This window comes from Anopheles arabiensis, chromosome 3 (genome assembly GCF_016920715.1).
Source record: "Anopheles arabiensis isolate DONGOLA chromosome 3, AaraD3, whole genome shotgun sequence".
NCBI classification, from domain to species: domain Eukaryota; kingdom Metazoa; phylum Arthropoda; class Insecta; order Diptera; family Culicidae; genus Anopheles; species Anopheles arabiensis.
Window position 1 is genome coordinate 55,814,290 of NC_053518.1, and position 60,948 is coordinate 55,875,237.

At 37.5% G+C, this 60,948-nt stretch overlaps 2 protein-coding genes across 3 annotated transcripts; one reads left to right on the plus strand and one right to left on the minus strand.

Moving 5' to 3' along the window:
* Window positions 1-7,523: 7,523 nt before the first annotated feature.
* Window positions 7,524-8,890, minus strand: LOC120904574. The gene is made up of 2 exons (XM_040314665.1): window positions 8,516-8,890; window positions 7,524-8,450 (listed from the first exon to the last, which is right to left on the minus strand). Exons 1-2 carry the CDS (start codon window positions 8,735-8,737, stop codon window positions 7,944-7,946), a joined length of 729 nt encoding a protein of 242 aa, XP_040170599.1. The 5' UTR covers window positions 8,738-8,890; the 3' UTR covers window positions 7,524-7,943.
* A 21,057-nt stretch (window positions 8,891-29,947) lies between these two features.
* Window positions 29,948-60,627, plus strand: LOC120902393 (protein jim lovell). Of its 2 annotated transcripts, none has more exons than XM_040311104.1 (5): window positions 29,948-30,117; window positions 30,540-31,727; window positions 35,402-37,922; window positions 39,945-40,082; window positions 55,765-60,627. In XM_040311104.1, exons 3-5 carry the CDS (start codon window positions 35,741-35,743, stop codon window positions 56,469-56,471), a joined length of 3,027 nt encoding a protein of 1,008 aa, XP_040167038.1. In that variant the 5' UTR covers window positions 29,948-30,117; window positions 30,540-31,727; window positions 35,402-35,740; the 3' UTR covers window positions 56,472-60,627. The 2 variants fall into 2 exon arrangements, with proteins under 2 accessions (XP_040167038.1, XP_040167039.1); XM_040311105.1 differs by having other exon boundaries at window positions 39,945-40,076.
* The last annotated feature ends 321 nt before the right edge of the window (window positions 60,628-60,948 follow it).

A 60,948-nucleotide genomic window follows, 5' to 3' on the forward strand; every position in this document is an offset into this window, starting at 1 on the left:
TAACATTTTGATAAAAATAAAAAAGTGTGTTTTTTGTTGCGTCACGACTGCAGTGCGGGTAAGTTCGACACCATGATGGGGTAAAATCGATACCTTGGGGGTGATTTTGACACTTTGGTTTTAGCTTTTAAAATAACAAACTCTGATGGCCTGTAGTTTTCATTGAAGTTCAACAAAGTATTTCGTACCAATTTTACGAAAAATTAACACAAAACAGTATTGAAATATACGAAAAAATGAAGATACAAGCAAGAACAAAAATTTCATTTCAAATAGCATCGGACCAGACTCCATATAGTAGAAGCTGCGGCGATAGCATCTGGTTTACGGAATAATTGGTTAAGATTCCTTTAAAAAAATAACCTGGTCATCTTCCAGTAATCTTTTTCTTTTTCTATAAAATCGAAAGGTGTTCAGTTTTATTTTTCTCTGCCAACTCGAAAACCAAAAGGCGAACATCGGTCAATGTGATTCCAAACCAGCGACTATTTTTTTCTTCAGTTTTTCTTCAACGCCTACCCGTCCTAAAGTAAGCCTAAAATACGGTCAAAGCCATAACAATATTAATTTTCATAAGCCTAAACCATATACAAAGTACATGTTTTGAGTCCGAGTTTGGCAAACGTTCTGTGAGAGAATAAAAGCTAAATTCCATAATTATAACTTCCTAGGTTTGTTGACATCTTGAATTTTAAAGCTTCTACGGTATTTTTAATTGCGTGTTTGTTCAGCTTGATTATTACGTTTGTCGTACATCGTGAAGGGACATCTTTATAAAATACAGGCACTTTCAAATTACGATATAAACAAAGTTAACATGCTACAAATAAGCATTACACTACTACCAAGTGGGGTGTCGAATTTACCCCCATTTGCCGCACAAGTTTTAGTGACATTTTATATTATATAGATTAATGTAAAAATTACGCCTTGTGATACAGAACTAATCAATAGTATTTATATAACAATACTATTAACATGGAAACTATAATTTTGTTGAAATAACGCCACAATTCCTTAAGTCCCAGAAGTAAAAACTTACATCGGCTGTCAATCAGAACCACCATGTGTTTATTTTGTTGTTTTTTGACAATTGACAGTTTTCTGATCAGTGAAATGTGACTCAAATATTCGAAACAGTTGACATAAATAATATGTATAAGTTTTTTGTCTTCAAAAAGTTCTATAAATACAAAAACGGCAAGGTGTCGAACTTACTCGCATTGTCGAACCAACCCCGACTTCCCCTAATCAATAAGTCACTAAAAGCCAAGCTCACTAGCGGTACAGGAGGCAGATCTTGATCGACAACGGTTGTTGTGCCAAAGAAGAAGACGAAGAATAGTGAAAGAACTTTGCCAATTTAAAAAAAAATAAAATAATGTTTTTTTTTGTTTATGACAAACATTCGAGAAAAATACAAAAAAATCCATTTTGTCTATATTCTTTAAACAAACGTTATTTGCACAATACATACAATAGTATATCAATTAAGTTTATAACATATTCATTTAAAAGCAATAAGGCTAAGATGAGAAAGCAATACTGCCTTTACGAACCGTTCCCCCTGAATAAAAATGGCTAAGATGAGCAGCTATAATCCATTTTTTTTAGATTAACGTTATTACAGCTTCGGTCATATATTCATACAGAGAATCAAAATTTAACAAACAAAAAACATGTATTTATCAATTATAAAAATTGAATTTTAATTGAAATACATTTCATACATTCGTTCGGTAATATTATTTACATCAAAATTCAAAATTGTTTATGAACATTGCTTGTAATTATATACGTTGTTATCATATTATTTAACGAAATTATCGACTGTGTGCGGTATTATATTAACATTGTTTAGCTCAATTATGGTCAATACTTTGTCGAATTTCATCTAATTGTCGTAACGAGCTTCTGACTTATTATCCGGAATGTCAGCCTTTGCTACGGGAAGAAGGTTCATATGAAGTTTGAACCCCCGACGGGCATGTTGATAAGTCGTGCGAGTTGACGACTGTAACAAGGGACCGCCCACGGTACGCAGTCGTACATGGTACATACATTTGTATGATTGGGCTAACAAAGTCACATACAACACACAATGGATATTTATTCCATTGAAATTAATGTCCATTGTAGAGGAAATCTGAGTTTAACTCAAAATAATCAATCAATTCCAGCACCTCACAACACGCTATCATAATGTGGTCTTCGATTCACGCTACTTTAACAAACGTATGCATGCAGATCTATTGCATGCGATGAGATTTTATTCCAGGACTTCGAAGTGATGCACGAAGCATCTTGGAGATACGTTTGCAACGCAGCATGTCTGCTGACTTCTTGAAACCGCATTTATGACAAATTAAATGCATGGAACTAGCCGTCGTTGATGAATGGCGTAAATTAATAAGTACAAGATTCATATATTCATATTCGAAAAATAAATCGCCCACCGTTTCAGTTGCCGCTCAGTATGAAACACTCACGGGACTCTCAGGTTCGGTGAATTGTTTCAGTAATGCTTATTCCATCCTGTGTAGGAATTCTGTCTTCTCTCTCTCTATCTCTGCACGGGAGTTGGACACCGACAGCTCACAACGATTATCGAAACGATTTGCACTACCATGTCCTGCATATATCAAATGAAGAATGCATAATGCGAATGGGAGCTATTCAAAATCAACGAAACAGTATGAAATCTGAAGAACGATAAAGGTTGCGCTACATAAGAAATCAGTCGGAGTTAAAAATTAAAACAAGGGTGGTTTTTTAATCAAAATTTGGAGTTTAAGACTATAAAAAAAAATATTTTTAATAAAAGATAGATGAATCATAATTATATTATTAGGAATGGGAAATAATTTCAATATTTTCAAAAAGGATCATTCAAAAAAACAAAATAAACACCTTTCAGTCCTTTTTCAGCTGTTCATCAAATATTTGCTTAACGTTATTTTTCCATTGTATTCAGTACATTGCAATGCTAAGTTCTATTAATTATTCTTTACTAAGAGAAATGTGAAGTTATTTGTATGTTCTGTATTTTCGGATTGTAGCTGTTTTGAGAATACTACAAAGGTCTCTCATTTCAGATTAAATTACACGATCTCATTTTTCTTTTCGTTGATTGTTGAAAATATAAAGAGACCACATAATTCATAACCAGATAGTAACGTTTACATTTTAAACAAAATGATATACAAAAATACAGTAACACACAAGCACACCAGTTAAATACAAGGCTGGTGTCAAACATTAAAATGAATGCATTCAGTATCTTTCCTCATCGTATAAGCACTTTTTAAAAGAGGCATTTTTGGGAACATTACACAGACTGCATACGAGAGCAAAAGGAGTCATTGTATTTTTTATTTTGGATTCATTTTTAATGACTATCACACATTTCGGCATCGGGTAATGATAACGACGAAAACCTCCAGTCTGTGATTATGGAATGATATAGAAACGACGACTAAACACCGCTGTCATGAGGGTGATCATTTTTTTGGCAGCTTTGGTGACAGAGAAGAAAAAAGGCAAAAATATTGCCATTGAAAATGTCTCTCGGGCAACGTATTTAAATTCATCATATATTCATACTGTTCCCCACATACGTTTTGACAGTTTTTCAGCAAGATGCATCTGAATGAGATTTTTGGGAATCATCCCCAACCAACTGGTGATTAAGGTGAAGATGCTGCTGATGTGTGGTGGAAGAATCCTCACGTGTTCCTCTAGTCCCTGGGATTTTTTGATAGACCGGAAACGGATGCGTTCGGGGCGGGTATTTAGCAATTTGGTAAGAGAGTGAATATTTAATGCCTTTCAACTCTGTGTTTCTTTTTGCTTTAACTGTGACACATCGCACTGCCAGCTGTTAGAGAGGGGGTGCGAGCTCATGTGCATGTGTGTGATTGTGTGCGTCTGAGCGTTAAAACGCAAAGAAAGGATAAACAAAGAGAATGGTGAATGGCACAGGTAAAAACGACAACGGTACAGGAATGAAAGATATGTTACGAGTTACCGTTTAGCAGGTATGTTTACCTTTACCTCAATGAGCCGGAATTAAGGCAGAGAAAATGTGTCACAATGCATCTTAAAGCGAAAACATAGAATACCCGTTTAAGTGAAGGCGCTACCAGAAATGGTTCCAATTCAATCACTGCATATCTATGATATGCGTTAATATTTTTTGCTAAATTGGTATAAAATTGTTGCATTTGCACTGATATCCTATTTAACAACTCGTTAAGTGATGACTAACTGAACAGCACAAAATTTAAAGCAATAATGGTCATATTAGGGAGGCACAGAAAATGTAATAAACTTTACATTTCGGCAAACTTTCTTCTTCTTCTTTGACACAACTGCTGTTGGTCTAGGCCTCCCTGTGCTACTAAAGTGCATGGCTGTCAGTGACTTGTTGATTATACTGATTGATTATTATTATAGTAAAAAAGTCAGTCATACACTTTTGGGGAGCATGGGGCTTGAACCCATGACGGACATGTTGTTAAGTAGTGCCAGTTGACGACTGTACTAGGAGACTGGCTTTTGGGAAATATTGCCAGTCATTAATTGTACAAAGGGCTGCCGCATGCGGCCATGGATAACCCCACAAATAAACAGTATTTAATCCGAAGTTTCGAATGTAGCCCTTTCAAAAAAAATCCAGAAGGTCGGTATAAAGTAAAATGCAGGAAAAACACTGCCTTCAAATGGAACCAGTTTCAATGTTTTTGCTTCCGGAAGATTGCATTTGTTTTCAAAATCGCTAGACACAAATGGAGAATTATAAATGCACATCTTTCTGCCTGTCAGATTACCGATCGGCGAACGATCTTCCTACGAACGGTGGCTGGCACACCAACGAAGTCTGCTGGAGACTTCTGTGTGTGCTACAATCAATTTTGTTAAAGATCTTATCTGGCCATGTTTATCGTTAGTTGTTATAGTTCTTATGCATTCAAGCACTCTACAGCATTCACCAGGCTCGAAAAAACCTGCATGTCTTTTCCTATTCGATTGCTCGATTATTGTGAGCAGGCTACAAGCGTTAATGTCTGGCGGTAGCTTTGAAGCCAATGACATCTTGTCTAAAGCACTGTATGTATTGATCGCGTAAGTTATTCATATGAGGTGGTGGTAAACTCCCATCTGGTGGTAAATGATCCCTGCTAGCAAGATGCACTATTCAGTTCACTTCATCGCTACAGGGTGACAAAAAGTCAACCCGCTAAACAACCAACGATAGAGAAGGAAACTTTATCCAGCGATTGATGATATTTGCTCACAAAAGAATTCCGCTCATACATTCTATTCGACATACAGAAGCGCTCCAACCCATGGACCACATAAGAGCAGATAATCTAACTCGACATTACACAGCCTCATGAAACATTGCGTGGGAGAACTGGCTCAGGAAGATTTTTGGTCCCCGTGTAAACCCTGAAAAAAACCTGAATCAATGTTAATATGGAGTGTTTACCTCCCCCAGACTGTCGACAGTCTCCAAAAAGTGCTGATCCTCAATAATTCCAAATGTGCTACGGCTATCCATCATCACATCTCTAGGCTTTTCGAAAACTTTAAAGTGTTTCCCTGTCAAACACAATGGTACGGTTCAGCGGTAAGTATTACCCTCGAATGACTGCCCAACTGCCCGCTAAGCACGATGAAAGCCTTAAGAGGTATATGAGCTTGTAGATAAGATGCTCATTTGTTAATGATATTCGATTGTCTCTTTTAGCACCTTTATTAATCATCAACGCGTCGGGTGTCTTTTCTTCTCGATCTCACTCGTATCGTTGCTTCAACTCTTAATGTGGCAAGAACTAGGAACAAACAAAAAAACAGACACACTTTCTAAGGCTATTTCAACCCATGCCGAGCGTTATGAATGAAGCTACTGAAGATGAATAATGGTAGGATTTGATGTTGTTTGGGTTAGTCCATGGTTGTACAGAAGCCAGATTCGAGCAACTTGGCATTAAATTTCAATTTTTCAGGAACCAAACATTTCAAATCTCCAAATGAGCATAAAACAGAAACAATAGAAAATGTCCGACAGCAGTTCTGCACTTAGTGACGTTGTCACTATATACTATTTTATGCTTCAGTCAAATCGTACGGCTTTCCTGAGTTTGGATTTATGAATGTACCTTTTAAGTTATTTTTTTATTTTATCTTAGATCCGGTAGCGCTCCAAGCTATGATTTTTTTATTTCTTCAACCACGATAATTCATCAATAAAGGGCTACTGGGTTTAGAAAGGATTATGAGTTAGTGTGTAGGTGTATGTGCGCCTGTACAGTTTTTTTTTAATTTTCAAGCCGAACTTATAAACTGTTCATCGATGGTAGGCGTGAGAAAAGATTACGGTGACCTTCACTAGGCACACGGATAGTTATTTTGCAGCTTTACACATTAGTCAAACTCCGTTGTCGAAGCGCCCGCTCATAGATCCTATGAAGACAGAACAGGTTGTCGAATTTTAGACACACCTTTAAATTTAATCCATAACTACCAAAGTGGGCTTCGTGCGAAACAGCGTTGCAAAAGGTACATTAATGATTGAAAATTGAAGAAACAAATAAAGCACATTTATTGAGTTTATTTAATACTGTTGCTGTTGTCACTGTTGTCTTCGTCTTTGTAGTTTTGATTTCATTCTACCTGTTTTTGCTCAAGCGAGCAGCCTCCCCAGATGTATGAGATCGCCTAGCCGAAGATCGAGCAGCTGTGATAGCTGTTTGGCGGCTGCGGAAGATATTAATTGTCAAACAAGTCCACTGCTTTCGAGATCATTAATCAGATTTGAATCGTCCCAACTGGGTGGACACTGAGCATAAGTTTTATGCGTATGGTAAGCAGGAAAGCCAAGCCCAGCTGCACGCTACATGACGCTTGCTGTGCTACGTTAGACCGCTCTCGCTGAATATGTGTAGCAGTTGAAAATAATCAACATTCTAAATGTGAACGATTCCATTTTTAAAACACGAAACACGAAACGTACCCTTTACGCTTATTGCTTCTGTGCATCCGCTTGATTCACATCATATTGGTTCTTTATGAGTAAAATAAAACTTATTTATTCAGACTCACACAATTATCATTACCTTGGGTCCTATGTTTCTTTTTTATCACGTATTTAGCTTTATTTTTATCATTTTTTTCTTTTCAACGAGTTTTTCAAGTTTTGTTCTTTGCATGATGCACACCCTGCAAGACATCAATAACTGAAAAACTTAAAAAAACACACAATAATAAACCGATTTGTAACTGAAATCACGAAAAAAGTATTTTATTTGTCACCGTAGCGATAGTGGATAAATTGCCGGCAAGCACACTCATAACTTTCCTGCACAGTTCTTATTTTATGTAGGTTTTCATTCAAAGATGTAATACTTACCGAGCGTTGTGTTCATTGTTCAGCTGGATGTTTATTGCACTGAAAACTATAATTTGTTTTTGAAAATTGATATTGAATTCGAGCTACTCTGGCAAATAACACTGTCGAATAAAGATTCTTTTTAAAGATTTTATTGCACAATTCCTTTCTTAACGTTACACTGCAAAACAAACTTGTCTTGTCAAAAACCTGAATTTGTGTCTCCGTTCAATAAATAAATAAATATTCCAATGAACCTAAACTAATTCAATGTTCAATGCTAGGATGTTGCAACCATGGTAGTGGCTCCCACATGTTTAAATATTCTGTTGATAGTGGCATCATTTGGAGTGTCCGGGTGTGGGATGTGTCTGTCTGACAATGAATTTACATTGGCCGCTTCGAGCGGCGTGTTAAAGTAGTTAAATTATATGAACTCAATATCATCATTTGGCGTCTTGGAGTTAAGCTTGCTTTTGATAACACGTAACTTTTTGATAACAGTAACACGATCGTTGTAAGTATTCACATGATTTCGGGTCATTTTAGATTAATGTGCTGGTTGTTCATAGTAGTACCGATAGGGATCGTTTGCCCGAACCGGACGCACAAAGTAGGTGGCTCGGCGGTTGTCGTGGCCAGTGTGCACCTGGAAGCTGGTTTCCTCGTGATGATCGGCCTTGAAGATCTTCTTCAGTGCCATGATACTAGCGATGGTGAGGGCAACTTTACTGATAACCAGGGCTTTGAATGCGATGGCCCCGAGGGTCTTCAGACCAATAGGTCCAGCAATACCCATGGCGGTCAGGAGGGCAGCAATGACGTAGCGGCTGCCATTCTTTTTGTTACCACTTCCTCGCGCTTCGGACAAATCGAAGCTGATGGTGTGGGTCTTGAGGAACTTGTCAATCTTCTGAACAAGTGCCTTATCCGTTTCACCGAGACCTTCCATCGATCGAGCATCGGACAATCCGAGGATGGTGCTCTCAGAGTTCTCGTCAGCGGACACGTTCTTCTGCTTGACAAGAGTTACTCCATCCACCAGTTGGATGGAATCCTGTCAAATAATGTTTGTAGTTCGTAAATTTGCAATCAAATTTTACGTTAAAGAGGTCATATTACCGAATCGATGGCACGGGAGATGGAGGTCACCGCTTTTTGCTTGAGGCACTCGGTAAAGTCCGCTGTCTCTTGGCAATCGTCGTAAACCTTCTGCAGGACACAAATTTCTCCACCAAACCAGCTACTGCTTGCTCGCCACGAGCATCCTCCCGTAGCACCAAAAGCGGATGTCGCCAGTGCGACAACGAGCAGGAGCTCCGCAATGATGGTTCGGTTGCACATTTTGTTTTGCTAGCTTTAAAAGTGCGTAATGCACTTTCAGATACACTTATACACGCGAAACTCGTTAACGCACACTGATTCTGGTACGGCACTGTAAGCACTGCTGGTATGAAAGGATGTTTTACTGATGATAACCAAGCTGCAACTGAGGAATACACTGATTAGTACGTGCTTTTAAATGCACCTCAATGCTCTGCTTACGATACCGTGGTACCATATGATGAGGTACGAAGCGAGTTTAGATGCCCGTCTTGTATCTCTCTTACTCGTACGAGTGAAAATTTTTCATCACTGACCAAAACCACACATCGATGCACATTTTCACTCGTTAGAGTCTCGAACATGAAGCTAGGGTGGAATTTCATTCCACTCAATTTGCTTACCAGCCGCTCCATGCATTTCCACAAAAAAGAAATCGGTAAGGAAAAAAGAAGAAAAATCGGAACGGAACGTGGCCAGCAACACTAGCAGCTATGCAAGAAAAACTATACCCTTGTAGCGAAATCTGGAGCCCTTAGAAAACTGGCTGTCCATCCATCCATCCATTCAACCATCAACCTACCCGGCATGCAATGCCTGCATCATGCAATATCATCTGGATGCATCCGCTAGCAGCCTCGTTTTCCCCACGAGACGGGTTGGACAGTGAAGCCGCATCTGCAGAAACACGCTATATCGGCGTATGTTATCTGCAGCTCTCTCATACGAGCGTGAAATATGTGTTGCGCTACATACTGTTCTTTGCGACTTCCACCAGCTCAGCCTGATGCATTTTGCATTGGTTTTGCCGCTTGTTGAGTCGATTAATTCAATTACCACCACTGCCCTCTGCTTCTAGTGCGCACTATTCGCAATTAGAAAGAAAATAAATCATCGCATGCACATACATGCTACGGTATCTTACCGACCAAGATGTGGTTTTCTATTGTTGAATTAAAACCAAATGTAGTTCCAGTTGGATGGAAATTTGATTTCCAGTAACGTACTATGTGTACATGCTTGGTAAGATTAAGAAGCGGAGTTAACTGAGCTGTTCAAGAATACCGTTTCAGAGAAAGTGAGAACATTTTACTTTTTAATTGCTAAATGCAGACATTATTTAATACAATTTTGTTTCGAAATTGAAAAACATTTATAGGATTTCAGTTTTGATTATTTCTATTAGGGAAAGTAAATTTAAATTGCGATAACTTAACGGTACGTATATAAAAATAAACCTCCATAGGTAGAAGAAAAAGAAGAAGTAGAAGAAGAAGAAGAGGAATGCTCTAATTTCCCGTTTGATGTGATATAGACAAAGTAGAAACAGATTATCAAATTATATCATATGGATCAATAATAAATAACAAGAAATGTATGCATTAAAATTGCGAATGCAAATAGTTGTGCTGCGATACAATGCGAGAGGTTATTACAATGTTGTTTTTTTTGTTAAATTGCCTTGTTTTGTACAAAATATTTTTTATAAGTGCATCCTGTTCCTTCTTTTCGGAAGCTCGCTTTTTATTTGCAAAAATATAATAACAAAATTGTTTGAAATATGCATTTGATTGTAATATACACATGAGAAAAACTTTGTGAGTGATAGTTCATGTTAAATCCATGACTCCTTCAAGCAGGCATGAGCCTAAGATACGCATGTTACTCGTGGTTTTTTTGTTATTACAGTTACTGAAGTAACAATGTTTAACTGTAAGCAAAACGGCCGGGCCGTCCCTACACAACAATAGTAAATATAATCTTAAACTAACATACAACTTGAATTAATACCGAAAACGCTAAATCAGATTGATCAAATCTTTCGAAAGCGATCGTTCAACATTTTATTTCACAGATTTTAACAAGATTCAATATCACCTAAGGTTCAGAGAATATTAGCCTAATGAGATTAAATGCCATAGAGAAAATAGTAAGGGGAACAAAGTATGGCACTTATGCTTGGCGATTAAGTATAAAACAACTTAAGAATTACATTCATTGCTGTTTGAAAATCATGTTCTCTAGAGCGGAGATGCACATGATTTACTCAGTCATATAGATTCGTAGCATTTTTCAGCAGTAAATAGTTATTGAAAATGTATTCAAATTGTTAAATTATTCTCAAAGTCTTTCTATTTGACTTACCAATTGAATTCAATGACCGTTTATTTTATTTACCCATATTTTATTTACCCATAGGATGCGACGAGTCTTGGGGTACAGTCGTCAACTCGCACGACTTAACTGCTAGCCCGTCATGGGTTCAAGCCTCCAATAAACCGTGCATAAGTCTCTGAAAGCCAAGCCCACTAGCAATGGTGCAGGCTTTAACGGAAAGCAAAGTAAGCAATTGTTCGGTGGATCTTTAGTTCAGCATGTGTAACAGTTCATAGAGTATGGCATTATATTAGTGAGGAGGGCCCCGTGTCGATGAACGTTGAGGCCCCGTGATAGTTGAACAAAAACAATACATTACAAAAACTCCCTGTTAAATTTAGAATAAGCTTTTCAAACTTTATTTTATTTTTTATTATTAGCATTATTTAACACATTTCAACTAAACCAGTGTTTAAAGATAATATACTTAGGCGTCATCCATTAACTACGTAACGTTTATATGTTGTCAGACGTTACGCTTTGTAAAATGGAGGAAGAAGGATCTAAATTAATTAAACAAAATAAAATAATTTAAAAACATTTTTGAATTATAAATAAAAATTAAACAATGATAATTATTCTTTATTTAACAAATTACTCAGTTACTGACGATTGGTGAAAGGTTTGACATATTAATGGACGACCAGGAAGATGGTTGGATGAATTTACGTTTCTGATAATGGTGATGCAAGAAAATTGTAAACGGCACTGAAAATCCGATTATGAGAATCTTATTCAATTGGATTGCTATATGGAACAAGTTTGAATTATGCAAAACTTTAAATAATTATATCGTGCTTAAATTGTTCAAATGTGAATGTAATAGAATATTCTAAAAAATGACAATGCAGAAAAAAATGGTTTTGTTCAATAACATAAGCTAATAAAGGGGAGGGGAGGGGGTGGCATAGTATGCTTGCTGATATATTAGGAAGGAGCTATACTAGGAGGGAGGGTTGGGGGCTAAAATTTGACATTTTAGCATTGCGTAATTAATGGATAACGCCTAAGAGTTTTGGGTTTTGATCCGTAATTCGTTGCATAATGCTGAACAGACGGGCTAGTCCACTAAAAACACCACTAATACTAACTTTAGATAATAGGCATAACGCATAGAAAATGACTGCTCCTACACTGTATTCATCCCCCCCCCCCCTACTACCGCTCATAAACCGCTCGGTTGTATGCTTTCGGTTGTGAGTGGGAAATTGAATCTTTCATCCACCATAGAATAGGGGGAGGGGGTAATAGCTGCAAAAAGTTGAAACCACTGATCTAAGTATTAATTGGAGAAATCAGCGAAGCAAAGCAATACGTCTTATTTGTAAGAAACGCATCGAAATGTTTCAATGTTTATCATCATAATGTATCAAGTATAATTGTAATGTAGCTCGCCAAGACGACTTTGTTACAAATCTGGTCCGCACCTCGAAAAGGATGCTCATCCCTGCCCTACAGGATAGGTAGATTTCAAAACCGGCCGTAAATACCCACAAAATCAATGCTTGAACCTCGATTATGTTATTCTAGCTGAGTTATTCTTAAAGAAACATATTCCAACTAACCCTTCAAACAGTAATCGTTGTTTTCTTGCCACCAAGCGTCTCATAAGAAGGCAGTCGCTTCCGGCATAGTAAAACAGTCGACGGTGCGGATGTACGATAAAAATATAACATATTCACATGACTTGTCTTCAATCTTGTCTGCTGGTTTATTCCAATTCGAAACAAGTTACAAGTGTGAATTTGCTGAAATTCAAATTTCCTTTTCTATCATCCTTAACTTCTCTCTCTCTCTCTCTCTCTCTCTTTCTCTCCCCCCTCTCTCTCTCTCTCTCACACACACACACACGGTTAATCTTTCAGTGTAATTCTGGTAGCATAAAAAAGGAAAAGTTTTTTTCCTTCGATATCCGCTAAAGGGGCCTCCTGTGGCATTTACAGCACCCCTACTCGCTCCGGGTTATTCGGTTATCATCAGTCTGTTTGCTATATTCCGTACAAAATTCGCCTCGGATCTGAGAAATACTGTCGGAAGCAAATTAAATTCACGTATGCTTTCGGTTTCGGCTCACACGCAACGTTTAACACTATGTGTGCCTTTTTGTAGAGAAGCTGTCTAGCAGACGAGAAGAGATTCAGGAATGTACAAAGTATACGGCAAACCAAATTCAATATTGCTATTAAGTATGAGTTAATACAATATCTTCACAATTCATTTCAAGTATGATTTGAATATGTGTATTTAAATAGATATTAGGGTATTCCTACAAATTTAAAATCTTTCATATTAATTAGGTTTTTTTGTAAAAGAACAACAACGATCATTACAAGGAACATCAAAAATATTGCTTTATAAATGGCCTATAACCATAAAAGTGAGTTATAAAATAACGTATGTGGTATCCATAATCCAAAATCTTTACACAACTGCACTGAAAAAATATATAAAAATCAGCTTATAACAAAAAAACGTTGTCTGTGAAGTAAACACTAGGAAGAATTATTTACCACTGTATGATAACTGTTTATGAAATGAACGATTTAAAGTACTAGCTGAAGTATCACGAGAGCTATGGTATTCGAATGTGCCATTGTTTCAATACTGTTGATCCATTGCAGCGTAGAAAAAAAGGATACGTCGCGTCAGAGTTTATCTCCTAATACCGGTTGCCGCCATCCTAGGATGCTCCTGGCTTGAAGTGTAAAGAGGAGCAAAGGAATAAAAACATCCGTGTTATTGCATGCCTGATACATTCCCATCGTGAACCTTTCAACTATACGTGTAAGGAAAGGATTAGGTACCCAGGTAGTCTGTGTACCCGTTTCTTACATATTTCCATACGTTACTACCTGTGGCGTTTGCCCACTTGAAAATGTTCCCAGATCTTCAATATAAAGAGTATAAAGATTGCTAGATCTGTTTCCGTTTCACCTTTACATTTGTCGACAGTAGTTGCAACTGTGCCACCTACGTTTGGATCATTTTACAAAACAGAGCATGGCAAAGGACAGTCTGAAGATGAATAGGATAAGTCGCACAAATCCTACAAAATCATATTACACGAAGAATGGAAAATATGTGATTTTATGGCTTTCGATACTTGAGTCTGATGTATATAGTTAACTAAGCTTCCATAGTTCAAGAAGACTCATTAACGGGCGCCATACATTGAATATGGGGTTTATCTGGCGCCAGCCACATTTGAGCCAAGGCTGGCGCCAGTGCAAACCCGGCTGAACAACATATTCTTAATCCCTATCAAGGAAAAATGCTATCTAAAGATCAACGATTTGCGCATTGTTCTTATTCTTCTTGTAAATTGCGAAAACAAAAATAGACAGCACTCTTTGTCTTTGTATTCTTTGTCAACTGTTCAGATATTTAAGTTTCAATCCAGGTGAATGATAGCTATTAGAAATATTATCATCTGTATAATGATAAAAGTAAAACATTTTTTACAAAGATGTATGTTAATATACACAAATTGTAGTCTTAAAGATCCGTTAGAGCTACGGTTACAATATATCATTCATTTTATTACTCATTCTCAATGACTTGCTCATCACACATTTAAAATCGGAGTAGAGAAAACTGAAGCTAGCCAGAGATCATTTCATTCACTGGTTTATCACACTGTTTGCCTTCTAGCAATATTTCTCACCTCCCTTTTTGTTTGAGTCGGGTGTTTTTGAAAACAAGGCTAATCAGTTATAATCATTAAAAATTTTAATATGGGAACCAACGGCAAAATCTGTCGGACGAGCAACTATATCGTATCTTGCCAGGCCTGTACATTATCTGTTTCCCTTGCGCTGTGTGCCACGAAAATCCGATCATTATTTTCCAACATTTCTATATGTTTTTGGCTCATTTCTGACCACCAAGCCTAACAATTAAACCTCATTTTCCCATGGATGAACGGACGGTGGGCAACGTACACAGTGCCAGGTGTGCTTTGCGTTGTACTGGATGATAGACCATGAACCGACAATGCTTCATTCACGTTATGTCTCTTTTGCAATGATTGACCCGTTTGTGACAGAGGTTTTAGGGGGTTTTATCAAGTTTTTGCACATATAAGCATTTACATTCATTGTTGTTCTGTTATTTGATATCAGCGTTATTTTGATGTTAACCATTCATATATAAAAACAAGGTTTGGCTTGATCTAAACGCAATAATTTTGAAGCAATAATGTATTTGAGGGAAGTAAAAGTTTATAAGTTTAACTATCGACTTGTTCATATTCTAAAAAACCAAAGTGTCACTATACTGAAATAAGAGCCTTGATAAACATTTGTTAGAGTATTCCCAAACAATGTAATAACAGTAACAATCTATGAATGACTAACTAAGCCATCAATTGTCCAATCATCTGATTAGTGCATAGTTTCAGTCTATGAAATGTGTTGCACTTCACCTGAGTTTCGCCAAAAGATGATAAACTCCATTGGACATCCAGTATAGATGCGTGAGATTGAATTTGCTGCCAAATAACGCAAAGCAACATCGCAAGCAGACATCGCCGCAGATTGGAGAAAGGCAGAAGTGGATCAGTTGGATGCTTACCTAATTAAAAGCTTACTACGGAAAATAGCTTTCATCTTGGCTCGCTAATTACCAAAAACTCGGAATTAGAAGGGCATCACGATGTTGGTAACGGTTAAACACCTAACATAGATACCATAACCAAAAATTACGAAGTCGACGCCAAGATTCACTAAATTTGTCCTATCATTTATCCACTCCTATCATCTGGGAAAAGACATTTGAACAAACTCATGTACGAATAAAGTGTATGTTTTATTCAAGTGCGATGATTACAAATTAGACGATTTAAATTGCCACAACAGCCAACAGTTGCTGGGAAGAGCTCAATTATGAGAATTTGAAAGTGTACTTTTGATAATTATTAATGTCGAGCATTGCTTGCATTCACTCAACGCTCTATTGAAATCGGTTCGTTCGATCTGTACAAAAAGTACACGAATCTTCAAAAATTTCAACATTTTATATTGTAGTATTTTCTAAATTAATCATCCCTCTGAAAATATCTTGATATAGTCGTCTATGTTACTACACCGGGTACCATAACTATATGAACAGTAGTTCAATTTTCAGAAAATCCGGAGCAGATAGATAAAAACAGTGAATGTATGAATTGTGAAAAAAAACTTTTCAATACATTGTATAATTTTTAAAGATTTCAGTAGTTTTAGGGTAAGTATACCATATTATGGCTATATTATGTCATCAAGTTATCGATTTTTCTCCTGCAAAAATAAGTACAAGGTAAAATTTTAAAAGTGTGTATGTTTTCTTGTAACCCAAAATGTGTAGAACATGGGGGTATTTTTATTTTGACTCAGGGTTTATAAGAAAAAAAGTTAGTAGAAAATTTCAATAAAAAGTTGCATCTCAAGATACCAAACATGGCTATAGCGTTCTTAACAATTCGCCATAGCTGTACCAATTTTGGCTGTAGGCCAAAACTCGTGGATGTTTACATTAAAAAATATGTTTTACCATTGTTTTAACTCAAATCAAGTAATGATATGCTCACTTCACCGCTATAAGTATGTAAACACCATTAAAACGTAAAAACAATAGTTTCGAACATTCGTTTTCTATCACTGGTTGTATTGATAGCCACGCATTATCAATCGCACAAAGGACGGGGCTAATTCTTCTAAAATTTTATTTTCTTACACTTTTCTGAAAACACCGTGTTTTGGACACACCTCATATCACCTGACAATTCTTAATATCAATGGGAAGCTATACCGAAGCCAGCTACCGTTTCAGCGCGATACGCACGGGAGCACAAATCAAGGTGATCTGTTTGAATTGGTTTAAATGAAGAATCGTAGCCATTGTTTTGAAAATACTTCTGGCCAAGATTTTCCTTAACTAACGATCATGGAGCGCATTTGGCAATAGGACGACACGAGCGGCGTTCAGATTTTGCTATTTTCTTATGAAAGTTATTCAAGACTGCATCATTTAGATGAAACTTATTAGATTTAATCACACTTAACAAATAAATGATACTTAAATCACATATTAACACTTTAGATCGCAAAAATAACAATAAAACCCCTGATTTATGCACTTGCAAACTACGCACTACGACCAAAACGACAGTTGTAAACAAAGCATTGATGTATACTGTAATATTTGGTACACTGATGTTTAGTCGTACCAATTACGGACGTATGGAAAAAGATACATTTTTGATTAAATGATAATTTTCAAATAAATTCAATGTGAAGTCGTGAAATAATGAACATTTTGCATAAAAATGTTAATTTTAAGAAAACTTTATGGTTAGTTACTTCAAAATACCTAATGTACTACAGTGCTGCTCTTAGCAAAATGGTAAGAGATGCCAAACATTTTGGCAACACATTTTAAAAGGTTGATATTTAACAAACGGAAGTGACCAGCACGGAACTAATGAAGCACAAATGTTTTAAAATGTTCATATATGAAATAAAAAATCCATCCGTGGTTTTAGAATGCAACTGTTTTAGAGTGAAAATAGTATTCGTTGTAGCCATAATTTGTGCTATAACCACAATTGGTACACTTACCGTATAAAATGACTTATTACAAAAAAAAACAATTTAGGTATGGTACAATCCTACAGACAGTTCAAAAATAGATTTTTTTGTAATAAACAATGCATTTAAAAATCGCCAAATATTATAAATAACATATTCTAGTAAGGTTTTACAGGCTTGCATTTTTCAACAATTTGAAAAAATTGTTTTTATATATTTTAGCAGGTTTTTTCAGTTTTATAAAGATAATTATCAAAATATTGTTTTTAACTCCAAAATTTTAAAAGAACACCATTCAAAGAACACCAAACATTTCATTTAATAATGGTTTTGAGCATAAAATCCAAAGTATTTAGGAAGATTCTAAACAAATAATTTTAAATTGCCATGAGAGCCTTATCAATTTAGTGAATTACGGATCAAAACTTATGCAATAAAACAAAAACCACACAATAATCTCTCTAGCGATTTTTATCAGAATCCAAATGTTTGCCTGATATTTTTTCCTCCAACCATCCAATTCAGGAAGTGCAGACGAATACTATATTTAATAATTGCAATAAGCCTACTACAATGCCCTTTCCACATACTCTTACCGGTATTGCAAATAATTTACTAATACATGTAAATACCACATTACTAACTCAGCCAGCCCTTATTTAGATTTAGAAGCGAATACATGACCACACTTTACAAGCAGGCGGGTGCCTTTGTAGCGGACTAAGAGAACAACTTTTACATTCTTGTTTTCTATTTGGTGTAGTACACGGGCATGCCTACACAGGTTTTCGAGAATTATTTAGGGGGGCAGTCCAATCTAGACTTGAACCCACGACGGGTATGATACTATGTCGTGCGAGATGACGACTGTACCACGGGAGCGCCCCCAAATTTACATTCCCGCACTGTTTAATGACTCTTCAGTATTTCTACATGCGATTATCCTAGATCACATTATTACCATTGACAGGCGATAGGAATCAACGAAAACATGTGGAAGGATAATGTTGTGCTGTAAAAACGTAACGTTGTACGGCTTTCTCACATGCGTTCATACACGTACTCACTCGAGGTAAGGAAGAAATGGTTTCCGTATACCAGTGTCATTACAAAAGATGTGAGGATGAAAGATAGCGAATTATTTTTCCTACTCACGCACTCAAATTATGTGATGTTCACATATTCCATGTTAGAAAAAAAAACTCCTATCGTCATGCAAATGAATACAGGGCAACCTACAAGCCGTAACGTCCTCATCAACCAAACATAAAACGCAAAACGATGGGATCTGTTGATTTGTAGATACCTAATGATAGCATGTGTTTAATGTCTTGAATTACACTGCAGTACCTCATCGATCGATGTAAAGAAATAAGGATGTTACAAATAATGCTCAAGATACATCACCATGGAAGTGATAGCGCCATGTTTAAAGGCTGTATATTGTCAGTTCATCAGGGAGGTTCAGCTTATCAAGGAGGCTTCGGTATCTGTTTTCAATAATTTGGATTAAAAACAACATCGGTTGCGATTTGTAAGCATGTGTTTTAACCATTTCGATTGAGCGTTAATAAGTATTGACGGATCACAACGGTTCAACACATCAAAATGTAATTGCTTAGAAGATTTATTTTACCAAATATTGAAATGTATTATTTTACAGTGGTATGAGTTTTCTTATAAACTTTCATTATCACACATGGTTTGGTTAATCTACTTGAATCAATGCTCTACTCGAACAACACAAAACTTGAATAATAGCTCGATGTAGGAGAAACCCACATACAGAAAATCACTCTGCCGAATCGATACTAAACTATACATTCAAACTTACCAGCATACATGCAGACGAGCAATAAGCGGAAAGGAAAGCACTGAGGAGACATATAACAAAAGCGTAAGAAAGGAATCTTAAGAAAAGCTGTAAGTACACTAGCAAACAGCAGCATTACGAAAATGGTAAGACGTGCGAAACAAGCAGGAAAAAACGCTCCTTTGCATGTCATAATAAACGGCATGGAGGCATATAAAACGAATCTTCTGAAGATGAAGAAAGCATTCTCATGTGAATTTATATACATTCGATTCATTTATTTCCATTTATCGCATATTTACCCCCAACGTATACGGAACGTTACCCTAGCGGAAATGATTTTAAGCCTCCTTGAGTGCAAAACTTCTTAGTGTGTTTCCGTGCCCAGCTGGATCATACTTTTGAAAACCCAGTACTATTGAAATATGCTCCAGTCACAATGTCGGCGAAGTATGCTTAATACCTCGAAGCCGTAGCCGATGTACACTATTCAATACCAACTACGAGTTAAACGTAAATCATACATCCTACCGAAAACGACTACGATGTTACAGACCGAGATAGAGACTTTGAGCTTTCCACAGATGAGAAATCGAATGAAAATTAGAGGAAATGAATGTACATGCATGCGGCAGCATGAGCGAATGTTTTATGACTCAACTCGCAGCACGGTCGGAAACGACCGGAGAACGGGAGTTCTTTAGCACTTATTTCCCCTTGTGCTTCTTTCAAATGTCTCAGCTGATAGCAACGTTAAGCAGATTTCTACGTAAATAGAATAGATAAACAAGCGAGAAAAAATAATGAAAAGATGAGAGCGAGAAGAAAACAAGAAACTGAATGGAAAAAAACACTGGAGAGTGTAGCAACAGCAGTAAATCTAAAGGATATATTCAAACCGAGAGACATTGGGTGACGCAATGCAAAGGAGACCACATCCTTGAGTTGTCAACGACATCCGTGCGTCTGCGGTTGTTTCGCATTGTTGGAAAATATAAGTGATTAAAGCATCGAAGAATTGGAACGAGCATATTCGTTCATCCAAGGGTAAAGGACCGGGCTTCCGAGAGACGTTGAGGTAGGATAAGCGTAGCGAAATCCCATATGAGAGAGTGGGAGGCAGGTGGTTGCTGATGCAGTTTATAATTTATTGGTTTTGTTAAATTTGTATGAACATATAAATTCACAATTTTGCACTTCGCTATAAATATCGCACAGTGCCACATTTCATCGAGTTTTGATGGCAAACTCGTCGATAATTATTAATTTTCCAAATATTTGTAACCAGACAAAAAATTTAGAGACTTTTACCTTTATAGTTAACGCAATATACCAAAATAAAAGGTTATTTTTTTTAAATAATTAGGTTTTCGGTGTTGGTAAAATTAACGCAAAAGGAATGGAAGTTTTTTTTCAGATACTACATAATATTGCTGTACCCATTCCTGCAATATAAATTAATACACGCTATGTTAATGACGTTGTGTTCCATTTTGCTCAAGGGCCAGCAAGATCAACGAACAGCTCTTACCACAAAATAACACACGTTATATGTGCATGCTATTCATCGATCGTCCCCCTGCTAGCATTCATCAGTGTTTCGAGCATTCGGTGCGGGTGAATTGTTTCCTCGGCAAGAGGTTTTCCTAGGCAATCACATACGCTTATACATTCACCAATATGGACTGCGGGTGTAAAACGAGGACAAAACACAGTAAAACATTCGTGTCGGAAAAAGACAAAAACAAACTTTGAGTTAGCCAGCCAGCCAATTGGGGTAAAAAAACGCAGAAAACAAAAGTAAACTGCTTCTAAATTAAAGGAGCGCTCTCTTTGCACAACAATTTTGACATTCGCTCCGCGTCTCGTTCAGTTTCTCCACAAGCCCGATGATTCCCTTCGTCCTCAAATAAACGTGTCATAGCTTTGCGCAGTGAAGACGTCGTCCTTTAGTTTGTAAGCATGGGTGACATCGGTATTCGATGAGCACAAGTACTAGCCGACCATAGGGCTGGTAGTCGAGAGGTAGAAGCAAAACATAAAAAATAATCATCGATAAAATATATTCATATCAACGAATCCACTCAACCACACGAAGGGTAGCAGCCGAAGGTGACAAGCAGAGGCAAAGCAACGAACGTACCAAAGCAAATGCTACAGACTGCACGAATGCTACCGTGCGTCGATGTTTAAGGGAAGTGCGGAGCACACAAGTTGGTCATATATCGTTTCCACAAAGCTAAGAAACCCGACAAAAAAATGACACACTGTCGAAGAAATTACGACCGACGGAGTGCCACACGCGTTGGCAAGGCCAAACCCATTCCACACGACCTGCTTCTAATCCACTCTACTGCTTACCTGTGAGCAGGAGTACTGGTAGCGAAAGGAAAAGGAGTTCAAGCGCTAGGGTGGCAAGTCGATGGGAAATTTACATTAATTCACTAGAAACATAAAAATGCTTACACGCACTCATAAAATTACATAATTTCTAATGCTGTTCACCCGTTCTATTCCATTTACTATGGTCTGACATTCGCTTGCATGGTGCCAACGCACTATAGCCAACCCTTTAGCATTGTCCTTGTTTGTGTTTCGGGTATGTGAATGTGGGTGTGTAAGAGCTTGTAAAAAATAAAGGACGCATTCTTTTTTGACCTCGGCTCAGCGTTAAGGGTAGTTGATGAACAAGTTTATTAAAGTTAATGCGCCATATATCATACGAATAAGTATATGTTTTCAGTGTTTGTTGCCGGTGTAGAGTGTGTGTTAAGCAACTGTATGCTGCTTGCCAGATGTGTTTGAGGAAATGTAACAATGAGATCAAATAGAAATCAAAATAATAAGCAAGTCTCCGTTTTGGAAGTAGGGTATGATTTTAAGTCCATATATTAAATTTAGTTCTTATAATAACCTTAAATATTTATTACGTATTACATCATTAAAAATGTTGAAAATATGGTAGACTTGGGATGGTAAATTTTACCTTACAGAAGACCATGTTCAAAACCATCCTCGTTCCACTCAAATGGTTCCAAGATGCTAGAAGAGCATTTTCAAGGACATATCGTACATGTGATGAGTTAAAAAATGCTGCATAACCATGTTAACCTAACTGATGCCAAAACTTTCTTTTATTTGTCGCATTGCAAACATGCAAATTTTGTTTCGTATCCTCAGCTAAAAGGGTTCTTCATAGCTGCTACTTTTCGCTACTAATTTGGACCATGCACGACAGTAATGACGATGTGCGACATTTTTACAAGGGTCGTGATGGCCATAATACAAGTGGAAAATGCATCGTACCACAATGAAAGGAAGTACTGCACCCGGCAAGGGTTCATGGGTAGCGTATATGCATGTGAATAGATCCTTTTAAAAACCCAAGTACTCTTCCTTTAGAATGCTAGAATTGGATGCAAAAAACCACTCAAATCCCATCGACTGCCAAAACATTTGAGTAAGGCGAGTTGTTAGAAAATCCGTGGGTTATGACTAGTTTAGATATTTTTCCTACCATACAATTTTGTGTACACTGTGCAACATGTCGATTATCCCATCGAACGGTTTGCCAACATTTTTACAAACTTTATAAGGTTATTTTCAGCGCCTATGTTTATGCTAATGCTAGACTGCATGCAAGTGCATGCAATAAGAGTGCATCTTCATGTTCTCGTCATTACTGTAGATATTATGCCGCTTGTTTTGAAATGGCTGCCTCTTAGTTGCGACTGCATTTGTTTGCGTGAAGATTGGAATTAAGAATGCCAATTAAGGACCTTTGCGCTTATCTTGTCTACCCTAGTTTACGATGATCCACTTTAGAAACATTTGAAGCATGCAATAATGCATCCATCCAGTTTGACATACAGTGCAAATGACTAATATGTAACGCCAAATATATGTTACTTAAATACGATACACAATTAATGTTCCTTAACTAAATCTAAAGTAATATTCCAAAGTAGGAAAAATCCGAAAATCATGTTCATTTAACGCCTTAATTATCAGTATCAAAAGGATAATGTAACATGTTAGTACGATATGTTGTATAAAAAAATAATGAAAAAAATCCACACATTAGCTCATACACAACTAATAAAATCAGCCTGATGTGCCAAATAGGAATATTTGGATGTTTGGGCCATTTGTGAATTTATGTTTTTTTTTATCCGAGGCACTCCATCTCTCGAGAATTTCATCCGATTCGTTGTTTTATGCACTGCAAGCAAGCAAACAGACAAAAAAAGTCACAAACACAGCTCGTATTCAGCATTTACGTTGCAGTCGATTGCAGATGGTTGCGAAAACGGAAAGTTCTGGTTGTGGTAATTGAAGATTGAGAGGTAAATGAAGAAGAAAAAAACGTAAGGACGTTTGGAGTTCAGACTCGGTTTTGGTTTCATCTCGACGGGAAACACCCAGCCCATACGTACATCTAGGTCGTCAGTGTACGATGAAAACAGGATAAGCAAAAGTAGAATGAAAGTCTGAGCAGGTTCACCTGGGGCATGAGTTGCGATGATGTGTGTATGCTTTTAAGAGGTAAAGCACAGTCAAGGAAAACGTATCATTTCTTCAGTTCAGCAAACACTTGAGTTGTTGTTTTACTTGTTTTTTGCCGAGGTTACTTTTCCCGCAAACTCAATCCGCTAACGAGATGCAGCAGGTGAGAACAGGGGAGGAAATGGAGAGAAGCTTATTGCATCCCCGTTGCATTCCTCTTATGGTAAAAAACCCGCATCACGCAAGAGAGCAAATAAATAAGTTAAGTTTTTTAGTTAGTTTTTATCGAAATTAACGCTACCGTTTTGCAATGCTTGATGTTCTCCGTCGCACGGTACTGTCGTAGTTCTTTCTCTAGATGAGACGCTGGCACTACTGCTTAAAAGGATACGACAAGTGAAAAACCGACGCCTAGGAGTGAAACGGGAAAAGAAATAAGACGACGTTTAAAAAAGCATCACACAACATAGTGCAAAACAGCTCAGAACCTCGCAGCAAAGGAGTGAAAACTTATGTGTATTTTTACATTCGAATGCATCTGCCCTTACCAACGCTACAACCACCAACTTCATCAGTTGAAAGCGACGCCACACAAGCGTATGCCGGTTGCCTCTGTTTAAGAAAGATGGGGACGCCGTGCAAGGTTACACGTGCGTTTCCTTCACTGCCAGTTTTGCTGTGGATCAGTGCAACAAAGTTAGCTGTGCAGTATGTGGTTTTAAGGATACGCTGTGATTCCGAATCTGAGAAAAAAGAAGCAAGTCTTATTTTTGAATCATCATGAGAATGATTTCCTTTGAGAGTTGATAAAGAATTTTCAAACCGTTCACCCCAGTGGTGCTGTTGCATAAACATATTTTGACATCAGCAGACCTAGCTGTCGGCATCACACAACAAATAGAGATGTGTAATAACTGGATACGCAATACACACAGTACACGTAACAGTCCCATATTAATCAGTAAAGATGAAGCCGTGTTAGACATAGCGTGGAATGATATTAAAACGAAAGCGTTATAAATTGATATGCATTAACGAAGCTTCTATTTCGTATTCCTAGTTTCTTTAATTCTACAAAATAGGTACTTTCTTTGTTTATTTTTATAGAGACTTTGAGCCAATTGGCCCCATTCACCTCTTTCAAAAGAGGTACACAAGGTCTATTGCTGCAGTCCGCAACCCCTCAAGCCAAAATAAGTTTTGTATTTCTGTTTCTTTGAGCTTTTATTAACAAACTATGACGGGTATGATGTTAAGTCATGGGAGTACTACGGGACCAGCTCATTGCTTCCACTCAGCATTACAAACTTTTTCACTATCTTTGTATAGGCTTTCATTTACCACATAACCAAACAATCACTCGTGGCCTCGGAGGGACGGTGCGTCGCTTGTCTAATGAAACAAATGTGCTGGAATGTTTAATAGAAATGTTTATGTGTTATGCCAAATGTTTCCATTTTAGCTTAAACAACATAAATGATATAAAATGCAACATCTCATTAAAATAGGCAGAAGATCCTCGCTTACGAAGATCAACATGGTTTAGCAACCTGCTTGTTATAGGAAAATTTCGATGTGTGAAAATCTCTTATCTAACTTTCTTCTTCTTCTTTGGCTCAACAATCGTTGTTGGCCTGTACCACTAGTGGCCTTGGTTTTCAGTGACTTATCGATAGCCCCATAGCACGATAGTCAGTACATATGGGTGCAAGATCCATCCGGGGATTGAACACATGACGGGCCTGTTGTTCACTCGTACGAGCAGACTGTACCACGTGATTGGTCACCTTACTTTGGTATGACAATAATAATTATTGGTTCTTCTTCTTCTTCTTCTTTGGCACAACAACCGCTGTCGATCAAGGCCTGCCATTACCCACTAGTGGAGTGAGCTTGGCTTTCAGTGACTTATTGTTACCATAGCACGGTAGTCAGTCCTACGTATGGGGGCACGGTCTATTCGGGGCTTGAACCCATGACGGGCATGTTGTTACGTCGTACGAGTTGACCAGACCGGCACAATTATAGGTTCTACTGCCTAAATAATTATACTTCTTCTTCTTCTCCTTCTTATTCTTCTTCTTTGGCACAATAACCGTTGTCGGTCAAGGCCTGTCTGTACCACATGTAGCCTTGGCTTTCAGTGTCTTATTGATTGGCGTAGCAAGATGCTCAAGTCCTACATATAGAGACACGGTTCATTTGAGGCTTGAACCCATGACGGGCATCTTGTTCAGTCGTACGCGTTGATGACTGTACCACGAGATCGGACCAATAATATCCGCTGAATTCGCTGGTTAGTCGATTATTATTTTCTTGCCTCGAGTTAAAGCATGTCTACTATTTCAAACTTTAAATGCACTATCAAAATAATGTTGAACTATCACAAATAATATATTGCAATATTAATTTTGTTTACAAAACACGTAAATATGATAAATGAACATATTAATTAACTATGCATCAATATATTCCATTATCTATTCTTTTTTCATTTCTCGTAAGCTCGGCCTAGGTGACTTTATCACTATTGTTATCATTTCGTTATATTCAAACGAGTTTTACATTCTTTTACGAGTTTATACTAAACGGGGAACCTGTGGGTAGAACTGACTTTAATTTACTAATAAAGTTTTTCTAATCACTTATCAAATCAATCTAATCAAGACAAACATTCTGACCATAAATATAAAATATACAGTCTGTTACCAGCTACAATTCATTGAGTGAGTTCATTGCAGTCGATTTTATGTGTGACGTCTTCATCCAGAGTAAATTATATCTTAGAATTGAAAATACACTTCTGCTCTATATGTGCAAGTTTGTTCTTAAAATCGACACGATACCCACATGAACGGATGTTTGATGTATAGAGCAAATTCCAGTCGCAGTTTATCAAAGTACAGTGAATTTTCAAATAAGCAACGCACAGGTGTTGTGAAATGCGAAAACGTACGAACGATTGAAAAATAAAATTAATTCAATCAAATCATGTGCTTACTCGTAACGAGCACATTGCCCGGTGACTATGAAAAAAATGGATGGGATGGAAAATCTTGTGCTTTAATTTTCGTTAATATCCATATCATACAGACAACGTCAAGCAATTTATGATGTTGAATTTATTTGGTGTCTCGTTAAAGCGAGTGTAATAAAAATTATGTGTTAGAAAACTTTGTTTCGTATATTTTCTCTCGCTATTTCAATCATTTATAATTATAGAATTATCATTTATAGAATAATATGAACCTTTATAGATCTGTAGTGAACTGTTCCAAACTTAAATTCTGAACTAAGATTTTTACATAATTTTTAACAGAGACCTCAATCAGATTACTAATGTTGTTTGCATAATTTTGCGTCTTACTATATTTTACTATATAATCGAAATTAAAAATCGTCTGTATGATAATAATTTTCTTATTTCTAATGTTTTCTTTTTTTTGCATTCATTCATCTTCGTTGGATCATAATCAAAATCAAATAAAATTGGAAATACTGGTGTCAGTATAACGTACACAGTTTTTTATGTTTATCAAATAATTAATTTCTCGCTCTTCGTTAAATCTAATGTGCTGATCATTAACGAATGTTAGCCTGTTCGATATTGAGTTAGCTGCATTTGCTACTGGTAACCTCGAGGATAGCGATAATAACGATAATTATCGACCATTGTTATACGATTTGTACTTTTTTCTCTATGATCTTGTTAAACTGCATCGCGAAATCGAAAGTGACAGCGAAATGCCTCAAACGAATCTGTATGCAGGTCGGTCAATTTTAAGCACTTGAAATAAAAGTGAAAGTTGAACTGATAAAATGTTGAAAGTTGATAAAATGTGTAAACCGAACTCGTGTAGTTTTTAACATTTGTAAAAACTCCGTTACCTAATCGACTTGACAATATAAAGGAATTTAAACTCTAATAAATTTTACAAAAATAACTTATATATTGTAAGTACGAGCTCTCGAAATGAAAATAATACCTTAATGACACAACTAGGTCACTAACTAACCAATGAGAAGGACGTAATACTTTAATAACCTTGAAATTTGGCCAGATAAGCCCCAAAATAACCTACTTGTTACTGGTACTTGTTACTTGGCTCGTTTAAATTCTATTTCACATCATCTGATTGCATTCTTTCAGGATACTCGTCTTACCTAAAACATTTAGCCTAGTGGACATTTTCCATCTTCATTCCAGTATCTCCTATAGCCGGCAACGTAAAATTTTCTTGAACACTTTGAATGACCGGTCGACTGACCGTTAGCAGTCCAAGGATCAAACAGACGTAAAAAGGTACGACGGAAACTTTCCGGAAAATGGAACCACGAACAAGGAAAAAAGAAAGGAGAGCATAACAATAAGAAAAATGAACAGTCTAAATGGTCGTCTTGATGTGGAGGCGCGTTGTTAAAAAGAAACTAACCTAACCTAAAGCAGACGGATCGACCCAACGCAAAATAGCGGTCGCGACTTTTATGCTGGACCTTGCACACCTCACTGCCCCTACTGAAGATGACCGTGAAGCGTTTTGCCAGATTTTTCTTTTATTTGTTTACGTCTCGTAGCCTTTCTTGTGTCCGTTTGTTTACCTTTTTTTTATTAATTTTAAATATGTCTTTTTTTACAAGGACCACTTTAAAGTTATTCTCTAGTTTAGTTGTGAAAATAATTCACACAACTGCCGACGTAAAGGTCGATACCCTCAACAAAAAAAATTGAATCAAAGAAACACAATAATACTGATGAAAATTAAAATTAAAATTTTTGGTTGGCAGAAATTGGTCTCACAAGCTTCTTTTAAATTCATTGCCACTGGTTTTTAAATTTGTGCACAAGGGTGCAAATCCGTAAAAAAAGTCCACTTTACTTAAGAAAAGTGTGAACCTGATTTTTAATGAGTGTGTCTATGTATCTATAGCTATCAAAATAGTGTATTGGGTAGATGGTATCAAATATATTACCACCTTAGAAAATAATTGATAAAATTACTTGGTAATGTAAATTAAACTATATTGCAAATTATGTCTTGACTAGTAAATTCATCCATACATTTCCCCGATTCTGTATTACAAATGAACTGCTCAATATTTAAATAACTGGCAGCAAGGAATGGTATCGCAGCGTTTCAGAAGACCGAATGACGATGACCTAATGCATGCACTTTCCCCAGCATGACCCATTCGTACATAATTCTTGTAGCAGTACCTAATCAGATTTAGAAACATGTCGCCTTTCACTCATTTCTACTCTTTAACCTATTCGTACTGTCTTTTTCTCTAATTCATAGAGCAGTACCAGTGTATGTATATGTAATATAATTATGCGCATGTGCATACTACATCGTATGTAGAAGAAAAAGGAGATTAGAAGAATAGAGGAAATAGAAGAGTTATCTTTGTTGTTCCAGTGCTGTTTTCTCCTAACATTGGCTCAGCTACTGTGGTCTCTTGATTTTCAACTGTACCCTTATATCAACTGCCGCTATCAACCGAGTGCACACTTTGACCGACCGAAAGAGAATGATTCCCCCTTTGTTTTACGGTACAAGCACAGCCCTAAAGTGAGTTACACGTTTCATTCCAGTCAAATATAGCGCTCGTTTCATTTCTCTGAGCGTCTCTGGGTGACCCGAGGTCGCTGAGGTTCGTCGAACGTGTGCAGTTTAAATGTCAGCTAGCTAGGTTGGCTGCATACTTTTGTTTGCTAAACCATAACCCAATTAGCCATATTGTCAAACCAAACCGATCTTACCTTGATCTTCTTATTCTATATCCTATATTTGAAAAACTTACTGTAAACATATAAGCCTATATCAAGCCTTTAGCCGACTGAAATGTCTTATATATCCCATAATCAAAGGTAATTAACGTACAACGCATACAAAACTTTTTTTCTCCTCATTTTTTAATTAACCTCATCTAAATATAGAAATAAATAAAAAAGCACGCAGCCTTTCAGCTTATGCGAGTAAGAAATGGTTTGCTCTGGTACCTTCGGATCACCCAAAGTCACTGAGATAAACGAAACGAGGCATCTCACTGGAAAGACATCTCATGAGCGCTGCTGGCACAAAAATAAGAGCTCAACATAAGGAGAACTCACCGGTACAAGAGTGTCGCTCACATCAGGGTTATGCTTATGCTGCAAAGAAAAGGGGGAATTAATCTGTTTCGGTCGGTCAAAATGTGCACTCGGTTGGCGGCGGCAGTCGAAATTTGGTCTCCTTTCGTTTGATAAAGCAAGTGCCACAGTTGTTTCCATTTGTTACAAGAAGTGGGAACAAAAACATAACAGCAAAATTAACGGCGCTCTCATACAGAATAATATTCTATATACGGTCAGAAAAAGTGTAAGTGAATTGTGTTCATGTTAAATCGAAAAGTGTAATAAATGTGTGAAAATGTTAAAGATTCGACTGTTTCGATTTTGATCATCAACAACAACAACAACAACGATAACAGCAACAAAATAGTGCTACTGAATAGCTTAAAACCGAGTTTAAAATTAAATGAATTTCGCTTTGCACATGGAATGTCTTAACATCGATGTCGAGTTTTATTTGTAATGTTGTAATATATTTTTTTACGGGCACAAGCACCTAAAACAATGGCGATTCTCGCACAAAATGTTAATACCTCGTTATTGTACCTATTTTGTGCATATGTCAGCGAGATGCAAACTAGATCGACATGTTTTATGGTTATGGTGATGAACACCTTCGCATAGAAAAGGATAGCAGTGCTTCATTACCGTTACATTCTTTTTCTACAGGTATAATAATAAATGCATCGGGAAATTCTAACAACGAGTGTTACAGCAACATTCCAAACAAGAAGCAAAGGAAGCCGGTTAAAATAATAAAGGATTACAAGAGTGTTACTGTGTGCATCATGGAATAGATCGGTTTGGAAAGCTGTTTCAGTGATAATTGCAGTGGTTCCTTGGAAGGCAATAAAAAAGTGTATTCAAAAATAAGACAAGTGGCAAAAAGAAGCGTGTAATGTTTTCTTTAATGTATATGGTGCAATACAAATGTGAAGCCTTTTTAATTGTATGGCTATTCCGTCAATGATCTGTTACTGTAAGATGGGCCTAGAGAAAATGTCTTGAATGGATCATGTTAGTTACAGTGCTTCAGTTGATAAGTGAAACTAAGCGAGCGTCTTTTCTGGTACTTTTTATCGAGATGTTGTCTCGAAAACTTTGACATGGAATGTTGATAGTAACAGACGTGCAATAAATGCTTCAATCTCTTGAGTGCGGATGAGAGAAATTCCACGACTATGTGAAACACAAGAATAATGAGTTAAGTGCTAACTTCTTCGTTAGGTTTTAAATGCATCGTCAAAATTGAACTTTCGGAACTAAGATATTGTTTCCTTAGAACCTTTAGTTTGATTATGTTATGTGCAATCGTAAATATGTGATAAAATTACAAAACAACGTCCGGTCAATAGTAAAACAAACGATGCCGAATTATGTTCAATTCTTCAATTATGTTGTACTATGAATGTGTGTGATGTTGTATCGTGCTTCAAATTGTTCGATGGTGTGCAAATAGTGCAAAAACGTGCAGATAGAATAAAATTATAGTTTTAGAGTGTGTTTGTGCAAAATTGTGGTAATTAGGGCAGCTGAAAATTAAAACAAAATCGGAAAAAAGTGAACAAAATTGCCTTGGAAATAAAAGGAAAATGTAAACATGTTTGGCTTCAGCAATGAAAAACAACAATCGTGTTGGAAACGATAAGAAATTGATAAAATTACGACACAAAAGATTTAATTGCTATGAAACCCCTTTGCAAAAAAATAACTGTAACGCTGCAAATTTAAATTGAATCTACGAAGTTTTGGCAATAGTTCAATTATGATCGAAAATATCGTACAGTTTAAAGTTTATGAATGAGCACTACCTGGAGAGCAAAATGCGGCATTCAGATGATAAGGTGACGTATAAAGGTACGTTTAAAAACAACTGCATGATTATTTGTGGGTTTACCGATTCAATATTATTTAATACAGCGTCTTGTATTCTTTGTGGAAAAAAGTATTGATGGCTCAGCGTGTTGAAAAAAGTACAACACATTGGATGGACGATTAATTGCATGCTACTCAAATTCCTTTAAATTTATTTAGCCACCCACAATATCTTACGGTGAAGGTGTCGTGTAGTGCCTAAGGTATTTTATATTCGCAGGAGAATTTTTCCCATCGGAGGCATGCTATGGCATAAATTATGATAATTAATGCGCTAACACCATGCTCAGATCTCCCAGCAACACTAATCGGTCGATAGCTTTAATTCTTTCCAACTCAAATCAAACATTACAATAGAGTTCTTCGTGCATGTGTGTATGTGTGATTGTGTAGCGGTGAAAGAGAGGGAGAAGGATATAGACCATTGTATATTAGCAATTCAACGAAAGAGCAACATAATGTTTAGATTGGTGGTGTGACGTTAGACATTAAATGCCCAACCACCCTCATACAATCGATCACATCCTTGTACGATATAAAACACACAATTTTGTTATAATGTGTGTCGGTAGTGTTAACCCCATGGAAAGTGTGTGTATGGGAAGGAATAATCCTTGAACAGTAACATTCTGTAGAACTATTAATAAATCAAATCTATCGCAACACCTGACCCGTTGCTCAACGTTCAGTTACCTTTTCTTGAATACGGTTTCATCTAGCTATAAACCTTTTTCAATTTTCGTACAGTCCCTTCCGTCTTGTGACGACAGTACACATGTAGCGTCTGTGCATGTAAGCAAATGTGCGGTAAAACTAACTCCCAACGTAACCTGAGGTTAACCTTTGCTCATAAAAAATCGGATCACTTTCAAAAACCAGGAGACAAGGCAAGGATCCGTTTGTTGGTCAAGCATATGAGTTGTAATACTGAAAGGGCAAACGGCCTACGTCACCCTATTGTATGCTTCACGAACATTGCGTGTTGATGAGAATCAACGTCGATAATTATATGTGTGTAACTCCATTGGCAAGCGCGAGAAGCCGGAAGGAAAATACCCGTAAAGAAAGAAATCAGAGCAATTGTTTAGTTAAGTTTTCCCTTCTTACTCCAAAAATGTCTCATGGATTTGTCTTCTGTACATAACAGGACATGTGTTAGATAGCACATATATTCAATGGTATTATTTTTCTTGTAAAAAGTAAAACAAATTTCAGATGAATCAACATCACAAATGTTTTCAAAATTAATTATGTTCTATTATTAATCTCTAAGTAATTCATTTTATTCGAAATGCTATTCAATAAGCTGGTTATATTTTACATGAAATACTTGAAGTGCATATATTCATCATCCTTCTTCTCCAGAAAAAAATTGAAGTAATAAGCAATACAAAAGTTTAGTAACGAATTTATTTATTTAAATATTAAAAGCATGTTTTGGCTTCACTTCGATTTGATTTTTTTACGAAAGTCTGTGCAGTTAATTGCAACTTCCAGTAACGATCCAATTAATCAAATATATTGCTGCTCATTTCACAACGCCTCGAGAGCTGCAATGGTTTTCTAGATGAATACCGCATTAGTCCTTGTTGGGGCAGTAAAATTTTTGACACAAATTAGCACGAAAACACCCCTATTCTCAACCGTTACGTACATTAGTAGCTTAAACCTTCCCGTAGTGCGTTTGTGTGGGACGGTGTGAACAACGATTTTCTACTGTACCGCTTGGCACGTGATATGTTCTGCTGAGCGATGTGCAGCAATGCAGGAAGTGTGGTGTAGTTTGCTTTAAACCCTACATTGCTGCTTGAGCAAGGTTTTACCATCTGTACACTACAAGCATCGAGCGCAGGGACAATTTCAAACGTAAGCATTTCATTTCACTCTCCTGCTACTCATTTTCCAGTCTCGATGCAGGTCAGAGCTTGGATGTGCTTGGCTTTTCTGCACCTGTGACGACAACGTTAACTTAACAGTATGCAATAATGCGCCTTCTCCATTTGAAGAGCCACGACTACCAACGAACAACCTGTGGAGGCAAACCTCGAGTCTTTCAGTTCTAGTCCACCGAGAAATCCTCGCTGTTGTGTGCAACTCTCCCAACCGAGACGGCTCGAGGTTCTTTTCGGGCAACCTTTACCCAGCGTAACATATTCCTTATGATGTGTTAATACGTGTCACCCCTCGTTATGTTATACTCGGTTCATGCAAATGTGCGGAAGCTGTACTTAACTCGAGACGGTGCACGGTAAACGCGTGTTGCCTTTGGCATCGATCCGTCTCATTTTTGCTTGTGATTCGAAATGTTGTTCAACCTTGTCTAACGCTACACGTTACTGAGGAGTAGAATTCTTTCTTGCAATTTCTAATGACTGTAATTAGAACACCTTGGGCTTAGCAAATTGTATCGGTGGTCATCAGTTTTACTCTGTTAGTTTACATTTTTGATTGAAATTTAAATACATTTATGCGATAGTGCTTTTAGAAAATATAATCTTTTCAGTTTTTTGCAAACCATAATGCGCAAAAAAAATTAACGGATGATATAAATGAGATGGAAAATATCTTATCGTGGAAAAACAGCATTGAATTTCTTAAAAATCTATTATCAAGGATAAATCAAAATATGTTTAATAACTTAATTTTGTCCTTCACCTAGCATTTTTGTTCATGGTTGCGTTGAACTGCTACGGTAAAACTTAACATAATATAACGTTGTTTAAATTTTGCTATCGATAAAATTATCATTGTGCCAATTGAGGTTTGTTTTTAGTTTACGAAAATATTTATTCACTAATGCTAAAAGTAACATTATTTAATATATCTAATCCTCTAGCAACTGCATTATACAACCTTTTCGACAGATTGAAAATATTGCACAATAGCTAATTTAACAAACATGCCAGCAGCAAATCAAAGTTAATTTCTATCTACAAGTTGAATACTGAAATATAATTTATTTGTGGTAAGACAAATAAGAAAATATATCATGTTTCATTATTGGCAATACAACTGTTTACTGAATCCGCTATAATTCGTTTAGTGTTGTTTCGATTTACATATTAGTTATAAGCTTTCTTTGTTTATAGTGTTTTCCGAAGAAACGTGTTGTTAGGTTTTTTTTTAATTTACTCGCAGTAAAATGTTGACGTAAATGAAATTGTAATTAGAGGTATGATAACTAACAAAAGATTGTTAATCATAAAGTATATTCAGTGACTTTTTTTCTAGTCTAAATCTTCACAGCATAGTTCAATAGTAACCTTCTATTTAAAAAAACGATGATTTAAGATTTACAGTCAACTGTTTTTTTATGAATGATTCCATAGCCATGAATAAATATATGCACTTCTGTAAGTGACAGGTTGGGAAAACAATGCTATGAAAAAGGAAGATTTCACTAGTGCATGTTGCTTCGAATGTTTATGATCGACAAAGATTTTTCTTTAATTTCTTACTATCCAGTGGTATAGCTCATTTTTAGCAAAGTAACAAGCCGTCATGTACATGCACACCATAACAAAAGCCGCCAATTATGAAGAAGGGTAGACGTTTCCTAGTTACAGTGTACATTCAAATAGCTCTTCCTTTGAAAACATGCATTTGTCTCACAATAATAAAATAATGTTTTCTTTTACCTTCTTTTCTCTCTGCAGGGTGTAGAATACAAACCATCAACAGCAATGCTACGGATCAAACATTCAAGTGAAAAAAGGCTTTTAATGATTTTTATAAGACCAGAAACAAGTGATAAGGCAAGGGAGAGGTCTCTGTCATCGTCCATCGTGAACAACATAGTTCAAGGGATCTGAAAACAAATACGCCAAAAAAGTTTGCGATCAATCTGGCATGGAATGAAAAATCCCACTGCGTCAGACAAAGTCGAAGAGTTTGCATTCAAAATATTACCATAAATGACAGTTTTGACATCTATACACAGCAGATAAAAAGAGTACAACCAAACTGGAAACGATAGGCTTCTAAACAGCAAAACTATGAAAGAATCATTTGAAATCATGCCTGACCAAGAACACTACAGCCTTCGGTGGAACAATCACCAAAATCATATACTCCGTGCATTTGACACGTTACTGCAAACAAAGACGCTCGTTGATGTAACATTGGTTTGTGCAGAAACAAGTATTCGCGCTCATAAGGTAGTGCTGTCAGCTTGCTCCCCATTTTTTCAGCGCGTTTTTTCGGATACCCCCTGTAAACATCCTGTAATTGTGTTAAAAGACTTCCGTGGATGGGTGGTACAGGCAATAGTAGATTTTATGTACCGTGGTGAAATCAGTGTTCCTCAGGAACGGCTATCGGTACTAATACAGGCCGGAGAATCACTGCAAGTACGTGGACTGGTGGACCATCCAGTAGCAGCCAACACCCCAACACCAGCCGAATCGCCTGAAGACTTTAGCTTGCTGGAAGGCTCTCTTATATCGCCTACGTCGCCATCTCTACCCTCTCCTAATTTTCAAACGAATCATCAATCGGGACAACTTCGACACCACTCAACGACTCCCAGCAGTTTGATATCCGGGAACGCATCAAAACTTTTGCTACCGCCGCAAGTGTTTGCTGATCCTTCGATCAGCCTCCCCAGTGCACCCGTTGATCCGTGCACTTCTCCAATGCCGCGACGTAAACAAGCGCGTCCAAGAAGACGCTCTGGCGACTGTGGACCGCAGGACCTGAGCAGCAAACCCTCAACACCTGTCCCACAAACTTTGGACGACGACGAGACTGAACGCGATCTGCTTGATGAACGTCCAGACGATGAGGATGATCTAGAAGATTTGGAAGACGATGATGACGAAGACCTTAAGCGCATCTTGCACCGTAGCCAATCGGTCGATGAAAAACTGGCGGCACTAGTGGCAAATGAAAATTTACGAACACACTCTTCCAATAGCTTGACAACAACTCCGACAACGACGAATCCAACGAGCAACGATGAACGACGATCGCGCTCGTTACACAAATTAAGTCCTCGCAAAACACCTTCCACCAATAGTAGTGCGGAACTCCTGAGGGATGTCGATCTCGAAACTGACCCGGTGGCAGCATCGTCTGCTTCTCCACCAGTATCTGATGGACCGGAGAATCTATGCATGAAAAAATCCTCTTCCAGTAGTTCATGTTTAATTAGAAATAGTTCGAGCGGAGGTAGTGAGCAGCACGAGCGATTAGGGCCAATCGACGCTTCGGATAACAACACAACCAACGCTGAAACGAGTGATCGAGTAGCCATTCGAGATGGTACTGCACGCATGTCGGATGGGAGCAAAGAATCCTCTTCTCTTTCTGATGGCATCAGTGGACAATTGAGTAATCGAGGACTTCTTTCCTTGAAGGATATACGGCATCTGAACCGCGCGGCTTTAAACCGCTCCCTTGGATCAATCTCCCCTCCACCTTCTTTCTCGTCGTTAAGCAACAACCTACATCCGGCTCTGAGTCTTATGCATCACCATCACCATCATCACCATCATCATGGAGAATCGAAACGTGTGAAACTCGAAGATCGTGAGGATGAGCGCTCGCTGCTGCACGACGACATGATGGAACCGCCACACTTTTTGGATCATATGGATCTAGCACTCAGTACACATCAACATCCACTAGCACACCACCTTGCCCACCAACATCACCTACGCAATTCTTCCCCTCATGTAAGACCCCCAATGGTCGACGCTGGCATTGACAATAACGGCAGCAACAAGCAGAATAATAGTGGTATCCTCAGCAATAACAATAACGATAGCGCCGGCACTAACAATCACAACAGTATCCTGAACCAGCTCCACAGTAACCCAAATAACAAGCACCATCATCAGTCTGGTGGCCGACCTGGAACTCCCAAGCATCCATCCAGTATAGCAACCAACAACAACAATGCCAACAACAGCTCCTCCAGCAACAGTAGCAACAATAACGGAGGCAGTAACAGTACCGGTAGCAACAACAATTTTCACCATGGTCATCACCCCCATCATCATCCACACAATGGTCCAAAAGGATCTGCTGGAGGGCCGAAAGACTTTCTCCACAGTCCCACCCTTAACTTTCCACCCTTCTTCAATCATGCCGAAGGACCACCTAGACCGACCCATTCGCCACTTCCATTCCCGCATATGCCGTCGGTGTCCTCCCTGACGCTCACTCCACCTCACAGTAAGTATTGCGTGTATAAATATTGGGTATGCATATTGGGTAAGGGTGTATGAACACTACATAGCGCATGACTATTTAAACAAATTTCTTTTTTTTTTGCTATTTTTAAATATTTTTCAAGCAATCCACCCTGCCTAATAAATTAAAATTTAAAAGATTTGAATGGCTTTGCGAAAGAGATTGAAGATTATCAAACATTCATAAACTGTTTTAGTTTATCAATCAAACATTCACAAACTGTTATTACATTACCAAGCAAATAAATGTTTTTTTTTCGCAATCGTTATCATGATAGCAAAATTATGTCGACTGCCTTTTCCTTCTCCTCAATTTTGAGTAAAATTTTGAGATCGTTGAAAATGGAACTGCTGAACAAAGCAAATCAATTCAATGATATGGACGCCTTTTTCTCACAAGATTGTTCAACCGTCCAATAATTAACCATACTGTATTATTGCTTGTCATAGGCTTTGCTGCAATGTTGAAGATGTTTCCATGTTGGAATTCGGCTCCCGTGAAGTTCGTCTTATGTGCATTTTACCTTTGTAAAACTGTTACCAAAGCTATGTCTACCCATAGCAATGGTAGTCGCACTCACACGCCCTCCCTCCCACCCCTGGTTCCCGAGAGGGAGCTGTCTCAACCGTTCAAACGTTCTGCCCCATGTCCATTCCTGAGCTTTCTTTTGGGTACATCCAAAAAGGCAGGCTATAAAAATAAAAATTAAGATATTTCCCCCTATTGTTTTCCGCCCAAATTTCGCGGCTACTTTTTACTAACGCTGCTAACGGCGCCCCCCGCATGACCGCAAACCATGCGGCCAACAATGACCATATAAAATTACATATTTTATCATACACGCTCGCGAGGTCGCAAACGTCCATCCGTCCGTCCGCATGAACGGGCCGGCCGCTTCCAATAATACGTTCATTCACTGGTTCCTCGCAGCTTTACTCTTCAATGCTCTCTGCAGTGGTGGCTGAGTAGATTCATGTGATTTCCACCAGTCAGCTGAACGAGAAAAATACTCCATCGTCAATGATAATATCATCAAAAAGTACGGCGGCTCTTATACACCCAACAGTCGCGGCCACGCGTAATTAACGCAGTGGAGCAAGGTGTCGTTTTTTGGAACCGATCCCGTTAACCTTCTTTTCGGTTGTTCTCTGCATGACGTGGGACGATTTTTTGAATGACTGAAATTGGGAAGAAGCAACCCTATCTTGGCCGTAGCAGCACATGATTAGCACGGCAAAAATCTCAACTATCTATGCTGCCCCGCGTAGGTGTCATTATTTCTTTTGTTTTAGTTGTTTTCCCCTCATTTCGGGTCGTTTTGTTTTTCTAACCAACAATGTATGTATGCATGAGCGTACGGACACAAACACACACACACACACGCGCGCGTATCATACTTTTGGTGGTGTGTATGTAGTTCACACGATTTTTTTATGAAGGAGTGTATTTTGGTGTTTCGTTCAAAAAAGTTCGCATCACTGGGGCGGGTTTGGGAAATTTAATGAAACGGACGACGGCAGATGCCTTGTGAACGAACGAAATGCAAAAGTGTGCTGCATGGTCACACAGCGTAGGTCGTTGGACATTCCTTAATTCTTTCATTCTTTTCGGATCCAGCTGGGTAGGCTCTTTGGCTCATCTACAATTTTGCACTTTTTGGTCGTTTTTAATGTATGTGAGATAGTGAAGGTGAGGGTAGTTCATGACCTGAATGGATACAATATATTCGAAGACAAGCTTAAGTCCGAGCGCCTATTGGACGAGTATGTTTATCTTGACCGTTTTTTTATACTTTTGCTCATTATGATTTCACACGTATCGTGGGATTTTTTTGCTCTGTTGTAATGCGTCAAACGTCTTGCAGGTCGCAACAAAAGTATAGCTTTGATATATGCTTCAAACTAATATAGTTCTCATTCCACATTTCTTGCTATAGACACAATCCAAATGAATATAGAATAACACCTTAGAAACAAACTAAAAAAACCTTCTTCTTTTTTGCAGTGTTTGGTCTAGATTCACCGCTAGGACTGTTTCCGCCAGGAATGGATCCTGGCAAAATATACAGCCCATTAATGGAAATGTCTGATCCTAGGGGATTGCATCATGAAGGACCTCCGTTCCTCAAGAAGAAAAGTAAGTGTATGTATTCCATAACAATTGACAATTTCATTGTCAAACAGTTTCTTAAATTAAGGTAGACATGCATAAAACATTATCTTGTTTTAGAATGAATTATAAATGAAATTTATAGTAATTCCATAAATCTACCAACCATCAACAAATATTTCGAGCCAACCATTAAATGGATCAAGCAAGTAACGCAATAAAAACGATACTTATTTGATCACCGTTACGCTTTGATGGATTTCCTAATCGTCACCTGGGGGTACACGGCACAAGCTGTAGCTGTATAGCCAACTTCCGAGTGTCAAAGCACGTGCAACAAACAGTTACGTTAATGCAATTTTCACAGTTCTGTTTTTTGTTTAATTTCCCCTTTTTCTTCATGCTGTCGAACCGACAGGTGGTTTTATAAACACTGAGTCTTTCTGTCGATCATGTCACACATGATCGGACACATCTTGTCAACCCATTGTAATGTACGACAAATTTTCACATATGCACCATTAACATCGTCTTGGTGTACATGTGTGTGAGTGTGTTTTTAACATCAACACTTCCTACACTTGCGAAAGTTTTTTTTTGTAATACTCCTACGCAATACAGAGCCTGAACAGTAAAAACGGATGCCTTTTAATTGATCAAGTGAACTTGAAAAAACATGCTTAGAATATATATTTACTTTTTGGGAATACATTTGTAAAAATTCGTACAATTGATTCCTATGTAAATTTTTTGACTGATGTGGAGGGATCGTGGACATTATTGGATGGGTGAGTACTTCCGGTATTGTTGGAATTAATGTTTGGTATTTTTTCTGTTACATCTTTGTGTGATGGAAAAACATTAAAAAACAAAACAAAACAAAAATATAAGTCTGACAACAAATTCAAAACGTTTTGCATTCATCCATGGTGGCCTCAGTATCCTATCAGTGTCTTCTAATGGGATAGTATGTTATGGTTATGAGAAGTTAGTAATGGAATAATTAAGTCAGTCGAGCCAACCAGCCTCTTACATGGCCATTTCACTAGAAACACATTCCCTTTATTTTAACATTTATAGTAATTGTATTAATCATACATTACATCATATAAAATGATATCTTTTGATCTTTACAATCTTCTTTACAACATGTTAGAATGATAACAATTATTTAGATTTTCATAGTGTTTCAAAAAATCCATACCAAACTCCTTATCCATATGTTTCCAATCTTTATTCAATGTTAGAACTATTGCATATGATGCGCTCGTCACATATACCCTTACCCTTATCAAACCTTACATTGCTCTGAAAAGTAAATGAGTCACATTCACATGCACAGTTTCGAGATTTCGACGACCCTGTATATTTTTCATATTCAGCTTCTCACAATGCTATCGTTCCACCAACGTATTCATGGTGTATGATGATAGATGGCACGTATACGAGAAGGTTCACTCTTTTGCGATGCTTCTTTCCTTTGCACCGTTTGCAAAAAGAAAGGCAGCATTTGGAAAGATTCACGTAAGATTTTTGTTTGTTTGTGCGTTTACTTTTTTTACTTTTCTTTTTCTACTTTCGCTTGCTCGTTTTGGTGGTGGCAAAACAATTATTTCAAGGCATTCAAACATTTTCTCTAGACGAAAGGATAATCTTCAGCTTCGTTGCCTCGTTCTTTGGCACGATTGCGGCGCACGGTAGTAAAGAGTTTTGCATTTCTGGTGCGCCTTTTATGTGATGCACCAACACCATTGCTTCAACAGCCGAATGCGTCGTTTTGTTAAGCGTCTTTTGATGCGACTCCTGTTTTTAACATTCCTTAGCTCGCTCATTTTCATGTGCTGCGGGTAAACCTGGAGATAGATTTGGTTTATTCCATTTGCTGTGCCCAATTTTATAAGTTTTCATTTTCCGCATTCAAACAACTGGAATCGATTTTCCAACCCCCAAAAACGCGTTCATCATGTTATCGTCGTGTTACGGGAGTTTATACGAGACCGTGCATCACCCACAGTCCTGCACTGTATTTCGGCGGCAAATTTGAAAGATGGCATAACCGGCTGTGAGTAGTTGAGCTGCTTTTTTTATTTTTCCCAACCATGAAGCCAATGTTGATTTGTTATTTTTAAAATTTCGATTAAACAATGTCGCCGTTGCCGTTGCTGACAACGTTCCGTGTGCCGTTAGTTTTGGCAGATTCTACATTTCACTGATTCGATATCGAAGGCAGAAGCGCTGGGTGAGAATGTGTGTATGGCCCACCCTTTTCTACCAATCTATCCAGTATATGCATGCGATAGCAGTCATGTTTGGAACAACGAATGGACATGCGAATCGAAAAGCGGAGCAACACATGAACCTCACAACCGCATTACACCGTGTTTGAGCTGCAACTCGTTTCTATCGAGGGAATGAGCTGCTCGAAAGAGTTTGAAAAAGCAGAGTTTTATTTTGCCTCGTTAGGTAGCAACGCTGCTTTTCACATTTTTAAGTTAATATCATCAAGTATGATAAATGCATTCCCCTTCACCATGTGTACAAACTTTTCGAAAACATTAGTTTTTTTATTAACCTTATGCCTCTTGATACATTAATTTCACAGTCTCGTGTATGGTAAGATGAAAGATTGGGAGATAATGTTGAACATTTTTTAAACACTGTTTAACACAAAGAAAACCTCCCATAATGCATGTTTTTCTTAAATTCATTTTAATGGGTATCAATGCATTAGCTCAGCTTTCTACCAACGAGTATTAGAAACGGTGCTTTAATTTTTTTTTTAAATGTTTTATTGAAAACGTGCTTAGGTTCTAATTAACATTAAAATAGGAAATTTGTATGAATGGTAAAACGCACCGCAGCTAGGTGGAAAACGGTGGAAATTTACGGTAGATCAAGTCGATCACATGGAACGGGAACAATTCCAATGGCTAGATTGAATAATTATATCTCAAACCAGGGTGACTATAATGTTGTATTTCCTTGTAGAACAGTTGTAGTTTATACAACTCTTATTGATATTTAATTATTTTGCTATCTAACTAATTATAACGAGTTTTTTTTTCGATTTAAGGCCCGCCACTGCCTTATTCTAAAACTGTCATTCAACTAGACATTTCTAGTTCTATAAACGTTTTCTGACATTTTGTGCAAACCCAGTATTTAAGAAATCGATCGCCTTTTTAAATCTGGAGGCAGCAGGTTGGGAAGCATAATGTCGGCGCATTGCGCTTTTCATGCACCTGCCAACTTAAACGGCCGACCTACCTTACGCTACGCGATGACGAATTTTTGATGTGGGGAACTTCAATTACCCACAATACAATAAAATCGTGCTGGCTCACAGTTTCTGCCAAACACAGTAGAAGAAAAACAAAAATTATATCGTTCCATGTTCCAAGTTAGGCCGTCCTGGTTTTTTTTTTGTATTTTGTCGATTTTTCACGTTGCTCCAAAAAATTCATTATTTAAATTCGTTGCTCCAACAAACTCTACTAGGCGCCACGCAACCACCAATGAAATGATGTGATCAATTTCCGTGTCAAATTTTATATTTCTGTTTCATTTTTTTTCGTATGAGCGTGATTTTGTTCTAAAGTAAGAGTAGCAAAAATCTGATAATTCCATTTGTTGTAATATTAACATTTTGTACAAAAAAACCCTAAATAAATCTTTGTGCCCTTCAAGATTCAGCATGTTTTAATGGAACTATGGAATGGCCGTTTTAAATTCAGCAAGAACGGCATCGGTCGTATTGATTTAGGTTGAAAATGTGTTATGATTATTGGATTCTTGCGTAGAGTCATTAAATGAACCAAGATCAGGTCCAAAAAACGATTAATAGTATGACATGGATGTAGAATAAAACTGATACTGGCTATAGCAACTGTTAGTTTGGTTCAAGGCTATTTTCAATGGTTATGCTTTGCTGTGAATGGCACTAGCCATACCACTACCATCTGCATGAAAATATAATATAATTATATCATAGTCTTTTTTTAATCGGTTTTCGAAGCTACAACTCTTGTTCAATCTTTACGCAACTATTTGACATTTTTCCCTCGTGACATGTTGAATGATAATCATGCAGAACATTGGAAAACAGGTCGATCGGAACGCATTGAACAGCTTAAACCGCAAACCTATAATCCACACTTACCACATGCCTGTAAAAGCTGTATCAATGATCTAAAGTTAAAAAAGAAACCAATCCACGCTTTCAAACTTTAGCCGTGAAAGCAAGGCTAGAATCACGTCATCATATGACGATTTGATTAGCTTCTCGATGAATGCGCAATCGAATCAGCTACTTTAATCCGCTTCTTCCGAAGGTTGTGTCCTGGCTGTTAGTCGATGTTTATTTCTGATTCACTTTTCTTGATTTTGATCTGAAGGTAAGATTTTCCCCTGGTTCGCTTGTTTCGATGCTTGTCAATCGCTTGTATCGATGCTTGGTTGGTTGGTAAAGGGGTAAACCACTAAACAGGGGCGGTAAAATACTATCTATACTTATTGTTTTTGCAAGAGGCTAGGTAACACTGTTTGTGGTGTCAACTGGCAACAAGTGCTGTTGTACACATATGGGTATTGTGGCTATGTATTTGAAGTGCCTAATAAAATCTCGTATGTACAGACAGACATAATGTACAAACAGACTAACGTAAATCATGCTATGAAAAACTATATGAAAAGAGTGAAAATTTATTTACGAATTCCAGTTGGTATATCCATCAAATTTACAAACCAACTATGTATAATGGCAATTGTCCTATAATATCAAAAGAAATAATAACATTCTTGTATGAGTACAAATGGTTCAGTTTTATTTTGATTTATAATTATAATTTATAATTATTATAATTTTATTTTGACGAATGTATACATTTTCAATGGAACAAATGTTATATCTTGTTTAATTTATGTTCATAATACATTAAAATTGTTATAAATAACTAGGGTAACTGTACCAGTATTCGGCAGAGTACCTGTTTTCGGCAGGGTAACTAAAAACGTGTAATTACTCAAAAAAACGTTGAAAATATTCTCCGCATATATTTTTTAAATATAGATATGCTCATTTGTTATTCGTATACGAAGTATCACATCATTTCCTTTCATATGTTTCAAAATATCAAACGAAATGTTCAGAGTTCAACATGTATCGGCAGATTTGCTGTTAGCCAATAGTTAGGCAGGTTTCATTATTAAGAGAATCAGAGCACCAAAACAATGAAAGTGTGGTTTTTATGAAAGATTCTATGGTTTTAGAATTTGTTCTAGCCCGCTAGGAATTTTAAAATCACGAAAAACAAATAATTATTCACTTTAAATGCTGTCGAAAATAGGTACACGGTGAATGTTGATTTTTGACAGATCAATGCTGTTGGCTCCTACCGAAACTTGAAACAATAACCCACTTTTGATTTCGTTGAATATTTATTTAAAACTTGATCAGAAAACTCCAATGTGTATGTCGACACATACAACGACATTTCTTATATCAAATATCACCAATTTTACTATAAATAATTCAATAACTTAAGAGACAAACAATAATTTGTGAACCAGTCGGAGCCGTACTTCATAGCCGTCAGGCAGTCTCATTTCTCCAGAGCCTACTTTGTTTGTACAGTAGAACGTCGATTATCCGGGGGCGGATTAACCGGGGGGCGGCTTAACCGTGCGCATAAATGTGACAGCTGTTCAAACGTACGGCGAACATTTGCAGCTATAGTCAAGTGGGCAACCAGTTTTTTGTGCAGCTCTGTAGTGTTTAGTTGTATTTATGAAATTCATGTTTGTCCATGAAAAGTTGCCAAAGTATAGTTATTGAATAAAATAATATTCTACTAACGATTAATCGATTAAATCAAAGTGAATTAATCATAAAACTAGTGAATTTTATAATTTTTTTATGAATTTGACATTTCTTGGACCATTATCCGTGCAAATCGATTAACCGGTAACCGTCCGGTCCCGAGCTGCCCTGATAATCGACGTTCTACTGTAATTCAAATCAAAATTACTGTAAAATTGCCAGCAAAATGCCCAAAATGGGCAACATAAAATTAGTAATTTTAGTAGTTTTCAACATAAATCTTAGGAAAGTGAGAGTGTAAAACTGTTTTAAACATTTTATCTACCTATTGGCATTAATTGAAATGTTTACAGACCCATATTCGTGTTGCCGAAACTAGGTGCACAGCCTGCAGAAAATAGGAATAAACTGCCGAAAATGGGAACAAAAACAGTGTTAATATAATAATGTCACTTTCATGAAAAGTAATAAAAATTGTAAGTGTACAAGCAGTTTTAGTGAAACCGCTGCACTAACCTGCCCAATACTGGTACATTTACTTACTTACTTACTTATCCGGCGCTACAACCGCTTTGCGGTCTTGGCCTGCCTCAGGAGACTGGTACATTTACCCTATTAAAATAATTATTATAATATTCCTGTAATTGTAGCCATAAGATATGTATATCCTGAAGAATTCCGTAATTGATCCTGAAGAATTCCGTACTCTTCCACGAAACCGTCCGAAGTTAGTGGAACAGTCTTTTTTATTACTTCAACACCATTGATAGTATATACTATATGCTCTAAATTTGTGTAACATAATAAGCAACCGTAGAAATTGCTCTTCTCTTGTAACAAACCAAGAACATGCACTATCCATACAAAAATTTGGGCGGATATGTCGCGCATTATCAACCAACTGGGCAATAAATCACATCAGAAAAGAATAAACTCACAATTTATTAAAGCTTGCTTGGTTGAAGGTGTGTGGGCTCATCGCTAGCAATTGTTACCATGAAACCTGTTCGTACTACAACACATTTTCAGCATACGTAATACACACGTAATGAACATCCATTTTCAAATGTTTCAATCATTCCGTGTTTAAATTGTTCTGTTTTAGTTCGCATAGTTTATTCAGATTTTTCTAGTTTAAAAGATTTAACCGATTTAATTGTGACTATTACGTTATTATTTAACTTTAACCTCACTAAAGCAACTAAGCATTTATTTTGTTTTTTGTTTCATTTCCTCTTTATTTAAATGGGTCCTATGTATAGGGGACACAGTCCATGCGAGGCTTGAACCCATGATGAGCATGTTGATAAGTCGTGCAATTTGAGGAGTGTACCTTGAAGCCGGCAATTTACAATCCAAAAATGTCACCATAGCTCAGAGTATTAAAAATCTGTAAACCTCTCTTTTTTATCCAATGCCACAAGAGAGGTTATAAAATTAGTCATTTAGAGTTATCACTCTTCAATCATGGCATTTACCCAGTATGGCAGTCCTGGTATGTAAGAATTGATTGAATAGGTGGGATGGAAAGACATTGATGATAGAAGCGTTTCGTCAATATTTTCCAACAAGTCGCTGTGGCTTTAATACTTTTTACATAAACATGTCATTAATTTTGTTCTCCCCGAATTCACCATATACTGAGAAGCTACTATGTGGCATGTGTACACGTGCGTCACACTGCAAGCGCAGTAAGGTTGAAATCGTTATCGTCTTCTATGTTTCGTGCAAGATGAATCAGCCTAAGGCCTGCCTTAGCACTCGGTGGCTGATTAGGTTAGAGAGTTATGATCATAAATGAAGCCGCCGTAGTTGAGAATGTAGCTTTATCATATCGGCCCGGGATAGCATACATCTGAAACTTTCACAATATATTTTGTATGACACAAACGAGGTTTCGAGCGTGAACAAAAAAAAGAAACAAACACTTCCCCCAGTACCCAGTATATTATACGGGTGATGACATTGTGCATCAGTGAACCGCTCACGTATGCTGAGTTTAGTTTGAAATGTATGGTTGTTGTATCCAAACTAAGGGAACTGCGTGAGCTGCAAAGCAACGCACTCGATAAACCACCAACTTTGCGATCTCTGCAACCGTGCCCTTTATTAAGTATACCTTGAACCAAATAATCTAAAGAAGCTGTTGGTGATGCCGACGGGTTCGATTATGGTGATGAGGATAAAGATAGAATGTGTATCGAAAGCCGTATCGCTTGAAAAAGTTTCCACTCTTCTCACGACAGTAGAAAGAGATAAATGATTTAAATGAAGCGACATGACAATGTGGGAAATTATTAATCATCATGATTCCAAATGGAAACTCTCCGACCCCCAGCATAAGCCGGTAATCTGTTCCGCGCGATAATCCTTGCGGCATCTTTTTGACGAAAGCGCACAGGAAGCACACGAGAACGATTACTGTAGGACCACACTCAGGTGTTGCTTGCTAGAAACGCCGAAAGCCAACGATGCGAGTACGGGTAAACTTGAAATTTTGTACAGTGTAGATCATCTGTTTCCAGCGATTAGAGAAAGAGAGTATTGTGTGTGTATGAGTATGTGTGTGTGTTTGTGTGTGTGTGGTTAAGCGGGTAGCGCCGTTATTGGTCGCACATTCTTGAAATAATTTTATCGAAAAGTTTACTTGCTTTCGGCGGCTGACCGATGATTGATTCTTAGCGGCGCTTTCCTCGGCACGAGTGCGGTACCTGAAGATCAAAGCTCCCGATTCTCTCTCTCGATTGGATTGGCGCGAAAAAAGCGACCTACAACGGTCCGCCACATAGTTATGCGCAATAGTTTGAGTTCTTCGATGTCGTGTTATTTTTGGAAAGTCACAAAGACACAAAGCTGCAAGCAGATAGTCAGCTCGTAGGTATAAATCGTGATCGTAGCTTGATTGGAGCGAAACATCATTCGAGATAGGTCAAAGCTTGATCACAGACACCGGCAAAATAATTGAAACATTCTGCTTCTTTGTGTGGAAACATCTGCACAGTATAGCATGTTTTTGAGTAACAAAATTGTCCAAGCTCATTGTTTAATGAGTTTTTTAATATATTAGTTACTTTTTCTCTGCTAATGGTAAACAAAGTACTAGATAACCAAAGACAGCCATTTAAAATACAGAAAGCTTTCCTACACAATACGCATTCCACCCAACATAATCGATGGACCTCTGACGACTGATATGAAACGATTTTAGAACCGTACTGGTCAATATTGGCACACTTGCCATTATCTTTGGTCATTTTGCTATAACATGAAGACTGTTCAACTTTTCTTGGACCGCATAAATGTCATACATTTTTAGATTTATGAATCGTTTTCCGAGGTTTTTCAAGATATCTTTCTGTTTTTTTTTTTGCATGAGGAAAAAAGAAGATACAATTAAATATATGGTGTCGGACTTTAGGTGGGCGCCACTGTATGTTTCGCATACTTAACACGAGAAGTAATCTAAACATATTTCTGGTTAGGGTCAAATTACGGTCATACTGCTTAAAATAAACACTTCTAGTGTTCATTGAAGACCAGGATACGGCTTTTGGTAATATTTAATTGCTAAAACCAATCAAAAACTTCAAAGCATTCTTCTTAATGGAAATAGTTTTCTTACAATACTTTATGTTCACATGATGTACGAGGTAGTTATTCTGTAAATATACTGGGTACAGCAATTATCCGCAGTACGCGATACTCGATATACTCGAATTCGCAGTACGCAATTCCTCTAAATTTGACAGCTCCATGTGTTTTTTTTTGCAAATATTTTCATTTTTTGAAATATGTTATGCTCTTTTTGAATTTCTTTAATGTTCAAAAGCAAAACTCTGTGGCGATATTGTTCAACCCTCGAACCGGTAGTGTAAACTATTTTTCCATAGGAATCCGCTATACGCGAAAATTCGAGATACGCTATTGCGCTCGGTCCCGTACGATAGCGTATATCGGATAATGACTGTATATTATATGACCTGATAAAGTATGCATATGTTCTGCACTGTCTGTGACATTAAGTGATACATTCATGCCTTATTTGTGATTTAATCGACTATGACATAAGTTCACAAGGTGTTCAGAGTATCAGAACCGCTGAAACCCCCTATATTACTTGTTCTTTAATATTTTATACATGCAAATAATTATTTTGCTTCATTCATGGAGGTAGCTTTATGCAGATGCAAATAATGGCGAAATAGATGATTCAGCACAACAACAAAGCTAAAACGAAAAATAAGAGCAACAATAATACAGGGGTTGCATTGTTTGAGTGAGCTAGTGTGTTTTGCAGTCCTACTATGAACGTTCTCTATGACGATGTTTTCTATTGCACATGTAATATCCCAAAGAAAATCCTCAGCAACAACAACTAAAAACCCACGACTCTGTTTCTCGTTGTGGCCCATCATATGGCCACCCATCATTCTTGGTAAGGAAGTGAATAGATATCGGATTCCTTTTGGCTGCATGCCACTGCAGCTAAATTGGCAACCACTATTGACTATCGACCTTTTTCCAGTATGCCGCTTTTATGCCACCCCGAATCTCTGTTTTAACTTCAGTCGATTGAAAGGGTAGAAAATGAAAACATACTATAGATTTGTTGCCTCGTCTACTCACTTGCACAATTCGCCGCAAATTGCTGTAAGCAAATAAATAAAAGTGCCATACCTTTGCGTACCGAGCACAATAGACCCTAGCACCAGCGCCTTTGCATAAGAGCAGTCGATGGGTGTAAGGGATCGGAAAAATTGAAGCCAAAACAAACCTATAGATAACCGCCATTGCAAACGATCAAGATAAATCATCAATCAGTCCCGTAAGCCGCTGGCGTTGCTTTACCAATTGTTCGAAGACACACCGTTTTTTATTTATCCCAAAGCGATACACACACACATACTCTGGACGCTGACAATCTACCTCTGCGTCGGTGGGTGGAAGGTAATTGAAGCGTTTTCGTTAGTCGAAGAAGACGTGCGGTACCGAGTGTACTACGACCGTTATTCCTAAAGCCATAAAGTGCAGCGCATATGCAGAATAAATGTGTACAAAATGACTATCATTACGTGAGCTGATATGTTAACGGTCTGAACTATCCTTAATTTGAAAATTGTTCAAACGAGTCTGCCCTTTTCAAACTGTCTTCGCTATGGGTCAAAACTGATTGTATTTGATCAAATACGCCATACGCCTTCGGGGCACTAAATACATGCATCCTTCTGGTCTACCTAAGTCCCGTATTAGCCTATCACAAATGGCAAACGATAGCGGTGATCTTTTCGGTGGAAAATTGAGTAATTGAATGATTGTATCCAGAAAAGGGAGCGGTAGACCATAATGACTCTATTGAATGAAACACGTTTGACCGATCGATGAGCGATGTTTGAGCAAAGAAGAATCCGATCATAAGTCTGCTCTGCATAAGATCATCAAACGACATGCAGCTTGGTGCTCGTGCGACGATCGTTTACAATATTTAAAGCCAAATGACACCTATAATAACGACAAATAGTACTTTTTTAATCAATATACCAAAAACACTGTAAGCAAAGTAACGATTAGTAGTCCAATGCATCACTCATGCTCAAAACGAATAGAAACTCTGTAAGCGCTTTCATGAAGCCTAAAAAGTGGAAATTACCTGTTTCGAGAAATGCGTTGCTAAATACATTACTCGCTAATTCGTCTTGCTAATCGATTCAATCATATGTATTGAAACGTCATATGGTAGCGATGGCTGATGTGGCTGAGCTTCTTAGTCGATCCGGAAACGTTTACCGGTCATGGTTCCGGGAGCTTTATACGAAACCTAGAAAATCACAGGATGAATCTAACAGTACTCATATTATTTCTGTGCAGGCTTGATACGCCAATCAATTGTCGGAGACTCACTTAAGCTACCATTCAAAAGCACAACTTTCCCATAACCGAGTATACCCAGACACATCTTAGGACTTGTTTCTACACTAGCACCAGAATTTAAGCGCCCTACATCATCAGCCTTGGCGCCTTCAAACCCTCGCGAGACCTCTCTTCTGCTCCCCGAGATCCAGTAAGGTCCAGAACGAGAAAGAGCAACGGACCACAGGGAAGATAATAACACACCTTACCTTCCTGGCCATTGTCCAGGGAAAAGAACTCTTCGGCTTTATTCTCACCTACTGTTTCTCAAAATAGTCGACTACCGTTTTTGCCGTCTTCCATTTGAAGCTCTCCGCCACAACTCTTTTTTACGGGTTTGCGTTTACTGGGCGTATTGACTGGTATCGTGTTGCGTTTCTTGGGTTTCTTTTTTTCATTTGCTCTACTTCCTCTTTACTTTAAAAGTGTTTTTTTATTCAATCAATTTCTTTTACTTCAATCAATTCAATTAATTGCATATTTAGACATCACCACCGAATCAACCTCAAGCACATCACAAACCGAACTTGAGGATGGGAATTGTAAATGATCAGTTGACTTCTGGATGACTATAAACGTTGCGAGGTCCGGTATAGAGTCAGTTGAATCGGTAGAAGAAAATCAATCCGTTTCAATTATTGATAAAAATAAAAAAAAACTGTTTTTTACAAACTATTTGTATTATTTGTGTAACAATATAATTAAACAAAGTTAATTGAAATTGAAAACAACTTTCAGAGCTTGCAGTATATTATCACCTCTGGAATGTAATATGTTAAATACATGTTAGTAAATAACATAACAAAACACAGTAAATGTTTGCTAATTGAACATGAAAGTGAGTTTACATACATGTTAACAGATAATGATTACTAATTGGAGAAACTGTCTTAAATGATAAATAACGACTGAGTGAAGTTTCAACTGTTCAACGCATATAAAACGGATATCGTTATCGTTCGTTTAATAAAATCAACGGATAGCTTTAAGCAAACCGAGACTACCCGGTTTAAAAAAAAACTAAACTCTTCTTTTGAACTAGAGCTGCACCATTCCCGCAAGTGTTTAAAGGTAGATTCATCAAAATTATCAAACCGACAACAAAATTCTCAGCAGTAATTCTAAAAAATTTCTTTTAGGGTTCAAACATTGTAGATGGTGGTTTACATTTCACGTTCACGTGTTTTTTTGGTGATTCTGTTGGATGTTGGAGTGGAACTCCAGTAAAAAGCACCCAGATAGTGAAGACATACATTATTAATATGCACTGTATTGGTTAGAGGTCCACTAATCTCATTGGATCATATTTTAAATGTTCTATTGGATATAGTGATTGGCCTTCGTATTTATTGCTCTCCAAAGTGCCTATGAAGTACAGATCATTAATGCATCTACACTTCAACCTAAGCACTTCAACTTAATTGAAAGGGAGTCAAAATTCACTCATCTCCATCGATAAACTCTTTTTATAAGCTCAACCGCGTACGGCATACGGCAATAAATGATCATCCTAGATCAATTTGTTCCTTTCAAAATAGATCTCGAACGAAGGTGTTGAAAAGGATTTCACTAACGTTCGCATATGGCTGGTGTCGGACAGATGATAAAGTGCATGAAAGGAAGTACGAAACGAAAATCATACCGCTGTAGCGAAAGGACTTTATCTCACTGCAGAACCATCATCATCGAGCTGACTTCAACCGCAAATAAAAATTGAAAATGAAGGACCTTCAACCGATCCTACGGTTCACACGGTTGTTTTTGACTTCGAACGTACAAAATACACAAAAACAAGACATGGCTCGATTTTTTTATTTACGGCAGACAAATTGAATGAAATGAGATTAAAAAAAAATTTTTTTGATTGTACTTGTGCACATGGTTACACATTGAATAGTACCAGAAACGGTTACGTACAAACTATATAAAAATCGCAAAAACTGCCGCTATCCAAAGTCTTTTGGATAGCGGTTACGTTGACTGAGTCCTCTTGAAATCCCTTTATCCATTTTAGTAGCAACAAAAAAAAGGCAAGAGTTGAAACAGTGTTTTTTGCTTTTCTAACTGTGAGACTACCAGCTTTTAAAATAAAAGCTTCATAATAAATTCTCACTCTCAATATAAGAGTTTTGCGTGTAGGTATGAGTTTTCTGTTTGTTTCTCTAAAAATATATTTACTATAACACCGACTTAATCTGTTTTAAAATAATGAGTCTCCAAAATACGGCACATTGGTTTTAACCCAGCATGATGCTGGTTGTGGGATGTATGTTACACATTTTATTCCCTCGCACCGAACTCATTACAATCAACGATGCAAATGATTTCGTACCATGCAGCGGCTGGCTAAAAGAGGCCGACTATTTGAAGAGAGACGTGAGTTTTCTCACCTCAAAAAAGAATTGAATTAAAGGTGAGCTTTTGAAAGTCGCCGGTCCAAGATTCATATCCGGTACGAGTCCCATCGTATGCAGGCACCGCATGATGAGACTGATCTTATGTGATAGTTGTACCAGTCACGATTTTGCTGTTCGATGGCCTGTCAGCATACGATTCGCTAGTGTCGAGGCTCGTGCAATTGGTTCAGAATGAACGTTAGCTGGTCAGCACAAACTTAAGCTAACACAATAATATCTGTTTTACGTACCGAGTATGTACAGGGTTTGAACCATGCGCGCAAAACTGGGCTTCGTATGAATCTGGTTTATTTTTCCTTTTTTAACATTCAATTCAATTCAATTAAACAGTGTAAAGCATCTGTTACGAGATAAAAATCATTCCCACCACCTTTGGATTAAATGAAATCAAGCCTAACAATGTGTGACTTGTTTGTACAATAAATATCACGTAGATCAGTTTCTATGCATATACGTAGATGGGAGAGCTATTTCGACCAAAAAAGCATCCCAAAACAAGCCGAGTTCGATGTGGAAAGCAGGCTAACCTTCTTTTTAGTTGCACGATCACGCTGACTGTAGCAATAAAATAATAATACATTTCTCCTTTCACACATATAACCCCGTCCGAGGGCCATATTAGTAGGCAAATGTTCAATTTGCGTTTGTTGAGAAAAACGAAAACGTTAACAAGACGCGTTATCCCGCCCGCTGCAATCATTCCAAATCATACTGCACTACGCTGGCGACGTTTCAATGGTACCGATTCGTGAAATGTTACAACCCCACAAAGTCTACCGCACGAACCGTATTGATGAAAACTAAACACGGTTAAACGGATATTTTGAAGCAAGCGGATAGCAAAATACAACAAAGATGAACAGCGCCGAAAGTGAACAAGTCATGATGATTCGATGAAAATCAGTCTGCTTTCATGCAGGTATTGCAAGAATGCTAACTATCAGCGGCGCGGCCAACAGATTTGGAAGACGATCATTTCATCGACACGAACGTGTTGCTAGCCCTGCGACACGAATCTTCAACATTGAGCTGATTCACTTTGGTTGATGCACACATGCTGGGAGAAAAAGGTTACCGGCTATCGAACATATAGATAATGATACTGCAGAGGACGCTCCTGTCGACCGAGGGAACCGCAATACGTCAGAAGGCTGGGCTGCGCTCCATGATAATTAATTGACCGATACTTGTTCCTGTAATTGGACAAATGGATTACTGCCTCCAATGTGTCAGAGACGGCTCACAGCCCAAATTTTACACACATCAAACAAACTATATCGGCACTACACAGACTTTCAAGGGTAGAAGCCGTTTTGCTGGGAAGCTCCTCCCTTTAGTCACGTTTTCCAAGTCACTTCATTGTAAACAAGTGATCACCACAGTCACACTGTACAAAAATATAGAGCAATTGGAGCTGACCATCACATCCGTTTGAAGATGATTCCTACTACTTTCATTGTACTTACTTTTCTCTTCGTGTAGTGTTTTTACAATTGACATAGCCACTTGGCAAACGATAGTGCGGTTTAAACTTATTATTAATTATGTTCGTTTTTTTCGTATCTACTTTTAGTGAATCGACCAAAGGGACAACACTCCGCACCCCGAGGTGGACCACCCCGATCTTGGACTAACGCAGAGCTCACCGAAGCACTGCAACATGTGTGGAACAAGAAAATGACTACGAGTCAGGCGTCGCGTATCTTTGGCATTCCTTACAATTCTCTGCTTATGTACGTGAGGGGCAAGTACGGCAAAAGCTTGAAGTTGGAACAGCTTCGAAAAGACTGCATCAGTGGGCCACCGATTGAATTACTCCAGATGGGTGTTAGTAATAGCAACAAGGACAAAAACAAGGAAAGCAAAGATTCCGACCTGCGTCACAGTCACCATTCAGGCAGCGGGGCAGGACGGGAAGGCAACAATGGCCCCAACGGTGGGGGGCACGGCGGAAATGGTGGTGGAGGGCCACGATCGGCATCATCCGAGCCTGATCTCTTGTCCAGCCCAAATCCATTGTTTAACCCTTTCCCCGGTGGCTTCTATCCGGATTTCCCGGGCGGATTTCCAGGGCTTCCGCTGAGCATGCTGAACCTTCTGCCACCAGAACGACACCCAGCACACACGCTGCCGATGTCCGTCGATGAGGATTGTAAAAGTGACCGGTCGAAACAATCGCTGGACGATGATTTTCCTCAACCGCTAGCCCTAAATCGACCTTCATCGGAGCAGCTGGCGGACAGTCGCCGGGAGATATACCAGCAGAATGGGCAGGACTAATATTTAAGATTCGTTAGCTCACTCCACTCGCAAACCCACGTCTAATGAGCCCCTGATCTCACAAGGCTTGGTGGAATGGAAAACAGGCTAGCCGTTGCATCCAACACGAAGGATAGTTGTTGTCACCTTAGCTAAATTAACTGTATTTATGTTTCATCTATTGCTTCTGCAAATCGGAAAAAACATACCCTCGTGCGCGCGCAATGTTGTATTTTGTATTATCATTTACGGAGTGATAGTCCATAGAGAAGGAATACGTTTGCAAAATCAAACAATCGAGCAGCAATGTACTTTAAAATATGCTGAGATGACGAGTCATGTGTGCTTACAAAGAAATAGGATGATTTTTGATAACAGTCCACCATGCATGCATGCTTAAGATGCACGGCAAAATGGCATCGCTTCAAGTAGCTCTGGTTGGTCTATGTTCAGTGCAAGCAATATCGTTTGGATTTAATTAGTAAAATTGGTTGTCTTATTTAGTGCAACTGCAAAACAAAAGTTACTGCAATATCCGTGTGTATTCGGGTGCGATTTACGTGGCAATATCTGAACGATGTAACTGAACATAATGCCTACGTAGTCGGCTAAAATCTAAGACTGGTCATTTGCAATGAAACGTAAGGGGGTGCAAAGATGATGGGACGAACAGCATATAAGTTTTTTTGTAAACATAAAACATAAACTACACGTACAATTTATTTGTTGGAAGACTTACGTCTGGTTTATTTTTATAGCAGTATTTTAGTTCAATCTGTACAGCGTGTTCTGGCTATTTGAATATTGTTAATTTAGCTGTGTACTCCATTCTGTCGCAAGATCATCCACATCCGCAAGATAATTTATTCGATAACAATAACAATTGAGACATTCTGTTGAGACAACGATGCTACATTTCAAAAACACCATTATCCAATTTTATTTTTTGTAAAGCATTTTAGTGGTGAAGATAGACAGGCGGGGATAGATCGTTACTTTTTTAAACCACGTGTCAAATGGTGCAACAGTAAAATCCCAGAACAAACACATAGGACAGTGCAACGACTGCTGTGTTATCGCAATGAGGTTGTTGTACATCAAATAGAGAAAATACGTGCTTCCTGAACAGTAATCTTAAGTTTTGAGTAAGTTTTAATCAAAGAAACAATAGAACCAACCATACTACGATAACGAGCAGAAATCGCACATAAGTTATGCATAATGGCAACAACGCAACACCAGCCCAGGCAGCATCGCTGTCATGCATATGTTGTGATGCTCTCATTTATATTTTATGCTAATGTGGAAGCAGATTAAAAAATTATTCATATTTTTATTATTTATACATCAAGCTACTAGTTAAGTGATTAAGTTATGAAAGGTCGGACGCAATTATGAATGCAATTTATTTGGTACAATACCTTATTTTCCGGGGTGTATTTTTGTATCTACATACGTTTATTGATTCCTGTTTTGATTCTATATTGTTTTGTTGCAAATACGTGATGCAAAATAGAAAAACATTGCTTCCTGATTTATTTCTGATTCCTATTAAGTTATAACGATCTTTAATATTATTTAATTTTATGTTATATCCAGTAGACGAAAGCAATCGAGAGTAAATACATCGAAACAATGCGTAACTTCAAAGAAGGGCTAAGCAAACCAGATGAACAATACAGTATTAATAAATCAGATATTATTAAAATAGTGAATCCTTTTCATTTCGTTCAATTGTTTGTTTTTGTTTTATTTTTCATGGTTTTCAGTATGATTTGTTTGTTTGGTAGTATGATTTAAACTCTTTTTTGTTTTTCATCCATTTTTCTAGATCCATCAGTTTTCTTACCGTTTCAGTATGCAGGATGTACTAGCACACAAGAAATGAAACATCTTATCCGAATCTTCACACCTATGAAAAGCCGAATCAAATGCATCGGCATGGAATAAGACTGAAAAACATCACACATTATTAGTTATTCTTCTTTGGCGTAATGGCCCTACGCGATCACGCCGACCTATACCCAGCGTTCGGCCTTATAGGAGCCTTCGGTGCTTACAAATAGACATCCGGGCCGTGCCTCACCGTGTTACATATAAGTTTCAGATTGTATGAGTTAGATTTTGTGTTATTTTCTTCATTATTTTATTAATTTATTTTACCGTGCAGGATTCATTGTTTTCAGTTAACACAAAGCAAACCATATTTAATTCACACACACACACCCACAAAGCATTATAACACATTAAGAGAATTTAAACTGTTTCAATTGATAAAATAACCAGGTTACATATACAAGCTCCACGAAGAAGAGGCGCAGTTACGTTTGTACGTGCAATAAGAAAGTATCATGCACGCATTATATTGAAGTGCAGCAATGGACACACATACAAGTTCCAAGGTAACAAATGTACTAAGCAAAAGTTATTTTTTAGGTTACCTGAAAGCAACCAATTAACAGTCGATTCGCACTTTTGTGCGTTCGTACACATTTGAACTCATAAGTGACAGAGTTACTATCGATGAATGGTTAAATAGTTATGCTTTTATTTCAATTTCTTCGTGCAATATTGAAAGCATACTGGCGTATGTGATTCAGTTAACCTGACAAACTAGCATGCAATAGATATACAGAACACAAAGCAAATAGTCAGCTGATATAACTGCAAGCAACCAAAACCAATAGTTCCTCAATCAATATACATATATACAATAAAACTGACAACAGTTATTTGTTGAACAATATTACCAAATAAGTCAACGAAGAAAACTCTGATTCCTCTCAGTGGGCGCCCTCGCTTACGCGTATGGAGGACTTAATACGAAAGTACGCAAAATAACTTATGAATTTAAAAAAAAAAACAACTAATATCAGCAAAATACACATAACACTTCCCTCGGGGCAAGCCATGAAATCAGTTCCTTGCTTGCCTCCCATGGAAGCTATTGCAAAAGCGTCAAATTAATTCTTTCGACAGTGCAGGTCGAGGGCGTCGGCTGGAATTGATACATTTTTTATTATTTACAAGATAGTACCAACACTGTTAGAAACAGTTACAATATCCATAGCTAAGTTAAACAAACTAATTTTTACATTGCCTTTTTACACACTACCAGATCAATCGAGCCAAATCGGTCGTCTACGAGAAGAACACATTTTTTTACAACTATTTTTATACAACACACACACACACACAACAGGTCACAGTACGTAACAAGCTAGACAGATAGCAGAGAGTATTTTACAGAGCAAAACGTACATGCTATATTACAAGAAGCAATAGACACAAACAAACAAATCATGATCATTGTTACTGGCACTGTCAAAGACATACAATGCATCGTGAAAGATCAATCCAAACAAGAGAATGACTCTACAACCTGAACTCTATACAACCAAAGTCAAATGTAAGGTTGCAGGATTATGTACATGGAACAGCACTACTGGGAATGTAAAACCATCCGAGACTGCAAGGCGGAGTTAAGCGTTGTATGACTCGGCCAAATGCGTTATGTTAAATGTATATGATAAAAGCAGTCGACAAAGTGTTTTCTTTTTTTGCATAACATAGTATTGACGCGAATCGCCATCTGATGTATTATTCGAAGGTAGCTGCTTATTACTGAATTGCGCAAGTAGTTGACAAAACCGGGATGACCTTTTTTCAATTTGACTCGATTTCACTCACACAGGAATACGAACTACAGCTTCAAAAAGGTGTCAAAATGGTACGGTAGAAACGATAGAGCTAGAAATTTTGAACACTACACAGAAAGAATCATTTCGAATCATTGTAAAAAAATAAATGTACAAATGTCAAACCAATACAAAACAACATGGCTTCAATACAAAGCCACAATGTAAGGGAAATGTACGGAAGTATACATAAGGAATTATAAAGTTTATAAGCGTGAAGGGTGCATAACCCTTAAGAATAACTAAATGGTAAACGGAATGGTAAAATTTATAGCATATACTACTAAAAATACAGTATGTTCGGGCTAATCAAACATTTTATTTATCACTTGTGTTTTAAAATGTCATTCTTGTAGTAAATAGTATACGAAGAATGACGATGAGGATAATTAGATTCCTTGGTGTTCATAACAAAACGATGATCGAAAACGACGATAAAAGCTTATAAAAAAAGATCGTGTCGGGTGTACCAACCATAACACAGCAAAGTGTGAATCTGTGAAACGATACAAAACATGAACAGGATAAAATATTATGTAAACCATATGTACAAATCAGGAACTCGAACCTAGCATCACTAATGCGAGCATGTGCGTGCGTGTCTGTACGTGTGTGCCTGATTATGAAGTGTGTAGTATTGTATGTTAGTTGTTTTTTTTTTTCTATTCTATTCTTCCCACACAGTGCCACAACGATAACGTGAATCATACTATTACTACCAAATAGCTGCTTATTATACTAGTTTTTGATTTTGCTGCCGAAAGCATTCAATTGCATTTGATTTATTCTATTCTGTTATC

Coding starts and splice junctions, on each gene's coding strand:
- LOC120902393 (XM_040311104.1), top strand. CDS start 35,741: ATGAAAGAATCATTTGAAATCATGCCTGACCAAGAACACTACAGCCTT. Junction 37,923..39,944: donor GACGCTCACTCCACCTCACA/GTAAGTATTGCG, acceptor TCTTTTTTGCAG/TGTTTGGTCTAGATTCACCG. Junction 40,083..55,764: donor CCTCAAGAAGAAAAGTAAGT/GTATGTATTCCA, acceptor ATCTACTTTTAG/TGAATCGACCAAAGGGACAA.
- LOC120904574 (XM_040314665.1), bottom strand. CDS start 8,737: ATGTGCAACCGAACCATCATTGCGGAGCTCCTGCTCGTTGTCGCACTG. Junction 8,451..8,515: donor TCTCCCGTGCCATCGATTCG/GTAATATGACCT, acceptor ATTATTTGACAG/GATTCCATCCAACTGGTGGA.